The sequence below is a fragment of the Oryctolagus cuniculus genome, chromosome 5 (genome assembly GCF_051225735.1).
Source record: "Oryctolagus cuniculus isolate XC-2025 breed Fujian yellow rabbit chromosome 5, ASM5122573v1, whole genome shotgun sequence".
NCBI classification, from domain to species: Eukaryota; Metazoa; Chordata; class Mammalia; order Lagomorpha; family Leporidae; genus Oryctolagus; species Oryctolagus cuniculus.
Window position 1 is genome coordinate 150,525,509 of NC_142871.1, and position 72,089 is coordinate 150,597,597.

General features: G+C 38.8%; 1 long non-coding RNA gene across 9 annotated transcripts; it reads right to left on the minus strand.

Moving 5' to 3' along the window:
- Positions 1-15,317: 15,317 nt before the first annotated feature.
- On the minus strand, positions 15,318-51,394 carry LOC149126789 (uncharacterized). Of its 9 annotated transcripts, none has more exons than XR_016234252.1 (4): positions 48,632-51,394; positions 47,054-47,257; positions 46,093-46,231; positions 15,318-16,611 (listed from the first exon to the last, which is right to left on the minus strand). It is a non-coding gene; the product is annotated as an uncharacterized LOC149126789 (long non-coding RNA). The 9 variants fall into 9 exon arrangements; XR_016234247.1 differs by lacking the exon at positions 48,632-51,394 and adding an exon at positions 36,915-36,985 and having other exon boundaries at positions 16,019-16,611; positions 47,054-47,349; XR_016234250.1 differs by lacking the exon at positions 15,318-16,611 and adding an exon at positions 31,272-31,576.
- Positions 51,395-72,089: the final 20,695 nt, after the last annotated feature.

The following is a 72,089-nucleotide window of genomic DNA, read 5'->3' on the forward strand; positions in this document are numbered from 1 at the left end:
AATCATCAATTTGTAGAGCTCCTTGCACATGTAGGAACATGCCCACAAAGCAGCCCTTTGTGATCCAGCAGCTGTCCCATCCTCAAGTCACAGCTTCATTAATCATGTGCTCTGCTGGCAATTGACTAAATTACAGAGCCGCTGGAGATGGGACAAACAGGGGGAGGAAATGATGCCTACGCGTTAAGAACTGGAAAGAGCCACTGGTGAGAATGGAAAACACATTTTGAAAGCAGTGATTGAGATTAAGATATTTTATTATCATTTAAAAATTATGATTAAATACAGCCACATTGTTAAATATAGTTATATAGGTATATATGTGTGTATGTGGGTGTATATGCATACATACATATTGGCAACCAACACTCATTTTCACATTCTTGTCTATTCTACCATTAATATTATTCTATATGTCAAATATTATAAAATAAACCAAAATGTAAACGGAAAAGCAATTATTTTTCCTTTTTGCAGAGGAAACTCTTGACATCACTATATAGGACGCACCTGTCAACTGATACACCAAGTAGTATGGGTTAAACACAAATGCTCTGAGTGTGGGCTGTCAAGAAAGTGAGTTATCCTGGCCGGCACTGAGGCTCACTAGGCTAATCCTCCACCTGCGGCGCCGGCACTCCGGGTTCTAGTCCCGCTTGGGACACTGGGCCTGTCCCGGTTGTTCCTCTTCCAGGCCAGCTCTCTGCTGTGGCCCAGGAGTGCAGTGGAGGATGGCTCAGGTGGTTGGGCCCTGCACCTGCATGGGAGACCAGGAGGAAGCACGGGGCTCCTGGCTTCGGACTGGCACAGCGCCGGCGGTAGCAGCCATTTGGGGGTGAACCAACAGAAGGAAGACCTCTCTCTCTCTAACTCTGCCTGTCAAAATACAAAAAAGTGAGTTATCCTGCTTGTGGGATTCCTCTCCTTTTACGCTTCTCTTGGGAAGGCATGAGGTAATGAAGTGGAGGAATGCCAAGTTGCTCTGGTGCCGCCCTCTTAGCGTCTCTGGCAAGTGTGAAGGTTGCCAGGTTGAAGCGACAGTGCCAGCAGGTAGCCTGCCTTGTTCAGGGTTTGGAGGTCTGTGCTTTGGGGGGAAGCTGTTGCACTGAATCCTGGTTATTCGAATCCAGTTTCTGTGATTTCTTTGCTTGTTTGATTCTACTATAGGTAAGGAGGGCCATGCAATGTAATTCTGGTCAAAGTTCTCAAGTCTCTTTGCTGGGGCCTACAAGAGAGTTGAGCTTACCCTTTAAAAAATTCTCAAGTCTGGGGACAAACCCTGCTCCTCTGCTCCCTTTTTCCTGCCTTTGGCCTTTCTGTGATGTCTGTGGCTGCTATAGCCAAGTTGTAGTCATAGGGGAAGCCATCATGCTGAAGTCATTTGAGCAGAAAGTGGACAGAACCTGAGACTTTATTGGTAGCAGCTGAAGTAACCAATTATGAAAACCACACCCCTCCAGCTCTCACTATGAGGACTGGTGCTGGTTGGCTTTTTGGGATGTGTCACTTTTAGAATATTTGCACTTCATAACTTTCCTCATTGTGATTAAAGAATCGTTCACACTGGAGATAATGCGATTGAGTAGGTGTAGGTTGGATTTGGAGGCCAAGCACCTGAGATGGAATCCTGAGTATGACTGTCTATCTGGAGAACTTGAGCCAGTTACCTAGCTTCATCCACTCATGAACCGTAAAGTCAATAGGTCAGACCACAGACTTTGGCTCCTTACTCTGCCCTCCCTTCAACAGATATCAAGGATGATGAGAGGCGCATGTGGACCAATCCCAGTGGAAGGCAGCAGAGACTCCTGTGTGCCCTGACATGGATCCAAAAGGAGCAACAGTTCACCTTGCCTGCGTGTCGAACACCTGACCTCCGGATTCTCTTCAAGTAGTGATGTTGGGCGAGTGATGCATGAGGATGTGTACCCTCATGACTCTTAGAAAAGTTAGTGGGAAAAAAAATTAAAACAATCACATGAGAAGTATCTCTTAAGCAGCAAGATTAGAGTTAAGAATTTTGTACATAATAGTTTTTTTCCAGTGGTGTGCTGGAACCATGCATATGGTCTCAAGAGAGCCAACTTTGTGTCAATTAGGACATTTTCTCTTCAACTCTCTCCAGCTGCAACAAGCCAGTGTGTCAGTTCCCATTCAATAACAAGGTCAACTACCTGCAACAAGACTGCTTCTTAAGCTCAGTATGTCTCCTAGTGTGGACACAGCTAGATTTTATGGAATCCACAACATTTCTCTTACTTGATATTTCTCCCCTTTTCTTATGGTTATTAACCAAAAAAAATTGATGATCTTATCACAAGAGCAACTAGAAGTGGAAATGAGCTGGACGGTTACCTTAGGGTCCTTCTGAGTTTCTGAGTTTTGTCTTCTGTTATTCTTGTGGATAGAAGAATGTAACAGGGGCCAATGCTGTGACATAGTAGGTTAAGTCTCTGCCTGCAGTGCCAGCATTCCACACAGGAGCCAGTTCCTGTCCCTGCTGCTCCTCTTTTGCTTATGGTCTTGGAAAGCAGTGGAACGTGGCACAAGCGCTTGGGCCTTGCACCCATAGGGGAAACCCAGAAGAAGTTTGTGGCTCCTGGCTTTAGGCCGGCCCAGCTCCAGCTTTTGAGGCTGTTTGGGGAGTGAACCAGCAGATGGAAGACCTTTCTCTCTGTCTCTCCCTCTGTCTATAAGTTTGCCTTTCAAAGAAGTAAATAAAATCTTTTAAAAAAATCACTTTTGTTTTTTAAAAAAAGAATGTAAGAAATCCACATTTTTATTATTTTCTCTCAGGTTTGTCACTTTTTCTCTCAATAAAGACCTATTTTTTGTCTCAATGGCTGATTTTCCTGCAGATAATCTTCTGCATTTGTTAACATATAAATTGGTGCTATTTATTTTTTACTCCTGTCCCTTTCACATTTGCAACAGAATTCTCAAATATGGGGTTGATAGTGATAAAAATCACAGCAAATCTACTGTTAATTATTGTTTAGCTATTCATTTTAACTTTTGATAATCATCATACCTATGGATAAGTCTTTAAATTGAGTAGAAAATTCATGTCTAATGGCCTCCAACTTTAATAGAAAATGATAAATTTTAATGCCTTATTTTACAAAATTATCTTGTAATCACAAATGTTAAATCAAAATATACATAAAATGAGAATTTTTAAAATGTTTCTTATATTTTCAGAATATATTTGGCAGGATGTTGAACATTTTATTTATTTATTTATTTATTTATTTATTTATTTTTGACAGGCAGAGTTAGACACAGAGAGAGAGACAGAGACAAAGGTCTTCCTTTTCCATTGGTTCACCCCCAAAATGGCCACTACGGCTAGTGTGCTGCGTGGATCCCAAGCCAGGAGCCAGGTGCTTCCTCCTGGTCTCCCATGCGCTTGCAGGGTCCAAGCACTTGGGCCATCCTCCACTGCTCTCCCGGGCCACAGCAGAGAGATGGACTGGAAGAGGGGCAACTGGGACAGAACCCAGCGTCCCACCGGGAGTAGAACCCGGTGTGCCGGCGCCACAGGCGGAGGATTAGCCAAGTGAGCCTCAGTGCCGGCCAGGATGCTGAACATTTTAAATTGCATTTAACATTACACTGTGTAAGATGGTATAGTTAATCTGCTCCTAAGTATTCAAAAGAATGCGAAGTTGGACTCAGACACCTGCCTGCCAATGTTCACGGCAGAATTTTTATAACAGACAAGAGGCAGAAACAACTCAAGGGTCCATCAGCAAATGAATGGACATAATGTGGTATCCTTTATTCAGAGAAATATTATTCAATCATAAAATGCAATAATGTTATTCTGGTGAATGGATAAAGCTTGGAAACATTATACTAAGCTGAGTAAATTAGTCATAAGTGAATAAGCAATATACTACTCCAATTATATTAAATATCTAGAAAAAGGCAAATTCATTTTAGAACAATTCAGGGGCTAGGAGAAGGGGTGACTGATTTATTAAGTAATAGGTGCAGAATTTCAGTTGAGGTGATCACAAATTTTGGGACTAGATAGTGGTGATGGTTGAACAGCTTTGTGTATCAATCAATGCCACTGAATTTCATGCTATGTTGAAGATCCTGTTTTTAAGGTGATTGCTATTGGTATAGTGAGCCACCTGTACATGCCACACATGGTTCATCTGACAGTGAAATGCAAACCATTCTGACCCCAAGATGCTTATTATCATCTTGTCGCTTCTCTGATTATAAACTTATGTGGCTGAATTTTCCTCATAGAAAGTTGGGACCATGTACAAAAAGATAAAATTCAACTCCTACATTATTTTGCCGGCCTCTTTTATCAGTTTATCTCCCCCTTAAGAACTATGGTGTCTAAACAACAAAAGTACTTTTAAAATGTATATCTTTATGTTATTCATATACCACAAGGAAGATGAAAAAAATTCAAATGGTCCATCTCACTGGGAAAGAAAAATGTTTAGCTCTACTCAGAGTATATTTTAATCACTTTTTCTCATAAGGATCTAATAATTCTCCTTTTGTCAAACTAGGGTTAAATTTTGTCACCAGAACAACCAGGTTATCTTCTCTACGTTAATTTCCCTATGTGAGAGCAGAATATTTAGATACAATTTCACCTTGTCTGTGAATAACCTAACATTTATCCATGATTGCATTGTCTCTCAGTATAGGACTGATATACCACCTCTACACCACACCTACCATCTGCTTAAAGTAGGGACAGTATGGATGAAATATCCCAAAGAATCATGGTGATGACAATAAGGAAAAACACAAAGGTTTAAAACTTTGATTTGGGGGAAGGAGGCTTATTGAACAAATGCAGCAAGAGGCATCCATTTGGGATCATAAGACCTCATTGTTTATGAGGGAAGTGCTAGAACCACATCATGAGCAACTTTATTCCCTACAGAGATTCCCGCAGCTGGAGTGAGGAGGAGAGCAGTTTGGAAAATCAGTAGGAATGGATTCTGGAATTACCAAAGCAGGCTCAGTCCCTGTAGTCGTCAATAATCTACATGCTCCAGAAGCCACAAATTACTGACAGCAGCAAGCCAAGCAAAAATCGTGGCATTGGTAAAGACATCAACAGGTAGTATCATCAGCATATAACCCATGTATCACGGATGCTTCTTATGTTTACAAGCTCCCATAACCAAAGAAAAACCAAGTAGGAATGGTCAGAGCAATCCCATTGAAAACATGGACATGGCACTGCTTCACGGCTAACATCTAGGAAAGTTAGTTCATTTTATCATGCTCTTGTTTATTCTTCCAAGATATAGTATGGGCAGGGAGTACTTGATATCTCACTTGAGTCTAAGGATGGTTATCTGGGTTATAGCTTATTTATGTTCTTCATTGTCTGTAAAACAAATGCACCAGGCAATGTACTGTGGACTGAGAATACTAAAAAGAATAAGACATAGGTACTGTCTTTAAGAATGAGTGGTTAGAAGCCGGTACTGTGGCATAGCGGGTAAAGCCACTGCCTGCAGTGCCAGCATCCCATGTGGACACCGGTTCAAGACCCAGCTACTGCACTTCCAATCCAGCTCTCTGCCATGGCCTGGGAAAGCAATAGAAGATGGCCCAAGTCCTTGCAAGGCCCCTGCACCCATGTGGGAGCCCCAGAAGAAGTTCCTGGCTCCTGGCTTCAGATTGGCACAGCTTCAGCCAACACTGCCAATTGGGGAGTGAACCAGCGAATGGAAGACCTCCCCCTCTCTCTCTGCCTCTCTTTCTCTGTGTGTAACTTTCAAATAAATAAATAAAATCTTAAAAAAAAAGCATGAGTGGTTAATCAAACAACCACACAAACAATATCTATATTGTATGGTAGTAATGGAGATACTCTTAGTGAATGGATAACTCAGTTAATTAACCACTTACGGAAGTGTAGAAAGAGAAGTCAAAATCAGTCTTGGATCCATATGGTTGCAAGTGTGGGAACTGGAGTAGGCCAGGGCCAGATGAGTTGCTCAGCAATCTTTCCCACGCAGGGAATCTGGTGATGACGGAAAACTCTCCTGAAAATGAAGAGGTAGAGCTCATCCATAAAGCTCCCATGAAGATCAAGTGCAACGCCGCCTGAATTAGACCATGAGTACAGTCCTCATGGTGGCAGGGTCTCTTACCTGGAAGTAAAGTGATGGATGGTGAAGGAGTGGAACTCTGAAAACTGAATGAAGATGAAAGGGAAGATTTCAATGAACCTGAGACCTTGATTGGTTACATTTTCCCTTCACATCAAAGTAGTGGGTCCCCTTTTAACTAAAAAAATCCTAAGGGTGTTCTAGAGGTAACATTTCAGGGAATGGAAGATTTTCTTCAAGGCATATGCAGCCTTCATCCCCTCCCCCAACTTCTTCATTGCTTCTAGGTCTGTAATCACACCAGGGTCTTGGCAGCTCCCAGAGGATAGGTTAAAATAATATGACCATCGGGGACGGCGATGTGCCGTAGTGGGTGAGGTCGCCGCCTGCAGATCCAGCATCCCACATGGGCACTGATTCAAATCCCGGCGGCTCCACTTCCAATCCAGCTCTCTGCTGTGGCCTGGGAAAACAATGGAAGATGGCCCAGGTCTTTGGGCACTTGAACCCATGTGGGAGACCAGGAAGAAGCACCTGGCTCCTGGCTTCAAATCAGCTCAGTTCTGGCCGTTTTGGTTATCTGGGGAGTGAACCAGTGGATGGAAGACCTCTCTCTCTCCCTGCCTCTGCTTCTTTTTCTGTGTAACTCTTTCAGATAAATATGTAAATCTTTAAAAAATTATATGACCATGAAAAAATGAAATAAGTATCAAAAAGCAGATAGTATTTTGCTCTTGTAGACTGAAATACATGCTTTAGGATGTAACCTAAATGTATTATGTCAGAGTTGCCAGAGGAAATAAAATCCTGAACTTTGATGAATTCCTTAATGTAATTTTCCTCAGCCTGGACTGTGGATCCAACGTGTTCCATGCTAATGGCTGAAGTGTCTCCAACAGTTTGCTTTAGGTATATTGGTAGAATCCTGGAAAACAGGCAACCTACACTAAATGAAGATATAACACCTAGAGTTCTTTGGCATATTATAAAGGAAATAATTTGATGCCCTGGGTGTCAGAACATGAGTGAGTTTTACATGGAAGGACTGGAAGACCTGCTCAGTCTCCTTCTCTCTTTATCTGAAAGCAGAGTTTAGGCGGTGTTACCTTCTCAAGGATGTGAAAATACTCTTGAGACAGGAATCCTGGTATCCAAGATCCAGAACATCTTTGGTGCTAAGTAATTCTTCACGGTGCCAACAGAATTGGAGTAGACAGTCATTCCTTTTAAAGCTTCATTTAAATTGCATAAATAATTTTTAAAAGCTCTGGGTCTGTATTGTTTACTTACTTATATATTCCCAAGTATGTCAACGTTATAATTCTGGGACCTGACAATCTTACCTCATATGGCAAAGGGTACTTGGCCTGTGTGGTCAAGTTAAAGATCTTGATAGGGGTAGGTACAACCTGGATTCTACGGATGTGATCAGAGTGAGTAGGAGGAAGTCTGGCAACAGAAGCCAGAGGGCAGAGTCATGTGATAAGGGCCCACAAGTGAAGGAATTCAGGTAACCTACATAAACCCTGATATGTAAAAGAAAAGAGCCTTCCTTAAAATCATCAGAGAGACTGCAACCCTGCTAAAACTTTGGTTTTAGATTTCTACCCTCCAGAATCATAAAACAATAAATAAATGTACTATTGTAAGCCACTGAGTTTGTGGTACTTTGTGGTGGCAGCAACAGTGGGGAGTGAATACCTCTGATGAATTGAGTTAGCATCACACAGAGTTGTTGCCTTCAGTCAAGTTCAAGATGATCCAGTCCAAAGGCACAGAGTTCCTTGTGTGTAAATGTGAGGGACTATCTCGCTGCAGAACCAAAGACATACTCTCTGTATCTTCCGTCTGGCATTTTGTAAAGGAACTTGCGTAATTTTTGAGGATGACAGTGCATTGGGAAAGGGGAACTATTTAAGGTGTTCAGGGATTATTAGACAGTGTGTGAAGTGATCTTCTTCCTGGAACCCATTGAGATGCGGTGGTCCACCAGCCATAGTAGAAGTATACGGATATCAGGTGATCCATGGAGTTCTATCTTAGAGAAATCTCACAGTTGGCTCATTAGTTCCTCAAAACAACCTCCCCCTGCCACCAGTTGAGAAATGAACATTTGGAACACTTGCTCAACAACTAGAAAAATATCCAAATTGGTTAACTTGCTTATGTAATTGTGTTAAGAAGGACCAAGTAGAAACCCTTAGAGATCACAATTTCCCCAAAACAGTGCTCCATTTCTGAAGGATGCATCCATCAGCACCATTATCAAAGATCTGAAAGATTCACGGGGTGATGATTCCCACTTTGTCACATTCAATTCATCTATTTTACTTGTGCAAAAGCATATGGCTCTTGCAAACAGGCAACAGTTACTCTAACTTAATCTTATAGTGATTCTAATTGCAGCTGTAGTAGATCAATACAGTGCATTGATCTTGAAAACACTTTTTATCTCTTCACTTATTAGCGAAGACCATCAGGAGCAGTGTTTAAACCACATTTCCCCAAATTCTCCTCTTTATGTCTTACAATTGGCCACAGAGGGATTTTTGTGAAATCTGGAAGTTCAGTGTAGGACAGGAGAGTTAGGGCCATGCACACTGTTTATGATTAAATGGCAGAATCAAGGAAACACTGGAAGGAGGCAGGAGCCCAGCTGGCAGCAGTTCCAGCTCCCACTGGATCTGCGCTTTAGCCTTTAGGGAACCCGTGTCAAGAACATGCGAAGCTCCATGTTTGGGGGCACCAGGGTTTCCTGCACCATCACATTAGAAGCAATAAGAAACAGAGCCATCTCATCTGTGTAGGTTTCTGATGCAGTTTTTCCTTGGTCTTCCTCAGTCATCTTATTTCACATTCATCCATCCTCACTGGTAACTGATCTTACATAAAGCCTGGCACAGCATGCTAAAGAAACAGCTTTTTATAAATTCCAAAAATGTCTCTCATGTGCTTGCTTGTATGTGTGTGTCAGCTCTAATATCTCAAATCAGTCCTTGAGTCAACATAATATACAGTAGTTGTTCTTCCTTGATCAAATTATAGATGACTATCTCTCTGTATCTCTTTCTCTTTCTGTGTGTGTGTGTGTGTATGTGTGTGTGTTAGCTCTGTTCACTAAAGTGTTGAGAAGCAATACTAAAATAGCAATGAGTATCATTAGTAGTCAGAAACTGGTTTCTCTGCGGCGCCGGCATCCCATATGAGCGCCGGATTCTGTCCTGGTTGCTCCTCTTCCAGGCCAGCTCTCTGCTGTGGCCTGGGAAGGCAGTGGAGGATGGCCCAAGTGCTTGGGCCCTGCACCTACATTGGAGATCAGGAGGAAGCACCTGGTTCCTGGCTTCGGATTGGCGCAGCACCAGCCATGGCATCCATTTGGGGGGGGTGAACCAACAGAAGGAAGACCTTTTTCCCTGTCTTTCACTCTCTCACTTTCTGTAACTCTACCTGTCAAATAAATTAAAAAAAATTAAAATAAAGAAACTTGTTTCTAAGTACCCCTTTTCACTATTAAGAACTATGGTCTTTTTGACAACAAGACAGGAATATATATTTCTAGCAAAAATTTGGTACTAAAAATGATGTCAAGGAGCTGGCATTCTGACGTAGTAGGTATAGATTCCACCTGTGATGCCAGCATCTCATTTGGGCACCTGCATGCTCCTGCACCTGCATGGGAAACTCAACAGGAGCTCCTATGTCCTAGGTCCTGGATTCCAATCCACCCAGCTCCAGGTGTTGCAGCCATCTGGGGAGTGAATCAGCAGATGGAGGGTCTCCCTGACTCTCACTGTCTCTTTCTCTGCCTCTCCCTTTCTCTCTGTAATTCTGCCTTTCAAATTAATAAAATAAATATAAAAAAGAATGATGTCAGGGCTGGTGCTGTGGCGCAGTAGGTTAATCCTCCGATTGTGGTGCCAGCATCCCATATGGTTGCTGGTTTGAATCCCGGCTGCCCCACTTCCAATCCAGTTGACTGTTAACGTGCATGGGAAAGCATCAGAAGATGGCCCATGTACTCAGGCCCCTGCACCTACATGGAGGAAGCTCTTGGCTCCTGGCTTTAGATCAGCTCAGCACCAGCTATTGTGGCTATTTGGGGAGTAAACCAGTAGATAGAAGACTTTAGTCTCTCCCTCTCTCTGTCTGGAGCTCTATCTCTCAAATAAATAAATAAAATCTTTAAAAAAAATGATGTCAAAAGAATAATAGACCCACTTGAAGACACTCCCACTAGTTAATGTGTGGAGAATTGGACCATAAAAATGATTATGGAACATTGGATTACAATCCATGATAAAGAATTAAAATCCGTGAGTCCATAATAATGTACACCACAAAACTGAAGAACTGGGGGCAAATGAAAAGTCTCTTCCTTTTAGTAGAATGGGCCCTGACAGATAAAGAATGAATAATAAAGTTTGAGAATTTAATATGTGCCAAAATCAGTGGGCAAAGATTTGTGAAGGAAATGGAAATACTAATTACCTGATTTGGTCAGTGTACTCTATAAACATTGATGAAATATTGCACTGTACTCCATAGAAATGTAGAAGTGTTACTAGTCAAAAGTCAATTAAAGGGGCTGGCACTGTGGTATAGTGGGTAAAACTGTTTCCTGTAGTGCTGGCGTCCCATATGGGCACTCGTGGGAGTCCTGGCTGCTCCACTTCCAATCCAGCTCTCTGCTATGGCCTGGGAAAGCAGTAGAAGATGACCCAAGTTCTGAGGCACCTGCACCAGTGTGGGAGACCTGGAAGAAACTCCTGGCTCCTGGCTTTGGATTAGCCCATCTCCAGCCATTGTGGCCATTTGGGAAATGAATCATTAGACAGAAGACTTTTCTCTCTCTGTGCCTCAGCCTCTCTCTAACTCTGTCTTTGAAATAAATAAATAAATATTAGAAAAAAAGTAAATTGAAAATATGTTATTGCAAAAAGTGAAGGAGGAAGGAAGGAAGGAAGGAAGGAAGAAAGGAAGGAAGGAAGGAAGGGACATTGAGGGAGGGAAGGAAGGAAGTATGGTTATCTTCTTAGAATTATATCTATGAAATATATGAAATCTGTTCTCTTTATATTCATATTTAAAAAAAAAACTAGATTAAAAATGTCGAGGCAAAGAATATTTACATAGTTTCAGAGTTCCAAAGCCAAAGTTATGTATTAATTGCAAATTATAAAATCAGAACATTACAATAGAGATATATGGCCATTGACCCTGAAACTAGTGATGCAAGTCAGTATCTCTCCTTTTGTAAAAACCAACATGTTCTTATGCTGCACTAGCCAGGTTACAAACTAAGTGATATTTATGTCAAAAGGCATAATGCAATATCAGGTGCACATTAATTGGAGGACATCCTAAAAAAAAAAAAACAAAAAAACTGGTCATACTCTTCACAGATATCAAGGTTAAGAAAATACTAAAGGAATTTAGGGAGCTGATATCAGAAAGACTGTAGCACATGAAACTTAATATAAGGCTTGATATTCATTTGAAGTCTACAAGAGAGAGAATGACTAGAAGGACATTTTTGGCCAAACTAGTCCTTTGAATATTGAATATGGGTTAGATAATCATATTGTGCTAATGTTAAGTTCCCCCTTTTGATAATCAGTTACGCTAGTGAATGCTTCTTTTTATTGGAAAATTCATAATATTTTATTTCGGTGTAAAGGGGCACAATGTCTCCGAATTGTTCTCACATGGCTTGGAAAAAGTGTGTTTTAGTTGAAAGTGGTAAAGACAGTGTGACAAAGCATAAACATTTATGGAATGTGAGCCAAGGCTCAGGGGACTTGTGTTCCTGGTGATGCAAAATTTCTCTGTAAATTTGAAGTTAAATCAAAATATGCAATTGAAAACCAATATAGCTATTTCTTTTGTATGAAATAACCAATAAAAAATTAATGCCTTAATGGGGGTAAGCAGGGTCAGTCCAGCCTATAGACTATAATGCCTACAAAATCACTGGATCTGGCCCTACCAGGCAACCACAAGCAGGACTTGAAGTTCAATAGATCTATAGCAGGATAATTTTTAAGTTGATATTTTTTATGTCTTGTGAATAATATTGAAAATATCCAGAAAGCCATTGGCACTAAAACATTCACCACCCCTGCAACACAGCAACATTTATTTTGCTCATCAATCTGCAATTTGAATCAGAATCGGCAGGGATGACTCCTTTCAAAATATTTTTCTAGTTTTTAAATGGACAGATAACATTATCTGTTTTTATTGTGTACAACATGATGTTCTGAAGTTTACTTACAAACTGAGTGATGATTAGCTGTAGCCAATTAATAAATGCATCACCTCATGCAGTTTTGTCATTTTTGTGGTAAGAGCCGACAACCTACATTTTCTTGACATTTTTCCAGAACGGAATATGTTCATCATTAAGGATATTCACCTTTGTTTACAACAGATCTTTGGAATTTAGTGCTCACTGTCATTATATATCTTTTGACCAATGTCGCCTCATCCCCTCAATCTTGAAACCTCCTCCCCATCTCCACCCCGAATACACAGTTTCTCATCCGCTGGTACCCACCATTCTGCTCTCTATTTCTATGACATCAACTTCTTTAGATTCCATGTAGGAGTGAGATCAGAATAAGTTGGAGTTTCTGCAAGGTTGGAAGCTGAAGTAATTCACAGACTCGCATGTCTGGCTGTCATGCCACTTCAGCTGGGGCTGCGGTCAGAGATCTCTATGAGGCTTTTGGGTGTTTGTGTGTCTTTGTCATGGGATGCTGGCTGCAACCAAGGATGAGCAGTTCTCAAGTGCCAGGAGCAGTCATGCCCAAGTTGTCTTTATAACCTAGCCAGACAAGTTTTATTAGGTCATTTCTGCTACAGTCACAGGTCCACCCAGACTCAAGGGAGATATAGCATTCTCTTCCTATTGAAGGAATGCCAACACTACATTTAGAGAAAAACATTTGGGGATGATACGTAGTGGTCCATCTTCAGAAAACGGAATTTGTCACAAATCCCACTACATAGATGCATATAGAGACAGATGATGAATCATGTAAAAAAGACAAAGGGACTTTTTGAATAAAAAAGAAAAATAATTTTAAGGACTTGAAAAATCATATACAATATGATTTGCAGAAACTTTCAAACCAACATTTATCTTTGCAATGTGATGAGGCTTACATGAGTTTCCAGTGGGCCCTGTATTAAAACATAAGCGATAGCCTCGAATGATGAGGAAAAGCTTTACTTTGCAGAAAAATGTCAGGTGCAATGTATAATAAATGCTAGAATTAAAAAAAAAAAAACAGCATTCTGCAACTCCAAACGAAATGTTTGTCACAGTCAGCGTTCTCCGATGGTGTGAAAACAAATAGGCCTCTAATGAATTAGAGTGGAAATTAATATAGTGCCAAAGTAACACCTTGATACTTTTCTATCTCTGAAAAGAAAAATCTAACTGTGAAACAGAGTATCAGGCTGTCATCATTCGAATCCAGTGCACAATTATAACCTAATTAATGCTGGACCTTCTAGGTTGTGTGTCTCCTGATATCAGGAATTATAAAGTACTGACATGACCTATGTTGAATTTCAAACAGAAGTATAATTGATAATGTATGGGAAACAAATGGAGTGGAGGAACAAGTTAATTGAAATTATGTATAAACAACTGGACAGATATAGGAGGCAGGATAGACTGCAGTGGGTCCCTGGACTGGTTGTGTCAGTTATCAGTATCATGAATGGAAGAAGACAAAATTATTGGTGAAAGGAGTGTGGCACTATAGGCAAAACAATACTTCAGAGATAAAAGCATACAATTCAACTTTTGGTTGCATTCTGGTCTGCGGGGAACAAATTTAAAGCACCTGCTTGGGGCAATGAAGAAAACTGGGATAGAGATTTAAATTTCATAAGAAATCTAAGGACATTCTAGGTTAGAGATGGCAGAAAAGATCACAAGGGTCTAGTAAATTGTAATTGGATTATGATAAGTGACTCTATGTGCATTTATATCTATTCTCCTTTTTAAAAATATTTTATTTATTTATTTGACAGGCAGATTTACAGACAGTGAGAGGGGGAGATGGAGAGAAAGGTCTTCCTTCCATTGGTTCACACCCCAACTGGCTGAAATAGCCGGAGCTGTGCCAATCTGAAGCCAGGAGCTTCTTCCAGGTCTCCCACGCGGGTGCAGGGGCCCAAGCACTTGGGCCATCTTCTACTGCTTTCCCAGGCCTCGGTGGAGAGCTGGATTGGAAGAGGGACAGCCAAGACTAGAACTGGTGAGTTCATATGGGATGCCGGTGCCGTAGGTGGAGGATTAACCTACTGAGCCACAGTGCCAGCCCTTCTACTCTCACTTTTATAACAATTCAGTTGTCACCTACTACAATACACTTTACTGATTTTATAGTAAAATTTAAGTCCTGTAACAGTAAGACTTCAGAGTTGCAGACACATTCTGAAAGTGTTTAGAGAAACTTGACAAGAATGAATGGTTTTGTGTGGAGTAGAGAGAAGGGCAAAGGCCAATCATGCCCCCATAGATCTGTCTTTAAGTAGATGCAAACTTGGCAATGTTGTTGAATGGGACAGAAGATAAGCCTGGCAGTGAAAATCATGGTTTCTATTTTGAATATTTAGGTTGAGGGTCATATGGAACATCCAGGTAGAAATGCCAGAATTAGTCTCCTGTGGCTCTGTCACTACATGGTCTTGCGGGTAAAGCCACCAAGACTGGAAAGACAGTCCAGTGTATTGCCCTTTTTAAATGATTTCAGAGGGGACTAATTCAAAATAGAAAGGTTTTTTTTTTTTTTTCATTTCCCTTTCCCTCCTGTCATCGTTCTTACATCCTGCAGCTGTGCAGAATCCATTCATTCTCTTCATCCCTCACTCTCTTAAAAAATAAACAGGCGAATTCCCTGAGACTCCTGATGTTAGCAGCTCCTTGTTCTTTCACTGGTGGTGCTGACCGTCTCCGCTGCCCACCATTCACATTGCCCCCCTCTGTGGTGGGAGGTGCTCACCTGGGAAGGACAACCAGTGGTCCCCGGGGAGCTGCAGGATGCTCTCATTGTCTTCCGACCCCTTTTTAACAAAACTCCTATATGGGACAGCAAAACTCTTTCACTAGAATGGATTTTCTTATGAACAAATTTGTAGGGGAATTATGTTAAAATTGCTAATACAAAAGTTGTTAGTTATATTAAATACTGCAAGCATTGTACCAATTGCTTTAGATACATTTTTTCATCTGATAATTAGAACACGGTTTAACCTGAGTTTTCAATGAGGAAATCCAGCTTTGAAGTTACATCTTTCCAAATGTAATTAAACTCGAAATGATGAAGTCCGAAGTGAATCTTTCTTTGTACTAAACTCAGTATCATAACAGTGATACTTCCTGCTTAGTCCAAGCCATCATTGTTTCTCAACTGATGAGCAACTACCTTGAATGTTATTGCTAACAGTTCAGTAGAGCAAGTTTCTTCTTAACCACTAAGAATATTCTTTCTCCAATCTGTAGGTGTGGAGCTCAACAAATGAGAGATTGGAAGAGTGATGGTAGTTGACAGATTTGAGATCCCATGAAATATGGTAGGGTAAGGAATAAAGGCGAATTACAGAGACAGAGCAATATGAGCATTAAAGAATCTGGCAGAGGAACATTGGCCAGGCCACCTGCCGTCTTCTGCATCAGGGTGGGCAGGCAGAGAGTTTCATGGAAGATGGATGGTTTACGTCGAGGCCACCATGCCATGTGGAAGTCACTGCTGGTCAGGTGGTGGCTCATCGCCTCCTCATGTCTCCTTTCATTCTGCAACATAACAGACTTCAAATAAACACAGATCTTTTCGGAGAGAAGGATAAAATCTCTACAGGGAGATCCCAATTGGAAATTGAAAGTCACAAGGGAGTTTCTTTTCAACATAAACTGTGTTAGACAGAATTAATTACAGATTCAGGAAAAAACTTAATCAGGATTAGGAAAATAAAACTACCATATTCAGAGATGAATAGAAACAACGGGGTACAATCATTTCTTTCTTGTGGAGATGATGGTTGTATATATGTAGTACCCAATCCTACAAAGCCTATAGCTGGATGTAGCCAAAATTAATACAGTAAAAACAAAAGTTTGTTATAAAGGAGCTAATTTATGTGGAAACCAAGACACATTATATATACAGCATGTAATATATGTGACACATATGAAACATGTGAGTATAAAATAAAATGTTTGTGGACATATAATTAAACGTTTAAGTTAGTGCAAAAACTTTGAAATCCGTACTTTTTATTCATAATACACATTTTACATTCACTTTCTGTAGCCCCCTTGTGTACGTGTGTGTGTGTTTAAATTTCATAGGGAAGAAAGATACAGAGATAAGGTAATAAAAATAAACTCTTGAGGAAGAAAACATTCTGCATTGTGTCACAACTTGCCAGGTGTTTCCTGGATTTTTTGTCTTCCCATCTCAGTCAAGTTAATCATTTCTAGGGGATTGACCTGCAATGAAAAGTGAAATTAAATTCCAGAGGCAATTGCTTTGAAACAATAACAGCAAATACTAATATTACTATTAATATTAATAATAATACTACTAGGGCCGGCGCCGCGGCTCACTAGGCTAATCCTCCGCCTAGCGGCGCCGGCACACCGGGTTCTAGTCCCGGTTGGGGCGCCGGATTCTGTCCCGGTTGCCCCTCTTCCAGGCCAGCTCTCTGCTGTGGCCCGGGAGTGCAGTGGAGGATGGCCCAGGTGCTTGGGCCCTGCACCCCATGGGAGACCAGGAAAAGCACCTGGCTCCTGGCTCCTGCCATCGGATCAGCGCGTTGTGCCGGCCACAGCGCGCCGGCCGCGGCGGCCATTGGAGGGTGAACCAACGGCAAAGGAAGACCTTTCTCTCTGTCTCTCTCTCTCACTGTCCACTCTGCCTGTCAAAAAAATAAAAATAAAAAAAAATAATAATACTACTAACTAAAGCATATTTCTTTAAAGAGTTATTGAATATTTAGGTAGATCAAATGGAGGATTAAGCTTGCATTTGCCATATCCTTTCAAGGTTTAGCTTTCTTGAAATACCATGCATCCTGTTGGTAGTTGATAAATAGGGATTTAATCATGAAATAATAAAAGGGTGATAACAACCAAGTAAAACATTCTTATTTGGTAGTGTAATAAAAGGGCATATCCAGTATCTCAGCTATGTGCTTATATCCACCTCTATGTTGTAAAGTAAATCCAGGATCCTATTTCCTTGCTCCATTTTTATAACAATGTTAGCAAATCTTGGAAAATTTTTTTATCCTTCCTCTGAAGTTGTAAATGAAAATTGGCAGTAGGAAACAGGTGGCACTTTGGAAAAGAGTTGCTTTGTTGGCCATCCTCCACCACTTGCTGGAACTCTGTGCATCTCAAAAAGTTTATGGCAGTTCCAACAAGGGCAGGACTCTTCAGGGAGATTGTGAGATCTATCTTCATGGAGCAGCCTACTTGTTAGAGAGTTGAAGGGTATGATAGCAGAAGGAAAATAAATGAGCTAGAACAATAGGAAACAAAAATTCTTACATTTTGTTACTTGCAATATGAGCTAAACTTGAGCTTACATCATATGTATTTGTAGTAAGATTTCTTCCTATTATTTAATGAAGCCTAATGGAAATAAATAAATTCAAGAACTCAGTGATTTTCTAGTTTCCCTGGCATGTTTTATCTTGCCTTTCATAAAGAATCATAGTTTTTATTCGTAAAGTTCTTTGAAGCCTTTGGCTAAAATGCTGACTAAAGTTCAAATGTCTGATTATTTATCTTTTCATCTGACAACATGGTTTCTAAAATGCAGCTCTACAGATTGTGTACCATGTTTTCAAGTGCACTACTATTTTCTCAAAGTATTTACTTCTTATGTTCAATAACAGAATCGCTTGTCTGCTGGATACTGTGCAAATTGTTATGCAGTTACAATGCATTTTAAGAGCTGACATTTATCTCTTTTGGAAGGAATAGATCACTACATGAATTTTTTTTTTTAAATTATGTCTGCTTAGGATGAGGAACTGTGCCCACAATTAATAAAATGACATAAAGTAAACTGCAGATTGACAGATTGGCTTAACCGTGACACTGGATGCAAAGGAAGATTCTTCTACAAAAGGGCAACAGGGGGGAAGTTTTTCACATTATAAGAATGATCACCAACATGATTCACTCATGATTACATGAGTCTATAACAGCCTTTAAAGTTACAGAACTTCACACATAAAACATAATATATTTATGTGTGTGTGTGTGTGTGCGCGCGCACTTTATGAGCACTTTCATAAACATATATATATGTATATATATATGAGGCATAGAGGTAAATGAGTAGGTATATGCATTTTCAAACATAATGAACACTTAAAATATGTGAATTTATCTGTTTGTCATGGTACCTCAATAGAATTTACCTAAATATGATCTTTCTTAGCAAACTTACAAGCTGAGTATTTGGTCATGCTTCTTTTATAAAGAGAACTTAGAAGTTTTTACACAATGTATACAGTGAAAAACTTGGAACGATATAAAAAATACAATATTCCTGCTTCAAAATATTTTAGCAATTTTGGGTCAGTCAACATAATTCATGTGTGGTAAGTTTAAAATAAATGCAATATTTATTATTAGTTATTAACATGTAACCAATTTATGATTGACATTTAATTTAGTATATTATTAACCTTCTTTAAAGTCATGTCATTTTTAAACTATTAATCCTTTCCCAGGATGGTTTTTTAATTAAGTAGTGATGCTTAGAAAGATGTTTCCTACATGTATATATTTGATTATTCCTTTGTTTATATATGATCTTGTTTTTTTTTTTTTTTACTTTGTGTTCAATTTTGCCACATAAAAAATGTATGTTATGAGGGAGATTTCTAGCCTTAAAAATATTCTTCTTATATTGAACTGATTGTCACAGTCTTCTAATTCATTAATTTTCCCTTTCTCCAATGACTTAATATGACTATTTTATCATATATCACATTATATTAAATGTAATTGAATTTGGGATAACTCTTTACTTGCATTAACTTGGATATTTTCCCACTCATTCTCTATGGATTGCATCTGTTATCATTAAATACTTTAATATACAGTCGGAAATCATTGTCTATCTTTCAAAAAACAAAACCTTCTTGGCTAACCTTTCCCACTAATACTTTCTATTAAACTTTAAAAAGACATTGTAGTTTTCCAAGAGTAATTTTTAGGATACAACATGGAATTATATTAAACTAATTTTAAAGGGGGAATGAATTATCACTAGGTATTAATGTATTTAGCTTTCTCATCTAAGAATATAATTCTCTTATTAGGTAAGTTTAGTAAAGTCTCAATAAATTCTATTTTTAATGAAGTTTCTTCATATGTGTTTTGCTGAGTGTGTTAGTTACTCGGTGTTTTATATTTATGGATCATATTAAATGGATTTTTTAATGTGGTTGAAAATAAATGGGATTATTTCCCCATTATATTTTCTAATTTATTATTAACATTTGGTTTTCTTGGTTTTCAATTCAGAGCAGACACCTCTGCCCCAGTGGGATTGGAACAAGTAGAGCTGGAGATTCCAGATGCTTTCCAGTGTTGACACACTTTGGTAATTTTTTTCATTTGCTCAGGATGTATTTGTTGGCTGTAGAGTCCAGCCTGCTTTACTGCCTTTCAAAGACAGCCTTTTTCACATTAGTTACTAAGAAATGTTTAATTTTTTAATTTGCACAATTTAAAATCCAATCCTTCACGCTGATAAATTTGTGCCACTTCTCAGTTTACATATTTTCAGCCCAGATAGTATAAGCTATTTTTAAATGACAAACTGCTACAACCAGTTAGCTCGTGTGATATATATTATCACAAAAATTGGGATACAGCTTTTAGGCAAACCAGCAACAAGAAACTTTCCCTGGACCTGACCTACTAGAAGCTTCATTAAAGGTTTGGGGCAGGGGTTACATAGAGGCTTCACTTGAGTTTCCACCTGTCTTCTCAGGTACTGCCCCAGCCACTCCAACAAGCTTTGGAAATGAAGCTTAAACTTCCCAAAGGATTGCAAACATAATGGGAAATCAGTTAAAGCCTGTTTTTTTTTAAGCTTCAAGTTATGTTCTTACTCCACAAAAATTTTTTTTCCAGATTTAAAAAAAAAAAAAATTAAGATTGTATTTTGCTCTGAATTCCAGCTGAGACTGACCTGGAGCTATTTCCACACTGAGTCCCAGTCTAGTCAGCTATTTTTCTTAAGGATCTTTCTAAGCTGGTTATTGAATAAATTGGTCTTTTTGGAATAATTATCATTCATCATACTCAGTCTCTTGTTCACAGAATCTAGGGACAAAATTAGAACAGCAAGGTAACCTGTAATGGGCTCCATTAAACAGGATTTGGTTTACTTCACAAAAGTAAAATAAATACGCCTACTGGGGTGGGTGTTTGGCATGGTAGTTCTAATGCCACTTGGGACACCTGCATCCCATATTAGAGTGACTGGAACCACATCCTGGCTGTGCTCCAGGTTCTGGCTTCCCACTAATGTGCACCCTGAGAGGCAGCAGGTGATGGCTCAAGTATTTGAATCCCTGTCACTCACATGGGAGACCTGGATTGAATTCTGTGTTTCTGGCATTGGCTTGGCCCAGCCAAGTTGCTGTTTTGGGCATTTGGAAAGTGAACAAGTGGATTGAAGAATGATTGAAGAATGAACACTCTCTCTTCTCTCTTTCTCTCTCTCTCTCTCTCTAGCTCTCCCTCTCTCCTCTCTGCTTTTCAAGTAAAATGAAAATAAATAAAATTTAATTTAAAAAACCCTAATCTATATGGGCTTTGAATTCTAGGTTTTCTGCTAAAGTATAATATAGGATAAATGAATACCTTTGGCAAATACATAAGAATCAAACCATTCAACATATAAACTGAATCATCCAGAGGAAACGTTGCTCTATGTTTATAGGTATCTTATTGTGTTTCTTAAAATCATAGTTGGAAGGAACATTTCATCCATTCATACCATAGTCCCCAAAGGGTAGTGTCTACAATGGATCCTCTGATATGTCTCTATTTTATATAACAACACAGATTCAGTTAGATATTCATCAGGAAAACATCTGAAGTAATTGACATGTACACTACTCACATGTTAGACACAAGAATGAGCTAGAAAGTGTTGCCACTCTCAAGAAACTAGCAGTCCCATGGAAAGTCAGACCCGGCATCTGCCCTGTCCTATGAGCCAAGGCTGTTATGGGGAGCAGATGGAACAGTTTTGGAGGTAGCACCACAGTGAAGTACCTGGATTTACAGCACATATCTATGAAAAGTGGCAATGCACATCATTGTCCTCACCTGCACAACAAAACATTTCTCAGAAGGCCATTAAGCAGGGATTTTAACCTTTGAAAATAGATTTTGTTTACAAACTCATCTCTCATTGGGAAATGTTGAATGTTATGTATATTCTAGGTTTGCATTTCCTCTAGACTTTCACAGATTCCTTGGGCATATAACGCAAGTTCTTGACCTTGACTGTGACCCTTGTTTCCATGCTATATAAAATTTCTTGCATATTGAATTAAATGGTCTTCCTATTTAGTGTAATATCATAGACCATCAGGACCTACTCTAACTCTAAGGTGAACTGACAAGAAAGCCTCTATTGCCCACCACTTCCCGGAAGAGGCCTACCTTCTCCGGCTGTGACTGGCATGCCTCAACACATTCAGTTTGCCTGTTCTGTTCATCTCATTTTGACTGTTTCATTTCTATACAGCACCATCCCATATGAATACATCTTGTTAGTCTGGCCAGGGAAAAGAAGTATCTGAGCCCTACCTAGAAAGAATGACCCAATTTCAACTATTTGTTGACTGGCTGCAGATCATGTCCTAAGTATATATATTTTTGTCACCTACATTGTAATTAGCTAAGAATTAAGGAAATTTAATCAAATTATATTTCATGTCTTAAACATCCTTTTTTCTAAGCTATTTTTATAAATGAATTATTAGTTATAGTACATCATTTTGATCAACAATTATAGTAAGCCAATTATATTCTTGCTTTGATTTTGTTAATCAAGTTTGATAAGACCATGATATTTAAATGTGAAGAAAGTTTGATTATAAAACAATAGTAATGGTTTTGCTTTACTTGACAATATTTTGGGGTTATTTTTGAACTTCTTCTAAATTAGGATTCCTATATTGGGTTTGAAAAAATGTAAAATTGTTATGGAGAACCTAAAGTGAACATTTTAGTGAAAAAATATTTATAAAATATAATATGATATTTTAAAAAGCAGCCTAGCTTAGAAAACTGCTTCCAGGCAGTGATGTTTCTGTATCACAGAACTTGGTTTCTAATGTAGGCATAATTTTCCAATGAAAGCAACAGAGCTCCTTGGAGAAAGGGCAAGTCCTAGGAATGGAGCATGATGAGACCAGAGCATCTCATTTATAGATTGTGACAAACATCTGATCCTAATCTAAGATGTTAACAATAGGGGAAGCTGGGTGTGTGGATATGGGAACACTTTGTACTACTTCACAATTTTCGCTCTGTAAATTTAAACCTATTCTGAAATAAAGATTAAAAAAATAACTAAACTATAGGGTAAAAGTTTCTGTTGGGATGTCAAATTATTATCACTATTAATACAAATAAACTTTCAAATCATACAGAAAAAAAAATAAAGAACAAGGAAAGAAGGAAGAAAATGGTAAAAGGTAACCAAGGATCAAAACCAAATACTCAAATAATGGGCCAGCACCGTGGCTCAATAGGCTAATCCTCCACCTTGCGGCGCCGGCACACCGGGTTCTAGTCCCAGTCGGAGCGCTGGATTCTGTCCCGGTTGCCCCTCTTCCAGGCCAGCTCTCTGCTATGGCCAGGGAGTGCAGTGGAGGATGGCCCAGGTGCTTGGGCCCTGCACCCCATGGGAGACCAGGAAAAGCACCTGGATCCTGGTTCCTGCCATCGGATCAGCGCGGTGCGCCGGCTGCAGCGGCGGCCATTGGAGGGTGAACCAACGGCAAAGGAAGACCTTTCTCTCTGTCTCTCTCTCTCTCACTGTCCACTCTGCCTGTCAAAAAAAAAAAAAAAAAAAAAAAAACAACTCAAATAAAAACATGAAGCACCCTGTGTGGGGAGCAACTCGGACTAGACTGTTACTGGAATTAAGACTTATTCTATGCATCTGCTCTCCCACAATATGGCGTTGGGAGAGGAGGAAACAGCTTCTACACAGCTGCCTCCAGTTCAACCAATAAACAGCAGGACCTGCTCCTGATTGGAGGAGAGCAGCGTACTCGGTGTGTGGGTAGCAGAGTTGGGATTGGTGGAAGAGGACTATAAAGGAGGAGAGAGACAACATGCACCAGGAACATCTAAGAGGAACACCTGAGCAGCCCCCGAGAGAGCCAGCCGGTGGTGTGCCGTTCCCCCGCGGAAGTGGGGAAAGTGGCAGGGGGAACCGCCCTTCCACGGAGGTGGAAGGGTCGGTAGCCAACCCGGGAAGAACCAGCAGCAAACCCGGGGAGGGCCGAGCAGACAAAAGAACAGCGCAGGGTCCTGTGTCGTTCCTCCACGAAGAGGGGGAGCGACACCCTGATGACCAATATCAAAGTACACAGGAGGCTCCTTCAAGAGCACCTAACAACCAAAGCTGTAATAATGTTTAAGATTTCATTTATTGATTTGAGAGGCAGAATATCAGGCAGAAAGAAGGAGAAACAGAGAGAGAAAGATGTATTCCATCTACTGGTTCACTCCCCAAATGGCTGAAACAGCTGGAACTGGGCCAATCTGAAGCCAGGAACAGGAAACTTATTCTGTATCTCCCATGTGGGTGCAGGGTCCCAAGAACCTGGGCCATCTTCCACTGCTTTCCCATGCCAGAAGCAGAGCTGGGCCGAAAGAGAAACAATCAGGACATGAACCAGCATCCATTTGGGATGCTGGTGCCATAAGCAGAGGATTACCCTATTATGCCACAGTGCCAGCCCACAAACCTGTAATAATTTAAGTAATAAAATAAAATATTACTGTTTTATATAGAAACAAAAATATGTATCTGTGGCCCCACACAGTTAACAATGTCATTGAAAAAACAAATAAATTTAAAGAAATAGCATATAGCCCCTCAGAAAAATTCCAAAATTCTGTTGTAGATACTCCATGTTCAAGGAATGGAACATAATCCTTCATTTCTGAAGAGCTGCTTTTATATTGTGACTTTCTTCCTAGAAGACAGTAGGAAAAAGGGAAGAAGAGTAACTTTTGGTGGACAAACAAAACACTATTGTTATTCTATTGTTATTCAGTTTTTTAGAGTTTTTACTAAATAATGCCCTTTGTCTATTCAGAAGCCCATGCAGGATCCTTCCTGCATTTATTTTTCTTATCACAGAGGGTTACTTATGGCTGTGACAATTTATCAGTTTCTTGGTTTTTTGATGACTTAATAGTTAGGAGAAATGCCGGTCATGTGTTTTGTAGCACGGGATTCTCCTGAAATCCGTCTGTTGCCTTTCTCATGAATAAACGTGGGCTATGGGTCTTTGAGAGGAAGGCCACCAAGGAGAGTGCCATTGCCACCACAGTGCTATCAGAGATATGAAGGTGTCCGTGGTGAGTATATCCACATCAGTTATCACTGTTGGTGTTGACCTTGGGCCTCTGGCTCAGGCAGTGCTGCTCAGGCTTTTCCATTGTAAATTACTCTCTCCTCCCTTCCCATGCCATACTCTTTTTTAAATATATATTTTATTCAAGTTAAACAAGTTTCATATATTTCCTTTATAACTTTCCTTTCTACTCTCCCTCCCACCACACTCCAACCCTACCTCCCCCTCCCGCGTGGATTCCCAGTTATAATTTTTACTATGACCTATTTTCAGTACCTTTAATTATCAGATAGTTAACACTTCCCTAAGTAGAAGAACTCAACAAATAGTATTAAGAGAAAACAACACAAAACAAAACAATACAAAACACTGTTCCTCAACAAAAGAGACAAGGGCTATAAACAATTGCACTGAATTTGTAAATTGCCTTTGGTAGTATGGACATTTTGATGATGTTGATTCTTCCAATCCATGAACATAGAAGATTTTTCCTTTTTTTAAGTTCTTCTAATTCTTTCTTTAGTGTTTTGTAATTTTTGTCATACACATCTTTGAAACCCTTGGTTAAATTTATTACAAGATATTTGATTATTTTGGAGTTATTGTGACTGCAACTGATATTAAAATTTCTTTCTCAACCATGACCTTATCTGTGTATACAAAGCCTATTGATTTTTCCTTGTTAATTTTGTAATCTGCCACTTTACCAAACTCGTTTATGAGTTCCAATAGTCTCTCAGTGGAGTTTTTAGGGTCCCCTATAAAAAGGATCTTGTCATCTGCAAATAGTTTGATTTCTTCCATCCAATTTGTATCAATTTGATTTCATTTTTTTTGCCAAATGGCTCTGGATGAAACTTCCAGAATGATATTAAATAGCAATGATGAGAATGGGCATCCCTGTCTGGTTCCAGATCTTCAGAGGAATGCGTCCATCTTTTCCCAATTCAAGAGGATGCTGGCCATGGATTTGTCATAGATTGCCTCGATTGTATTGAGAAATGTTCCTTCTATATCCAATTTGCTTAAGGTTTTCATAATGAAAGGATGTTGTATTTTATCAAATGTTTTCTCTGCATCTAATGAGATAACCATATGGTTATTGTTCTTCAGTTTGTTAATGTGATGTATTGCATTTATTAATTTGTGATTGTTGGGCCATCCTTGCACACCAGTTATAAATCCCACTTGGTCTGTGTGAACGATCTTTCTGAAGTGTTATTGGGTTCAATTAGCTAACATATTGTTGAGGATTTTTGATCTATGTTCATCAAAGATTTTGGTCTGTAATTCTCCTTCTCTGTTAAATATTTTTCTGGTTTAGGAATTAAAGTGATGCAGGCTTTGCATTAAGGAGCTTGGGAGGGTCCCTCCCTTTGATTATTTTGAATAGATTGAGAAGAATTGAAATTAATTCTTCTTTAAATGTCTGGTAGAATTCAGCAGAGAAGCCGTCCAGCCCTGGGCTTTTTGTTGTTGTTATTGTTGGGATCGTCTTTATTACTGCTTCAATTTCCATCTTGTTTATTGGTATGTTTTAGGTTTACTATGTCCTCATGACTCAATTTAGGTAGGTTTTATGTGTCTCAGAATCTACCCATTTCCTCTAGGTTTCCCAATTTGTGGGCATACAGCTCTTTGTTGAAATTCCTGATTTTTTTTTTATTTTGGTGGTATCTGATGTTACTTTCCTTTTCATCTCTGATTTTATTTTATAAATGAGGGTCTTCTCCCTCATTTTTTGGATTAGTTTTGCCAGTGATGTATCAAATTTATTTTTTCAAAAAACCATCTCTCCATTTAACAGATTTTTTGTATTGCTTATTTTTTGGTTTCAATTTTACTTATTTCTTTTCTAATTTTGATTATTTCTTGCCTCCTACTCATTTTGGGTTTGGTTTGTTGTTTCTCTATTTCCTTGAAATGCATTGATATTTCATTTATTTGATACCTTTCCAATTTCTTCATGTAGTTACCGATTGCTAAAAGCTTCCCTCTTAATATTGCTTTTCCTGTATCCCATCATTTTTGGTATGATGTACTGTCTTCTTCATTTGTTTCCAGATTTTTATTTCTCTCTTGATTTCTTTTATGACCCTTTGTTCATTCAGGAGCATGCTGTTCAGTCTCCATGTGTTTCCATATGATCTAGAGATTCTTGAGTTGTTGATTTCCAGCTTTATTCCATTATGGTCAGAGAAGACGCATGGTACTATTTGAATTTACTGAGACTTGCTTTATGGCCTAGCATATGGTCTATCCTAAAGAAAGTTCCACAGACTGATGAGAAGAATGTGTATTCTGCCACTGTGGGGTGAAAAGTTCTGTAGATATCCATTAGGTCCATTTGGTCTGTAGTGTCAATTAACTCTATTATTTCCTTGCTGATAGGTTCCTTGGTTGATAGGTCCATTGCTGAAATCGGGGTATAGAAGTCCCCTGTTACTATTGTACTGGAGTCTATTTTTCCCTGAAGATTCATTAACAGTTCTTTTAGATAGCCAAGCACCCTGTAATTGGCTTCATATACAATTATAGTCACATCTTCCTGTTTAATTGATCCCTACATCACTACATAATGCCCCCCTTTGTCTCTTTCAACAGTTTTTGTGTTAAGTCTATTTTGTCTGATATTAGGATGGCAACACCAGCTCTTTTTTTGTTTCTGTTAGCATGGAATATCCTTTTCTCTCCTTTCACTTTCATATCTTTGTTGGTGAGATGTATTTCTTCTAAGAAGAGAATAGATGGGTCTTGTTTTTTAATCTATTCAGCCAGTCTTTATCTTTTAACTGGAGGGTTGGAGCCATTTACATTACTATTGATAAGTAGACCATGCCCTGCCATTTTTCCATAAATACTCTGTTTCCTTTGTATTTCTCTTGTACTTCTACTGGGGGATTTTCTGCCTTATTCTTTCATAATGATGGCTGTCTTTCTGTGTTTCTGTGTGTAGCAAATCCTTAAACATCTTCTGTAAGGTTGGACTAGTCGTGACAAATTCTTGCAATTTCTCTTTTTTGTGAAAGGTCTTTATTTCACTTTCATTCATAAATGAGAGCTTTGCAGGATACAGTATTCTGGGTTTACACTTTCTTTTGAGACTTGGACTATATCTCACCATTCCCTTCTATCCTGGAGGGTTTCTGATGAGAATTCAGCTGTAAGTCTAATTGTAGATCCTCTGAAAGTAATCTGAGGCTTCATGCATATTTTAGAATCTTTTCTTTATGCTTCACTGTGGAGAGTTAGAATACAATGTGTCATGGTAAAGATCTTTCCTGGTTATGTCTGTTAGGAGTTCTATATGCTTCCTCAATTTGGACATCCCTTCTTTCTCCAATTGGGCATTTTTTTAAATTATTTCACTAAATAACCTTTCTAATCCATTCTCAATTTCCACATTTTCAAGAACTCCTAAGACCCATATGTTGGGTAGTTTGATAGCATCCCATATATCTCCAACACTGCTTTTAAATTTTCTATTTTCTTCTTTTTATTTTGGTCTCACTGTAGGATTTCCAATGATTTATCTTCTAGCTCAGATAGTCTTTCTCCTGCCTTGCCAAGTCTGCTGTTAAGACATTCTACAGAATTTTTTATTTGATCTATTGAGTTCTTCATTTTATTTCATTTTGATTTCTCTTTAAAATCTCAATTTCATGAGAAAAATTTTCATTCATGTCATGTATGGTTTTTTTTTTTAATTCATGGATTTGCTTCTGATTGCTTTTGAGTAATCCTATGACTAATTTTTTTTTTACTTCTGTTTCTGGAATTTCATCAATCTCTTCACCTTCACATTCTAATACTGAAATATGTTGTGTTCCTTTGGGGGTTGTTCATGGTGTCTTCCTATCTTGTTTCTTGAATTTCTGCATTTATTTTTTGGGATTTGTGGAGTTAATTGTTGTTGATGTTGTTGTTTTCTCTCGGATAGCTTTTATCTTTGCACTGTGCCTCTGTGGCTTAGTGGAATATCTGTGCTTTCAGTCAATACTGAGAGGTATGGGATAGCTGTGTCCAGGGAGAGTTGGTCAGTGCTCCAGGGTGGTGCAATTATCCAAGGTAATGCCCAAGTTGGAGATGGTAGCTCTCCTCCCATTAGCAGAAGAGGGAGGGTTTGTCACATTTGTTGATGTGATCACTCCCTCACCTCCACTACTTCAAGCTGAACAATGCCCAGGTGTTAGTCACTCAGCCATGAGAATGATGTCCACAGTGCTCACTGTGAGCATGGTTACAGCTACAATGAGCTACTCTGGCAAATAACGAGTTCTGAGAGTGTGCTGTACACCTAGAGCTTGCCCAGAACCTTAGTTACACCTTGTCCCCTCTCACACAGTCACAGTGTTTTCACAGTCTCAGCACCCAGTGCTGCCACAGTGAAGGGATGCAAGAGAGTTCACTCTGTCCCACTAGCCTGTCTTGTCCACAGAGAGACTTCAGCCCATGTGTGCTTCACCTGGGTGGATCAGGTTTGATCTTCCAGCCAGAATCAAAATCAATGGGGAATGGGACATTTTCCCTATGGTAAAATCCCTGGTCACAAGTGTGCATAACGCTGCCAGGCACAGCTCTACTCATTCCACAGTCATGCTGGACAGGTACAAGGGTCCCTGCAGTTGACACTTCCCTTAGTGGGGATGGCTCCCCCTCCCCACCATTGCCAGGTGGGTGCAGTGTTGTTGTTGACCAACGACAAGGTGGGGACAGTCCCCACCAATTGACTTGAACTGCTGTGGTTGTCCCTGCCAACAGTCTCCACTAGTTGTTGGGTGTGCCCAGAAGAACTGAAGCAGCTACTATCTGTTTATGTCAGAAATGGTGCCAGCCTTCTCACAGCTCGCCACGGGGTGCTGGTGAGGAGGGGGACGAAAGAGGGAGAGAGATGCACTGCTCTTTTTCTTCCCGCTCTGGTTGAGCAGTCATCCAGCTCCCCTGAGGGTTCTGGGCCAGATTCAGTCACAGTGCAGTCTACCAGACTCACCCTCCAGCTGTATCAACAGTGGCGAGGCTGGTGCAGTCTGACCTCACCTTGCTTGCCAGAGCAGGCTGCTGGGTCGTTTGTTGTGTCCATGCCATGTGCTCCTTGCTGTACATCTGCACCTTCCTCTCAGGTCCAGGCCATTTCCACTGCTTTTGCAGGATCTGCCACTTCAGTTTTCCCTGCAACTTTTCCCTGAGAGTGTACCTTCTTCACTGCTTTTTTTTTTCTGCTAAGTTTGCAGAACCTAGAGCAGACCTCCCTGTAGCTATTCTGCCATCTATCTCTTTCTTTCAAAAATTTTTATATGAAGTAAACAAATTTCATACATACAGATTTAGGAGCATAGTGATACATCCCATTACCCTACCTTCCTTCCCACACTCCATCCTTCTTCTTTTCTTATTTTTTTCTTTTAATTTTTACATGACCTGCTTCCAGTTTATTTTATAATCATAATCTTAACCCTCTAGTAAGTAAATAATTCAACAAATAAGGAAAAAACTCCTTCTTCCTCAACAATAGAGCAAGGACTCTAAACAATGATCCCATCTCAAGCTGTTCATTTCACTGATACACATTGCATTTTTGTGTGCTCTATTAGTTACCACAGATCAGGGAAACTATACGATAATCGTCTTTTGGGGACTGGCTTATTTCACTAAATTCAGTGCTTTCCAGTTGCATCCATTTTGTTATAAAAGACAGGATTTCATTATTTTTTATGGCTGAGTAGTATTTCATTTAGAAGGAGCCACTGGGTGCAGCCCACGCTTAAGGAGAACTAGATATTAGCGAATGGGAATTCTCTCCACTATCGTCATAATTTTTCTGTAAATCAAAAACTGTTTTAAAATAATCAATTCATTTTAAAAAATCAGTGTGACCACTTCATATAGTCATCTGCATATAGTGGAAAATAGGAGAACATAAAGTCAATACAGTAGCTTCTGCAGAATATTACTTATTCTGTCTGTTCAAAAACCCAAAAATACTTGCTACTGCAAAGTGAATCAATGAAACCCTTTGATCGCACTCAATTCTCCTCCATGTTACATTAGCCCCAGGAAAACAAATCCTAAGCATGAGAATGGCAAATAGTCTTGCAGTACAAAAACGCTAGCAGTGGCCTGAAGATCAGAGCAAAATTGGTCTTTTGATCTTCTGCAGGCAGTGGTCCCTGTGCAGGGCATTAACTAATCTGATCTAGTAAGCTACTTAGCATGATTGCTGCTTTAGATTGGTTGTGTACAGCAGAGTTCAATGGATGGAGGAGCTATGCCAGTGTTCAATACTCTTGCCCAGTAGCTATGCTAAACTGCTTCTTCCTTTGAACATATCAACTTAACCAGGATTAACCTCAGCACATATGGAAAATTCATAATTCTCCAAAGTGTTTAAAATGCTATGAATCTTTGCTCGTTCATCTAGAATTTATTCATTTGAAAAAGCATTTACAAAATGCGCCTTCTCATAGCCATTTTCACCTGGGTAAAACTGTCTCAGCTGGGGTCCCTTTCCAGCCAAATTGCCAACTCCAAATGTCAGACTCTTTTTTTTTTCCTTTTTTGGATGATCAACTGCTCTGAATCATCATCTTGCACATTAATGACTGTGTTTTTAAGGATATCCAGGAGTAAATATTGTAAAAACAACATTGGTAAAGCTGAAATCATGCATTCAGAAACGCTGGGAAGCAGCAAATAGAATCTTCAGAATCCGAGAACTGACAGCCTGTTTATTTGGATAGCAGAACTGCGTCATTTTCAATCTGCGACTTAATTTTAGTTTGCTTCGTGGATAATTTATCTGTGAATATGACCTAAAATAAAAGAACTTTGCTAAGTTTACATGAGCAACATTTGAGGATTTCTAATAATGAATGCTAGTAATCTATTCATCAGAGTCACCCTCCTGTTTGAACATTTGAACTATTACAGGGTTTGCTCTCTGAGAATATTTTGTTATGCCATCAAGAGTCAGTGAAGGTCAATTCATGCCAAACCAGATCCTGGAAGGAAAGTAAATTCTTAGCAGAATTTGTGCAAGGAATGCTGGAAAGTGGTATTTTCAAGCTCTCAGATGTATCATGTGATACTCCATGTGCTGAAGCGCCTTACTGTACTACACACAATACATGTTTCTTAACTACAGTGTAGCTTGCTATCAGTAAGACTCTGCAGTACTAGAATAGGGCATGCAGATATGAAGAAAAGTGACATTTTCTTTTTTGACTGTTAAGATATATAAGAAAGAGAAATAATTATTTTAATTACTAAAGATTTTTTTCTTTTAATTCTTAAGTTGTTTCTTACTTTCCATTTGTGTTTCTGTGATTTGTACTAACATCTTTTATTCATTTTGTAACTTTCTACTTATTTAATTTAATCATTATATATTTATGGAAGAGTATTGTAAATTCTTCTAAATATAGTGCTTATTAAAAATAATCACTCTAAAAGCTTTAATAAAAACAGCCTGTAACTGAATGCAAAATATGCAATTATGTTTCTATTGAAGATCATATTAGTGTTTTGTCTTAGACTGTATCAAAAAATAGTCAATTCACAATCTCATTTAATATCAATGAATCCAAAAGCGATTTTTCTCTCTGACTCATAAATTAAGTATAGCACACTATAGTGACAAATTATTGCATATATTATCCATTTTTATGAAAAACACAATGCTTAAGGGAGTAGGACTTATACATTTTCTGTGACTTTTGTTAACACATGTAAAGCTGATATTTTTAAATTAAAGTTTCATATTAAAAATTTGTAGCATACCTACAATGTACTTTAGAAAACAATAAACCAAAAATCTTCATAAGTACCTTCCAACCAGCTAACTACAAGTTTAATTTATTAAACTATAAATTAAATGAGCCAACATTAAAGTATTAGAACTGACAGACACAGGGATCCCTTAGTGCTGTAAGCTGTAGTGCCAAAGACAAGGAGATATTGAAATGTCAGTAAAAATTCCATTTTGCAATACTCCTGCTAAACAAGAAAAGGCATTTTTCTTTGGCATCGAATTATTTAAGAGTGAAGAGGCAAGGTAGGAAAAATAATTGACTTTATAAAAAAAGTGTAATTCAATTGAGCACACTGGCTATGGGGAGAAAGGTCCTGCAGCTGCTGGTGAGTCTCTCATCAAAGACTCCTTGGTCAGATGCAAGGCGGTCGCTCATTCATCCAATAAAGCATGGATGTAGAGCATTACCTCACGTGCAGAAATTTTCATTGGTTGGCCAGAGAAGAGGAAAGAAAATTCCTGGCAAATTTAATCTCACTGACATTTCCCATGTATTTCAGTGGAGATGGTTTCAGACTTATTGTTAAGAAAGTCTTGTTAACTCTCTGCTCTGGACAATGTCAATTACTTTTTTCGACCCTCTGGTTTGATTTAGTCCCATGAACAAGGCAGCTCTTGCCATAAATATTCCCCTCAATCAGTGTAAGGAAAAGAGAGGCCTGCATTACGTTGGGTTATTAAGATGATGGAAACGACCAAATCTGTTTTAAATAATATGTAACATAATGTATAAATACCCATCAAAATACACAATTGAACACTTATTAGTTTTGCAGCATGTGGGTAGCATAATTATATATATGTTATGCATATATGTGGCATGGTCATATGTACTACATGGTTAAGAAGTCCTTGAATATTTTAAGTTTGTTGTTTTGATTAAACTCTTTTTTTCTATGAAAAGATTCTTTTGTTAGATGTTATTTGCTTTTGCCAGGATTTCCAACTTAAAGCTATCAATTATTCACGCTAAAAAATTAAACTTAAGTGGTCTCTAAAACTTCATTTTAATTTCAGAAAGTTCTGACATTTCCTGAATCCACAGATAACGGGTACATTTACACCCAGAGGAGATGCCTTAAATCATTTACATATGCCAATAATGACGTATTTCTTTACTGAACAACCAAATTTGGATCAGGGACCCTGCTGGTATTCTGGGGTACTGTGTTTTCTATGCACCAGTGGCATTTCAGAGCTCAATACTGTTTTCCCTGGGGAAAGGTGCTACAAATCTGTCATTCAATATCCTGCAAGCCTTCAGCTTTGCAGTGATTGCCAGCTCCCAAAGAGCAGAAAGAACAGAACCAGTCAATACCTTATAAAAGTATACAAATTAATAAGTGAGAATCAGAGGATCAGTGTGCCATATATGATCATCATAACATGAACCAAAGAGGAGATGATATATATACATACATATATATATATATATATTTGATTCAGTGGTTTCTCAAGCTTTTCAGGGCTCTTAATATGACAAATTTGTTACTATCTTTGCTTAAGTATCAAGAGGTGGGCGTTGTGGTGTAATGGGTGAAGCCTCCGCCTGTAATGCCAGCATTCCATCTAGATGCCCATCCAAGTCCCGGCTGCTCCACTTCCTATCTAGCTTCCTGCTAATGCATCTGGGAAAGCAGCAGAGGACAGTTCAGAAGAAGCTCCTGACTCCTAGCATTGCTCTGGCCCATCCCTGGCCATTGTGGCATTTAGGGAGTGAAATAGCACATATAAGATTTCTCTCTATCTCTCTGTCTCTGTCTCTCTCTCTCTCTCTTTCTGTAATACTGCCTTTCAAATAAATAAATCTTTTAAAATACTGTCCATCTAACAATGCCAAACTGAATTAATATTGTCATCCACATATTCACAGATACACAAATGCAAGATCTCATGTTAGAAATGTGGGAGTATCACTATGTCTCTAAATCTGTATATATGATGTACATGAAACTCATACATCTTAAATAAAAAAATTAAATGGAAAAAAAAAAGAAATGTGAAAACAGGCTAGCACTGTGGCACAGTGGGTTAAAGCTCTGGCCTGAAGCACTGGCATCCCATATGGGTGCCAGTTCTAAACCCAGCTGTGCCTCTTCCCACCCAGTTCTCTGCTATGGCTTGGGATAGCAGTAGAAGATGGCCCAAGTCCTTGGGCCCCTGCACCCATGTGGGAGACCTGGAAGAAGCTCCTGGCTCTTGGCTTCATATTGGCACAGCTCCAGCTATTGCAGCCATCTGGGGAGTGAAGCAACAGATGGAAGACCTCTCTCTCTGTCTCTACCTTTCTCTGTAACTCTGTCTTTCAAGTAAATAAAATAAATCTTAAAAAAAAGAAATGCGAAAATAATCAAAACATTGTGTATGTTCAAGGTACTATTTGAGTCATTTAAAACCTATGATTTTCTACTACCAAACTATGTGGATTTAGATATAGCATCTATGATCCATATTATCACCATTTATGAAATAAGGATGTGAAGCTGGGCTCATGGAAACTCTTATTTACTATCTAAAACCACAAATAATTCTCTGAAGTAACAAGTTCAATTAATTTTTCAATTTAAAAATTATTTAATACTTAAATTAGATATATGTATACACACACACATACATACACACACACACACACACACACACACACACATATATATATATATAGAGAGAGAGAGTGGGGGGGGGTCTCCCATCTGCTAATTCACTCTTCAAATGCCTGCAACAGCTTCTCAGGGCAAGACCAAAACCAGGAGCATGGAACTGCATCCAGGCAGCCCATGTTGGCGACAAGAACGCAAGTACTTGGATCATCTCTACCGCTTCCCTAGCTCTGTGTTAGCAGGAGGCTGAAATCTGGTTCGGAACAGCATCATACCCAGGTACTTTGATATGGGACATGGACATCTTTACTAGGCTAAATCCCTGCTCTAGAGTCAATTTACCTTTTGAAAAATAGAAATTTATGCATTTGATCTGATAAAGCAGAATTCATTGACCAATATATGTTAGGTGCTGATCTTCGGTGCACTGGCATACAGTGGTTAAGAGAACAGATGAGACCCTTCCTCTTATGAAGACATTGTGGAAAAGACAGCAAAAAACAACTACCATGACAAGAGCCTAGGGTGATTACTGAGGCCATAAACAAGAGTGTCAATCTGTTAAGTCAACAACAGGAGTCACTGTGCACTTACTCCTCATGTAGGATCTCTGTCCTTAATGTGCTGTACATTGTGACTTAATGCTATAACTAGTACTCAAACAGTACTTTACACTTTGTGTTTCTGTGTGGGTGCAAACTGTTGAAATCTTTACTTAATATATGCTAAATTGATCTTCTGTATATAAAGATAATTGAAAATGAATCTTGATGTGAATGGGATGGGAGAAGGAGCGGGCAATGGGAGGGTTGCGGGTGGGAGGGAAGTTCTGGGGTGGGAAAAGCCACTGTAATCCATAAGCTATACTTTGGAAATTTATATTTATTAAATAAAAGTTAAAAAATAAAATAAAAGTAAATACATAAGAAAAAAGAAAATAGATTAAACAGGTAATTTCAGACTGTGATAACTGCTATGAAAAAATAAAAAGGAAATTATGAAGGGGGTAAATAGAAGATCGCCACTTTACATTGAATAGTCTAGGGAGGACTCTCTGAACTTTGATTTTATGTTAATTATAATTACAAACCAAAAGCTTACTCTTCACAAAAGTGATTTTGTTTGATTTTGCTTTTCCTAAACAGCACATTCATTATCCTTGGGAGAATAGATTATACAATGTGGGTTAGAGCAAATGTGACAATGTTAGCATTGACATCTAAGCAAAAAAAAAAAAAAAAAGGAAAAGTAGAGTTGAAGAAATGTGATAGGATTTGGGAATGCTTTTGGAAGGTGATGCCAGCAGAATTAATTAATTAGTTAATTAATTAATTTTTTTTGACAGACAGAGTTAGACAGTGAGAGAGAGAGAAACAGAGAGAAAGGTATTCCTTTTCTATTGGTTCATCCCCCAACTGGCTGCTACGGCCGGCGCGCTACGCTGATCCAAAGCCAGGAGCCAGGTACTTCTCCTGGTCTCCCATGGGATGCAGGGCCCAAGCACTTGGGCCATCCTCCACTGATCTCCCTGGCCACAGCAGAGCTGGACTGGAAGAGGAGCAACTGGCACAGAATCCGGTGCCGACCGAGACTAGATCCTGGGGTGCTGGCGCCGCAGGTGGAGGATTAGCCTATTGAGCCGCGGTGCCAGCTGCCAGCAGAATTTATTGATGTATTGGAGGACATGGATGCTGAAGGAAAGAGCAAGAATAAAAATTATTTCTAGGTAGAGCAATCACTCACAATATGTTGGTGGTAGCTCCAGTCCTGGCATGGGAAAGAATGGGGAGGGATACTTGATTGAAGACAACTGACTGTAGCAATCTAGAACCCATTGGATAAGTTAGGGAAGGTATAAATATTTGAGAGTCAAGTCATTAGTTCAAAGATATCTAAAATCGTGGAGTGGCTTAGATTTTCTAGGTAAAACACAGAGCTTTAAACGAAGCAGAAAATGCAGAACTCAGCCTTGGGAAACTTTAACAAGCAGAAACGGATGTCCCAGCAAAAGACGCAGTCTGTGAGGCTGGAGAAAAACAGTGTCATGGAAGTTTATCTATTGATTATTGGGTAACAGTGCATTTCCAAACTTAGTGGTCTAAACAATAGCCATATTGTTAAAGGTTGATCATCACTGACTTGAAAATCTGAAATCTGAAGTGCTTCAAAATCTGAAAATTTTCAACATCAAAATATTGTAACAAGAGGAAAATTCCACATCTGACCACATGTGATGGGCTGCAATCTAAATGTAGTTATCTTAAAAATGTTGGATGAAATTATTTTCAGCCTGCACATGCAATTCTACAAATATCAGATATTAGTATTACTTGCATCTGTCAATCAATTGACCTATCTTCTCTATTTTTTCTGTGTCTCAATCCAGAGTGGAATAAAGTGTTCAATAAAGCAATCCAAGGTTAATCAGTGTGTTATGCAGTTGAGGTCTATTTTTATTTAGCCCTAATATTTAGCTGAGACACATACCTCATTCCCCTGGCTAAGGAGGCATCAATTTATGAAGTAAGGAAGTTTTCAGGTATTTATGGAGGGGCAGAAGTTTCTGGTGTCATTGAATTAAGAGGAAGGCTTCTGTCTTTTCAACTGAACAGAAAAAAGTCCTATTACCTTCCTTGTACTTTCATTTTTTTTTCCTAATATGAATTGTGCCTACACAGCATCTGTAAAAAAATAGATCCTCTGGGCTTGTGATGTGTATATGTGGTTGGGGGTGTCAGTAGCTCTATGTCTGTTGTATAAATCTGTGCAAACTGCAGATTGAAGTTCAATCCCTACTCTGTAGGGGGTAAGAAGAGGTGATGAATTAGTCTCTAACAAAGAAGATTATTTAGAGGGTCTTTGGAACAGGCAGAGAAGTGGGGCAGTAGGTTAGTCTTTTATTAAGTACATCATATCCACCCTCCCTGAAAAATCCTTTCTCTAGCCTATGTAAGTATAAGAAGAAAATGCCCTAAATCCAGGAAACCTACAAAATTGTATAGTTCAGACTAAGAAACAGATCACAGCAAGCTAAAAAATCCCTCTCTTTGACACAAAAATGCCACATGGCTTCATTTGCTTAAATACATACAGGGAGGGGTTGAAGAAGAATTAGGATAAAATGCATGGCAAAAGGAAATCCATGCCAGGCAGACAGTGTTGCCAATGACCTAAAACAGATGCCAGGTTAACTTGGGGGCCAATTTGTCAAACATTCCCTCTGAACTGCAAATTTTAAAACTATAAAACTTTCAACTTGAAATATGTTATAGTTGGGCAACATTCCTCAAATAATCAAAGTCATGATTACAACGGAGGTGATGAAATATGATCCATAATCTGTACTTTGGCTGATACTCTCTATTTAAGACATTTAATGGGTTTTCCCGTTTGCCCATTATTTTCCCCAAATTTTCTATAAATTTCTTAGATAAAACAGTTTGTAGTATTGCCAATGCTACCGTGTAAAAGAACATAGCCACTAGCAACCAAAGAAATTTTCATCAGGGAACTGGCAGCCTACAAATCAGTGTGACTGGTGGAAACATATTCTTGCTGTTACTAAGAAACCATGTTAAAGGCACGTACAGTGACATTCCAATATGGTAAATCCATAAATTTAATTTATCATCCCAGAGAAGATTCATGCTTGGACCTCAGCATAGGGTACACAAATCTATTTACCTGTCTCTTAAATTGTTCATTAGCCTAGGATGCTTTATTAGGAGGTTATTTATTAAGGTAGGAATGAGAAGGGATATTAAGATGAAACCAGTAGTCATCTCCAAAACACTACTGTTAGCTAAAAATATGCTCAGGGTATCTAAAAATCATAATATTTCCATGGCAAAATTTGATGAACATTTTGAATTAATGAAAAAACTGAGTTCCTGAACACACACTCTGTTCTCCATAATCAGTCCCACTTTAAAATAAGAAACACAATGCTGATCGCTTAAATCTGGGATAATTCCTCTTAATTCTTTGGTCCAGGATTGTACATTGCTGTTTCCGTTTGTCCTAAATATGGTCTACTTCAGATGAGGACAAAACTGAGGACTTTGTAGCCAAATGACATGTACATGTATCAGGTAATTCATCCAGCAGTCACTTTACAGAGCTTGTTGTAAATAAACAGGAAGATGGCAAAGAGAAAGAAATGACCATTCATTAGGAATGTTTAGGATGTAAGATATTTTATATGTGAAAACCCTTGCAGATTTTCATTTAATCACTGGTTCTTTCCTCAGACTCTGTCTTAAGTGCCTGCATGCAATAGTGAGATGAACTGTTGAAAAAAAAAGTCTGGCTTTGGTTTGGCATGTATTTTATACAGAATGGAAAAGCAATGCAATAAATATAATCACTGCAATAAATAGCTAAGATATGCAGGCTCTTATAATGCAATAGATATTCCAGGAAAAGGTACTCCAACTGGAGTGTCCTAATGGAGACAAAGACAGAGAAACTGCAACTGGAAATAGGGTGGTCAGGGCAGGCAGCCTCGACAGGATTGCATCTGAGCTAAGATCTGGGACAACGTACGTTTTGGGGAAAAGAGTTTTCAGGAGGAACATAGAGTAAAAAATTTCTTAAAAGGAGTTGTTCCATGGACATTGCAAAATGGCAGGGAGAATACAGTAGATTGTGTAGAATCTGTGTGCGGAGGTTGCAGGAACCCCCATACCACCCTGGAGCTAAGTCACAAGTAGAATAGTGGTTATCAAATGTTTTTTTCCAGAGCCCTGATGTGCTACAAAGCTTTACGAAATAACCTTCCCATTCTTTTTTCTTTTCTTTTGCTTTCTTTTTTTTTTTTTTAATTTTTGACAGGCAGAGTGGACAGTGAGAGAGAGAGACAGAGAGAAAGGTCTTCCTTTGCCGTTGGTTCACCCTCCCATGGCCACTGCGGCCGGCGCGCTGCAGCCAGTGCACCGTGCTGATCTGAAGCCAGGAGCCAGGTGCTTATTCTGGTCTACCATGGGGTGCAGGGCCCAAGCACTTGGGCCATCATCCACTGCACTCCCGGGCCACAGCAGAGAGCTGGCCTGGAAGAGGAGCAACCTGGACAGAATCCGGCGCCCTGACCAGGACTAGAACCTGGTGTGCCAGTGCCGCAGGCAGAGGATTAGCCTTGTGAGCTGCAGCGCCGGCCCCATTCTTTTGCAATGGGGCAAAGCAAGAAAAATTAGTTCTACTCATCTAGTCATAATCAGTCTCCTTTTAAAATATTATGTGTCAGGCTGGAATAAAATTGTGTTTTATAAAATGTGCACAGTGTCCTTACACTTCATTGTATGTGTTACCTAAACGTCCCTGTATTGGGTACAGCTAGCTGCAGGAACTTCCTAGAGGTTGTTTCCAAATATAAATGTTTTTCCTGACTCAGTCTTTGCCTATGGTTATAGCAAGACCTTGATGAAAAGTGAACAATTATTCAATCTCAATATTCATAGCAACAATCACTTTGGTATCTTTTGCCTCATTATACTCCCAGTGTGCTCCATTTATTAAGTAGAATGGTTTAAATGAAGAAATGATATGGCAAGGAAAATGGCTTTTCAGTAACATTTGCTTTCTAAGTTCATTGCTGTTCTGGCTTGATTCTAATATTTTATCTATTAAAAGATATATGGGGGCCGGTACTGTGGTGTAGCAGGTAAAGCTGCTGCCTGCAGTGTGGACATCCCATGTGGGTGCCAGTTGGAGTCCCGATTGCTCCACTTCCAATCCAGCTCTTTGCTATGGCCTGGGAAAGCAGTGGAAGATGGCCCAAGTGCTTGGGCCCCTGCACCTGCATGGGAGACCAAGAAGAAGCTCCTGGCTCCTGGCTTCAGATGGGTTCAGCTTCAGCCATTGCAGCCATCTGGGAAGTGAACCAGTGGATGGAAGATCTCTCTCTCTCTCTCTCTTTCTCTTTCTGCCTATCCTTCTCTCTCTGTGTAATTCTTTCAAATAAATGAATAAAAATCTTTACAAAAATATATGGAGGCAGGCAGTCTTCTTGAACTGCTTAAAAATCAGACTATTATGTTATTTGCATGCTTTGCCATGACCAGTGCTGATACAAGAAATACACTGACATAAATTAAATGTAAATAGAAGGTGCCCTTTCTACTGGTGATCCAAAGTGTGACTTCTCTGTAGCTTGATTGCACATACTACTTGCATTCAGAAGCATAATCTTTGATGTAAATTCTAAATATTACATTTCATTGGGATATTCGCCTCTGTTGTTTATCATCTAGTGCTTAAGATTATTGTGAATTACCATCTATGGCCATACCACCCTGAATGTGCCTAATCTCCCCTGATTATTGTTAATTACCTACATAACTGACATTGTGTCATAGTCTTCTCTCATCTAAAATTAGATTTCCTGCTATGCCTATGATATGGCAATTATCAATACAGTAATTCTGGTGCAGTTTTGGTAACATACTGAAAATGAAAAGGCATTCATATCCTCATGGTAAATTCTTTAAAAAAATCAGGCATAGTCCCCAAAATAAACATTGAACTTAATAATGATGGACATGAAGTTCCCTGTGATTTGTCTTCATGATGCATTCTGTCAGCCTCAGATCCCAGGCATAGGTCACCATCTAAAAGTTGAGCTCAATAAAAGGATCATCAGTGTTCTTTTATCAATGACTTAGCCTGCATCCTTTTATCCCAACATCTTCCCTTGAAAGCCATTATTTCCTCACAAAAAACCACCATTACCCAATTAATTTATTCCAAAATATATACCTGTGTATCTCCACTTTAGCTGATATGTGGCTGCAGACAGCGATTTCTCCCTTGAGAAGAAGCAGATACTTCTGTTACATCCATAAACACCTGGGCACAGAGGTTGATTCAGTGCCCAACTGACCCAGTGACCCCATTCAGATCTTCACTTCCCTTACAAAAATACCAGTCACCCAAACTCTCATCAAAAAGGAAATACGCAAACTCTGCTTCAGAAAATAATGATTCCCACATGTTTGAAGGAAAGAAATAACTATTTGAACTTCAGGGGCTCCCTTTCCACATTAGATAAAATTAGAGGAGGTCACCAGTTCCAAGAATAGACAAATTTATGAGTTGACCAAGGACAAAATATATGGGCTGGAATAAAAAAAATGAGAAAGACTAACCGAATTCCCTCTCTAAATAATTTGAATGACTCAGAGAAATTATTACAAATTCTAAGGCTAAGAAGGCAATTTAAAATGCCTCTCTCTGGAAATCTTTACCTTTAAAGTAAGTAAGTCAAGGAGAGATTGAAAGGCTTTGAAAATTATGCTTTTGTCCTATGCTAAGTACAAGAACAGTGAGAGGATGAAAGAAAAATAAAGCTAAACAGTCTGATTAAGATGCAGAGAAAGCATGGAATGCTGAGATTTGGGAAGATTTGCAGGATAAGAAAAATGAGATCTTAATAGCAAACCTAGGTGGCAACAATAGCAGAGTAAGCCAGCCGTTTGCAGATCTGGTTACCCTTGGAGAACCCCACGGGATGGAGGGAGCTGATTTAGTTATTATTAAATCAGGAATGAGACTGTGTTCGTAAAGAACTGTATCAAGAGAAAGAGAGACAAAAATCTCCATTACTTGGAATGACTGCTGCAAGGGAACCCAAATATAGGAATTGATTGAGTCATCCTCCGAACGAAATTTAAATGAAGAGCTTTCAGGAAACTACCCCGTGAAGACTGAAGTACTTGCACAACATTCGGGATGATTTGCAAGGTAAACTCTGGTAACATCAGCAAGGAAGAATTAAGGCATTAATTTGGAAGTTTCAGATACTGTATGTGGGGATGTAGCTTCTGCCCTGGTTGAATGCGACATGGAAATGTATGTGATGGGAGTTTGAAGGCAGAGGGCGGGTTCAGCCCAGTTTTTGAAGGTGAGGAGGATGGTCCATGTCAGACTGACTCAAGCCCTGTTTGGATGTCAGTCTCTGTACATTGTACTTACAGGCACGCTCATTCTCTGTGTCAGTCTTTGTGTGTTGTTTGATAAAAATGCTGACCAAAGTGTCTGGTGTTGCTGTAGGAACTGAGTCCATATTTCAGGAAGTATAAAAGTAAATGAAGATGGGCAAGGGAATAAATAGAGCATGCTTCTCTCGTCTGTCTTCTTATTGAACCTTTTTGACTTCCTACATAATATCCACATACATTGCTTTAATCAGGACTGCATCTAATGACCAGTCTCTGTGTGAGAATCTGAGGCTAACACTTCAGCAAATTGGAGTCCTATTACTAAGTGAGATGGGGATAATGGATAATGCACAGGAGTAAGCTTTGTGTGAGCTATTACTGTTTTCACAGAATTCACACTTATTTATTCCAAATGTCTCACAGCCAAGAATCACAAAGAATGATGTAGAGGGATACATTAGCAAAAGAAATATCAAAACTAGAGAAAAAAGAGAAAGAAAAAGATAAGCAGAAACGTAGATAAGGCAACAACAACAACAAAAATCCAGTTCTACAAAAAGTTAAGAAGCAGGTATAGCTATCTAAAATCAAGCTGTGCTGTCCTCAAGGGAGTAGGAAAACCCAGCAGAAAGGAGACTGTTGAGAGGTATCATGCAAAGTATGTGTAAAAAAAATCTCAGAACCTAAAACATTAAAAAATTAGTTAAAGATATTGTCCTGCAGAGCAGATAGCTGAGTTATTGGTAGTGACTTGGTCTCTAGGGGCACAAGTTTCATATACAAAAGCAGCTACCTTTAAGTAATTTACTTAGGATGCTTCTCCAGCTGTAGGAATGGGGGATGTTGCCTTGGAGGCTCAAAGCGATTATATTACCAGAATCAGGGGCTACAAAAAGCTATGCTAGACCTGGATAAAAAAATGCCTTCTAATAAAAAATATCTCTCTGTGTGTTTACTGGGATGTGGGAGTTGTTACCACATGCTTGTATATTTCCCTCTCAATGCAGGCCTAGGACAAGGGCTACTCAATATTCAAAAAGAAATCAAAAATAGAGGCACTTTTCTAGATGAAAATAAACTTGAAAAATGAGCCTACCATCACTGCAAATTTTGAACACCCCAAGCTAGCAGAATTATTTTGAGACTACATACTGAGACAGAAGACGTTTTCTCCAAGACAGAGAATTTTAATAGTGTCGTAATTAATTCCATAGTGAGATATTTCTCTTTACTGAATTTTAATTTGCAAGTCTTAAAGAAAAGACCCCTAGGATAGAATGATTGACAAAGTAGTGAGCCTCAAAGAAAGATTATTCTGGACCCTATGTATCAACTACTTACCAAGTATTGTCAAGCCTTAGGCAAGAGTAATACAGGCCTAGTTTATCTGTGTCTTTGCAAACTTCCTTTTGCTTGGAGTCATGGGTATCAGGCCTAGGGACTGGCTTATTGTCTTTATTTTTTGAATGTGTGACTTAATGCTGAAATATTCCTTTGTTCCCAATTTACACTTTAGACTTAACAAATGGGTAAACATGAGAGACTCAGCAGGATGAATCCAATTTCAGAGACACTGGAAGAACTGCATCATTTCCAATCAGAGACACACAGATTAAATGTAATGAGCTCTAATCAGTCATCTGACTTAGAGTTTTCTCTACCTGTATTTAGAAGGATGAACCAGAAAAATCCAATGACAATTTATGGACTTAATGGTTTTAGAAGTGTTTGAACTTAGTATTTGAAGAAAAGCTGTTTTGGAATTGATTTTACATAATTTTTAAAGATGGTATTTATTTATTTGAAGTGTAGAGCTACAGAATAAGGGAGAAACAGAAAAACATCTTCCATCCCCTGGTTCACTTCCCAGATGGCCGCAAAGGTCAGAGTTGGGCAGATACGAAATCAGGAGCCAAGAGCTTCCTCAGGGTCTCCCACGCAGGTGTAGGAGCCCAAGCACTTGGTCTATATTCCACTGATTTTTTCCCAGGCAATAAATAGAGAGTTGGATTGGAGGAGAAGCAGTCAGGACTCACACTGGCCCCCATACGAGATGCTGGCACCACAAGTGGAACCTGAGCCTACTATGCCACAGTGCCAGTCCCAGGTTTTACTTAAAATTTAAAAGTATTTATTTGAGAGGGAGAGAGACAGAGACAGAGAGTGAGTGAGCAAGCTCTCACCTTCTGGTTCACTCCCAAAAGCCTGCAAAAGCTGGGGGCCAGGAATGCAATCTGGGTCTCCCCTGTGGGTGGCAAGGGCCCAAGTACTTGAGCCTTCATGTAGTATCAGCTAGGGTTTGCACTGGAAGAAGCTGAGCCAGGAGCTGGAATTAGGAAGCAAACCCTGGCCATCCTATGTGAAATGGGAAGCATGTTAACTGCCAGGCTAAACATCCACTGCTATGGGAGAGGCAACCTTAGAGTTTCGGTCTTTGATTTCTACGGATTTTATTCTTGACATTTATTCAGAAATACAACAATGAGGGGTGTTAATATTTGAATTAATGGATCTCTATAAGAATGTTTTCATACTGTCTTTTTTTCCCCTTTTTTAGCTTTTATTTAATAAATATAAATTTCCAAAGTACAACTTTTGGAATATAGTGGCTTTTTCCCTCAATAACCTCCCTCCCACCCGCAACCATCCATTTCCCACTCCCTCTCCCATCTCATTCTTCATCAAGATTCACTGTCAATTATCTTTATATACAGAAGATCAACTTAGTATATATTAAGTAAAGATTTCAACAATTTACACCCACACAGACACACAAAGTATGAAGTGCTGTTTGAGTACTAGTTATACCATTAATTCACATAGTACAACACATGAAGGACAGAGATCCTACATGGGGAGTAAGTGCACAGTGACTCCTGTTGCTCATTTAACAATTGACACTCTTATTTATGATGTGAAGAGTTTTCTAACACATTGTATCTGGAAACACTTTGAGAAAAAGTAAGAGGAGAATGAGGAGCACTCACCGTCCCAGGAAATAGCACAGTGTTTGCTTCATGTGTGAGATCGACCCATTCCAGTGTTCTGTGATGGCAAAGGCTGAGTATTTCCGGGGAGCAGAAGGAATCTCAAAACAGCGGTTATGCGTAGTTAGCGGATGGACTCCTGAAAGGGAAATGGGCTGTCTTTGTAGAACGTTGCCTACCTCTTCTGAGAGCCCCACACAGCCAGTGCATATGAACCGAAGTTTAGGCAAACATAAAGCTGAAATGCAACCAAGGGAACTTCCAGATTTTTTACCTAACTTTCTGTTGGGAGGATTTCCAGGTGGGTAACACACCTGGCCTGTCTCCTTTCCCTTACTTAGTCTCTCCTTCAGTAGAAAACCAGGTTATATATTTAGAGAGTTTAGGAAAAATACCTGAGCATACTTATCCTGGTTTGTAACAGGTTAGGTAGTGCTCCCTCACCACACCAAAAAGAACCCAGGTTAACCTGGATACACAGAAGCTCCTGGCTCCTGGCCTCAGATTGGCTCAGCTGTAGCTGTTGCAGTCATCTGGGGAGTGAACCAGCAGGTGGAAGACCTCTCTCTGTCTCTCCCTCTCTCTGTCTGTAACTCCACCTCTCAAATAAATAAGTAAATCTTAAAAAGAGGCCGGCATTCTTCCCTGGTTTCTGTCCTAACTCATCTGTGGATGTCTGTCATGACTGTTGAGTATGTCTAATTCAGGAGTAGAATGTCAATGAGAATTTCAAATTGCAATCCCAAAACCTGACCTCCAATTATCATAGAGACAAACTGATATTTTGCTCTTTATCTATATGATCCAATTTAATCTATGAGTTGATTTCTAATTCAAGAAGCTATGAGGAATGTTATTTATTGCCTCATTGAATTCTCAACAAATAGTTCATTATATACAGCAAAACTCTTAACCTTGATACATGCTGTAATCTGTCTTCTCTTTTCACCTTTTAACTTACATGATCCATTGTAGTCAGTTTGGGCTGGCAGAACAAGGTTCCACAGAGTGGGTCACTTAGATAGATGCTCAACGCCTCCCTGTTCCGGAAGCTAGAACTCCACGATGAGGGTGCTAGCAGGGTGGGTTTCAGATGAGGCCACTCTTCCTGGCTTGTAGACAACTATATTCTTGCTGTGTCCTCCAATGTCTTCTTCTCTGTGAGCTGAGAGAGAGAGAGAGAGATATGATCCCCCTTTTTCTTAAAGGGCACCAATTCTATCTACTAAGGGTGCTACCCATAACATCTCAATTAACCTTAATTACCTCCTCAAGGGCCCTATCTTAAAAAAAAAAAAAAAAAAAAAAAAAAGACACAATGGAGCCTCGGGCTTGGATAAATGAATTCAGGAGAACAAAATTCAACCTATTAAAAACTCTGAAATTTAGATTTTCTAGGCTTTTTATCTACAAATGTAGCATGATCTACAGGAGCAAATCATTGTTGAACTTTTTCCTGATACTCTCCCAAACCTCCTAACAACATTCTCCTTGGGACTCATTTGAGGTCTTCTGCAGTAATTCTTGGTAGACAATGAAATTTTCCTTCCTTCCTTCTTTCCTTTCTCTCTCCCTCTTCCCCTCCCTTCCCTCCTTGCTTTCTTCCTTCCAACTTTCTCTTTTTTTTTTTTTTTTTTTTTGACAGGCAGAGTGGACAGTGAGAGAGAGAGAGACAGAGAGAAAGGTCTTCCTTTGCCGTTGGTTCACCCTCCAATGGCCGCCGCGGCCAGCGCGCTGCGGCCGGCGCACCGCGCTGATCCGATGGCAGGAGCCAGGATCCAGGTGCTTTTCCTGGTCTCCCATGGGGTGCAGGGCCCAAGCACCTGGGCCATCCTCCACTGCACTCCCTGGCCACAGCAGAGGGCTGGCCTGGAAGAGGGGCAACTGGGACAGAATCCGGCGCCCCGACCAGGACTAGAACCCGGTGTGCCGGCGCCGCTAGGCGGAGGATTTGCCTAGTGAGCCGCGGCGCCGGCCCAACTTTCTCTTTAAAGAAATTAAAGTCATTATTCGATTCTCAACCACTTGCCACATGTTTTAACTTGCCCTTGACAATCTCTGCAGCCTGGACTCTTGACTTTAAGTGACTCCTGGCAGCCCACATTAAGAAGCAACAGCTCTCAAGTTTTCTATTATATTTTATTATTTTTTATTATACCTGAGCATTCTCCTTGCTGTCTCCTTTACTAAAGTATTTTCCCCTTTCACTTTTCAATGGATGTGATAACTATACAATCTTCTTAAAAAAGAAAAAAAAAAAAAGACAACTGGTCTGTAATTTACTACCCTTCCAACCTTCATTAGTGTTCCCCTTAATAAGCTTAATCTATATTAGCAGGAGTATAATAATTACTTTCCAAAATATAATTAGTAACTAGTGCTTTATATATGAAAACCTATAACACCTAATCACAAGTATTCCAATAAAAATAAACGATGTTCATGATACAATAGATACATTTTTAGTTTTTTTAAGATTGATTTTATTTCTTTGAAAGGCAGAGTTACAGAGAGAGAGAGAGAGAGAGAGAGGTCTTACATCTGCTGGTTCACTCCCCAAACGGGTCTAGAAGCCAGGGATGGGCCAGGCTGAAGCTAGGTTCCGGAAGTTTCATCTGGGGTTTCCACATAGGTGCAGGGGTCCAAGAACTTGAGCCCGCTTCTGCTGCTTTCCTAGGCATATTAGCACGGAACTGGATCACAAGTGGAGAAGCCTGCACTCAAATCAGCACCCATATGGGATGCTGGCATTTTAGGCAGCAGCCTCACTCACTATGCCGCAGCACCGGCCCCCTGATATATTTTTCTAATAAACTTCTATTAAACAGAGAAGCGGTACCTAAATTCTCATTACAAGTTTCATTTCCATACTTTCTTTATAATGTGCAGGGCTAGCAGGCAGCACCCTTCCAATATTCACAACTTGATGATTTTGTAAGGGGAAAGTGGCAAGTAAAAGGAGGATGGGGAGAAGGGGGAGGGGAGGGGAGGGGAAGGGGGAGGAGAGGAGAGGAGAGGAGAGGAGAGGAGAGGAGAGGAGAGGAGAGGAGAGGAGAGGAGGCAAACACAGCTCTGGGTTCTACCTGCAAATATCATTCCTTTCTGCTTCCCACCTCCAAGAGAGAAGGGGGACAGTGAGAACAGGGCCGCGGAGCCACAGCACATCATAAACTGTACATTGTTGGAACTGTAAACTGACATGCTCAGTTCCTGGTCTGTGTTTTCCTCCTGCTGCTGTCTCTTCTTGTTCAATAGAAAAGAGTCTGTTCTGACTTTAGATCACGAAACAATTGGATACACTGTCTTATAAAGCAAATAGGAATACACTATTGGAAAACATAGACTCATGCAAATAAATATATTTCATTTATATAGAATATTTGCCAAAAATCATATAAAGATACTAATAGTATATTGTATGTAAAAATGATTACATCTTGCTATTTGAATCAAATGGTAAATTTCATCTTGCATTTTCTTTTATTAGCTCTGCTGAATCCAAAACTCTGGTATAACATTCTGGTTTCTGCAGTTCTGAGGAAAAGCTTCCTGCATGGTAGATGGCTCACCAAGACTCATTCTGCCACCATTTCAGCACCATCAAACTGTCTCTGTTTTATATTATTCATACTTTTCAGATTTCCTTTTCTGTAGGAAAGGTGAGGTATTTTCTTTTCTCCATAACTTATCATCATATTTAGAATCTACAACAAGGTAGGTTTGGAATAAATATTTTGCATAGTTTAGAGATAATTAATGAACTAATGGCTTCACCAATTCTGTTTATAACCATGTTGACTTTTCTGTTGATATTAAACAGTATTAAAATTTTGAAATGAAATCTACCCATTTCCCTCCACAAACTCCCTACAATTTTAACAGTAGCTGGAGACACAGGGTAAACGTGGAACATTTCAATCACGTGACAGCAATGTCCATTTAAAGAGCTGATAAATTCTGTGCTGTGGAGCAAACCACTTAATCCTGACTGTATATCAACAGGGAAGAATTCCAAAGGCTTTTATTCCCACTTACACTTTGGCTACCCACTTGCTTTGACCTAAATTGTTTTCATTTATGAGGGACAAATGAGGAAGAATAAAAATAAACTATTGCCCAGATAGAGGTTCCAACGTACAGCAAATATGTTGCTGGTTAAATAACTTTATAGGACATAACTGAGAGAAAAATAATCACTGTAAAGAAAATCCATTTCCAAAACAGACACACCTGTAAAATTAAGTACTGTCTGCACAATGGAATTATTTTCAGGAGCTGGTGCCAGGTTTATTTTAATTAATGTTTAAAACAACCAGGAATGGACTGTCAGATGACCCAGCAGGGATTGATCATTCAGTGTCTTCTCTGTAAAGCTCCAGAAATGTGCTCTTGAGAATGGCAAGGATCATGACAGGAGAAAACTGAAGGTCTGAATGCAGCATGATTCCCTTAAAGCCAGAGTAGTTCCATTGGTTATCAAATGAAGACTGTCAGATGGCCAGGGGTAACTCAGCTAAGAAAACCATAGCACATAAGTGCATCAGTATGGCTGATTATAAACCATACAGAAAGGATTGAAGAAGATGGCTGTGAAAGGCAGCTGACAATAGTTCACAGTGGCCACTAAGTTATGAGAACTGGAAGTCAACTGCCAGGCTTCAAAGTTCTGCTATTTTATACCTTACTTTTAAAAAAATAAAAAATAATAAAATGATTGAACAGACATTTCTTAAAAGAAAATGTATAAATGGCCAGCAGGTGTAGACATAAATGCTCAAAGTCATTCATTACCAGGGAAATGCACATTGAAACCATAATGAGGTATCACCTAACCACAGTTTAGAACAGTTATTATAAAAAATGCAAGAAATAACAAATGGTGGCATGGATGTGGAAAAAGGGGTACTGTCACAAGTCTATTGGTAGGAAGATAAATCAGGACAGCCGTTATGGAAAACAGTATGAAGTCTCCTCAAAAACTAAAAATAGAACTGTCATATGATCCAGCAATCTGACTTTTGAATTTATATAATAAAGAAATAAATTCAGTATGTCAAAGAGATATTGACACTTCCATGTCCATTGAAACACCATAAATGTCAGCCAAGATAATGGAATCTACCTAAGTGCCCGTTGATAAATTGATAAAGACAATGTACTATCTTTAGACAATGGATTGCTATTCCTATCGCTGTGGCTCACTTTGTTAATCCTCTGCCTGCGGCGCCAGCATCCCATATGGGTGCTGGGTTCTAGTCCTGGTTGCTCCTCTTCCAGTCCAGCTCTCTGCTGTGGCCCAGGAAGGCAGTGGAGGATGGCCCAGGTGCTTGGGCCCTGCACCCCATGGGAGACCAGGAAGAAGAACCTGGCTCCTGGCTTCAGATCGGCAGAGTTCTGGCTGTAGAGGCCATTTGGGGGGTGAATCAACGGAAGGAAGACCTTTCTCTCTGTCTCTCTCTCTCACTAATTCTGTCAAAAAAATTTTTTTTTTCTTTGAGGCAACATGAATATACTGGAATAGATTCTACACCAAAGTAAATCTGTCCCATAAATATAAGTCACACATTAGTTCACTCATTTGCGGAATATAAACAGGTTGGTTTCCTAAAAGTAGAAAGTAGCATGGTGATTATCAGAGATCGGGGCACGTAGAAAAGAGGGAAAGAAGGGGAGAGATTGGAAAATGGATATAAAGTAACCAAGGAGGGATAAGTTCTATTGTTTTATTGCCCAGAATGGTCACTATCATTAACAATAATACATTATAGATTTCAAAATAGGTAGAAGAGAGGATACTGAATGTTCTAACAATAAAGAAGTGATGAATGTCTGAGGTGATTGATATACTAGTTATTCGAATTTAAACCATTACACACGGTAACTTTGTATCAAAATAGTACATTATACCCAATAAACATATGCATTTAATTATTACATGATAATTTAAAATAAATCAATTGAATGTAAAGCATGCTGTTATTTGATTTCTAATATTTGGTTTTCTAGAAAGTTAGTTCTATATTAACTTCTTCATTTTTACAATTAAAAAGATAGATAAACCTATTGCTGTCGTTATTAGGATTAAATGAGTTAATGTACAGAAAGTACATCACACAGCGGCTAACATGTAAAGAAAATCCATGGTTATTTTAAAAGTACATACACATTACTAGCATACAGAATCTTAAATCAGGTTGCTACTAGCACAACAGATACCCAAAAATGGAGGTTCTTCAGAAAGTTAGTGGAAAATGGAATTAAAATATAAGTAAGTTGGTGCAAAATATTTTGAAATTCGCATATAGCTTCTTATGATACATTTCGATGAACTTTTTGAATACAGTCATATATATAAAGTAGAAGAAAAGAAATGTTTTGTCCCTATGACTAAGAGAACGACACAGTATGATTCCGTTTGAGATTGAGAGAGAAGCCATGTGGAAGATCAAGATTTTAAAAATGGTATAAAATCCTGGCCTCCAGTATAAAATCTACCAGATATGATGAAAAGGTTGTGTTTTGTAGTCCACCTGTAGGAATATAGCCTGAGTTCCTATGACCTAAATGTGAGGTCAATCGTCTGTGCACTATAAATCACAGATCACAAGCTGAGCAGAAGGGTTCTAAATTATGAAGTGGAAGAGACAAAATCTTGATACAGTCTCTAAACTGCTGTGGCTACATCAGCACTAAAGTTATCTTTATGTTTTCTTGCCATGCCATTTTCTTTGATCCTATCAGATCCATGGTTAGTTCAAGGGTAAGTATTTGTTGCTGAGAACATGTGATAATCTTTCACTGCAAGCATATGATCAGAGACTATTACGATGAGGTCCACCGTTCCTTGTGCTGGAGAGAAGTGTCATAATTACCTTCAATCCTTCAGCAAGCAAACCTTGAAGTCAGCATTATGGACAATATGGCCGTTGATTCTCTCCTGTGTTCTCAGTTCTGCCTTGAGTCCTTACACTGACCAACTCACTCTCCAACTTCCAATGTGTTGCTAATGTTTCATGCTTCAGAACCTGTGATTCACTTTCCAATTTTAGCTTTGTTTTGTTCCCAGATTTAACCTCAGCATCACTGCCAAAGACATCCTTTGTTTTGACCTTTATCAGGAGAATTTCTTCTTTGTAATAGCCAGCATAAGTTACTCTTTGTAAATAAACAATCCAACTGAGATTTGAGAGCTAACTCTACCATCCATGGTACTTAGAGACAATGTTTTCAATGGAACTAGACCGTAAAATAATCCCCACATGGAGACAGTTTTTGGATAGAGCTTCTAACTTTGAACCTGAACCCCACAAGTGTTATAGAAATGATAACACTGTAGGGATTCTTGTTAATGTTCTTCCTTTTATTTCATAGAAATCCCACATTCCTGCTTTAATAGAAAGATGCAGAATCCATTTAGTCTCTTCCCATCCTTGTACTAAGTGATTTCAACACATTATCTCATTTAATCGTAGCAATATCATGATCCATAATCATTTTACTCCTTATATTCAAACTGTATGCTAACATTCCTCTCCTTTTCATATCTGAATGTGGAAGTTGTTTAGTTGATAAGTTGGTTGGCCCTGTCTTTCCATACCAAGTGATAGGGTGTGATTTTACTGTTTCAGTAATTTTCTCATGTCATCATCAATATTTTTTCAGTCTCTCCAAGTGTTTAATTTCTTGAAATTTTCTACACTTGCTGTGTAAGAAATGGGGTAAGAGTTGGAAGCTAAATGCGGGGAAAGAAAAACAAATCTCAAATCATAGTTTCAATGTCACCGTGATGACACTTTTAGATCACTTGATTTTGAACTTTCTAGTGAAACCCTTGCTTTGTTTCAGATTCCTGCTAGTCAGTTCCTCCAGATTGAATTTACAATTTAAACTTTTCCTAATTTAAATGAGTTACTTTGCATTCACTATGAAGGAGATAATGGAGGAAATGAGAAGAAATGGCCAAAATTACTAGAATTCTGACATAATACCAATTGTGAGGTGAGAAGCATCACAGATTTAATATTAGCATTATATGGGAAAAATTATAGGATCTCTCATCCGCAGAAGGTTTAAAAGTGAAAACTGTCATGAAACAGATGAAATGTATTCGTACCTATGGATTGTGTATTGTGTTTCACTGGGCGTAGCACTCTGCCAGCACATATTGTTTGCATTAACTCATTTGTTTTTCTCGGTAGTCCTGTGTTGCATTCAATTTTACCCATTTTGCAAATAATGAAAGTATCTTATTCTTCATGATATTTCTCATGATTGCAGAGCTAGGAAGTGAAAGAAAAAGGCATATGTTCTTTAAACTCAGCTGCAATCTCATGCGGTCTCTGCTGTTGCTGCGGTAGATGAAACACCAACTACTGGCCCCAAGGGAACTGGATGGAATGTGAATTTAGATGACCCACCATCCAGCCATCATCTCCAATGGCCTCTCAATCACTCACTCCCAGGATTACACATCATCCAACCTGGAATCCTGTAACCCTCAAAACTTGAATCTAAAATCCCATTGAGAGCATTTTATTTGCTTACTTCTCATGTCTTCTTAATCTTAGTACTTACATCCCTACCTCCCAGTTTCTTGAAACACTGTTTTTGATATCCATGTACAGGTGTTATGTGTGTCTTTGCTGTCTTTCTGCTGAGCTTGAATCCCTGGCTCAATTCCGCAAGAGCTACTTTATTAGCAAGATTTGCTCCCTTGTTCGCCTTAACCCTCAATCTTGCCCATCTCCAATTTAGATTCAATCTGAATGTATTTTTTTTCTTTCTGCAAAGCCCTGTGTTCAGAAACTCATGCAGTGATTTCAACTGTATCTAGTGCAAATGTTCAGTGTACAGCTGAAGATTTGGTTTATTCTTTCCTGTGTTACCTTCCTCTTGAGTATCTTACAGTGACTCCTTCAAACTTTAACTTTTAATAAGTTTCTTATTCTAATCCTGTTTAGTTTTTGGTAGACGATCTTGTCTTCTACTTTCCAGAGAAGATAGAGCGCTGATATATTTCCATTCCAAAATTCCCTCCTCATAATGCCCATATGTCACTCTTCCAAGATCTCCGCAGGACTCACTCTCTCAACACTTGAATGACTTGGCTCAAACTGCCACTTTGTATTCTGGTTCCAATCACCTCATTTAATTAGAAGTCTATATTTCCTCTGCTAACTTGATTCTCTTGATTCCTCTTAAAACTATCATTATCTAATACGCTATTTTTTAACATGCTCCAATTTATTTCTACTGTTTATTATAATTACGCGTTTCCCCAGGGTGGAATGTATGTTCTATTTGGACTTTTGCCTATTTTGTCCACCTGTGCACGGAGGCATTCTAAGTATTTTAACCAGTGCTTGATTCCTGGTAGGCACCAATAGTGACTTACTGAATGAATGCGTAATCTGTAGTGCATGCGATTGCTTGCTTTCTTCCCTGTCCATGCAGAGGAACTGGTTCCTTAATCCATGTCTAGATAGGATTGATCAGGACAACATCAGCCCCAGAGATACCCGGGAGATGAGGTTATTTGCTTGTTTACAGTTGAATTGTAACTGTTGAAAATGGTGTTAAGGTTGCATGTTTGCCACCCAGTATTTGAAAGCCTTCTTTGTCACTACTCTTCTTACCTAACTAGTTCAAGGGCAAGAACTGCAGGGTGCCAACCCTCTCACCTCCTGTTATCTCTCAATAAATCTGAACAGAACACATTGTGCACTGTACTCCCTCTTTGTCATTAAATATGCTTTCCAAACAACTACCCTCCAGTCACCCAAAGGGACTGACTTCTGCTGTATTTCATTTTCTTTGATAGCCTCAGCCAAGGTTCTTTTTGTCACTGAGACTGAATTTTGTGTAGATTACGGTCTACCAGAGACTTCATTGGAAACAGCAAGTATATTTCTTTTTGGAATGCAAGTTGAACTTGAGTCACTGTCCCCAGTGAACAGGTACAGTCAAGAATAAAGCAGTAATAGAATCGACTAGACCTTTTGGCTAAAAGCCATTTGCTCAAAATCCACATACTGGAAAATACAATACAAGCATATGCTATTTATCAATTTCCTAGAATAAAACATGAATACAAAAAATAATATTTGCAAATGCTGGATATCTAGGTTTTATCAAAGAAAACCTTCTTGGAAGATCCACTGTATTTACCCTGTGTGCCTACATCCCATAGAACAAATACAGCTTTTTAATGTTTGAGAATGTTATTACTGCCTTCTTTCCTCTCGGCCTTTTGATGGAGGATAGCAGTTCCTTAAAAAATATATATTTTTTTTTCAATTTACTCTTGAAGTCATCTTTAGTTCTTGCCTTGATTCTTAGTCATACAGGAATTTGGTGTCATGTTGTTTATATCAAAACACTTTTTTGATTTTTAAGTAAAGCAGTGCATGTACCATAAACATGACTATGCTTTTATTTTATGATACTATATGATTTTTTAAAGGATGATTCAGTTTCCAAAACCCTTCTGTATTGTTTGAAAAAAATGACTGGCATCTATTTGTTTGCTATGGGGTATGGGATTGATGCAATTTGTGGTCACATAAATTAGGTGTGCAATTACATTCTTTGTTGTTTCTGCTGAAGGAACTCCCTTTTTTCCTCTTTAAAAAACTAGAGATTCCACTTCATGTAGACTCTGACAAGGCTGATGAAGCAGTCGATTTCCAAATTACACACAGACTTTGTCACTAAAATGATTTTGTTATCTATTTGTTTTGTGAGTCCCTACCAACTTTTTAGGTAGAAACAGTATTCCTATATTAGTTACTGTAGGCCCACTACTTTTCATGTAAGAAACAGATCGTGGAGAATATTTCAGAATTTCAACAGTTTCATATTTTTTATCTTTTCATATTTTCTCTTGTGCTTTCAACACACTTTCTCTTGGGCTTTCCAAGAGAAGCTTTTGCTTCCTATGTGACTCATAGTATCTTAGCCTCTTCCATGACTTCACTGCCTTTTTTTTTTTACCAAACATTGGTCTATGTTCCCATCAACTACAGAAATTTCAGTGTCTCAATCTTCTGCCACAAGCAGGACTCAAGTCATCCTTCCTGAACCTCCTGCTCTGACATATTTATGGTTTGGGTCTCCATCTGGACATGCAACACTGTTTGAAAATCCTTTTCCAAATTTTCACAATTTTTTCCTTTGTTCTTCTGCTTCATTCTCATTTTCATTCTTTCACTCTCAGCTGGAAATTTCTATTTTTTCCTTATAATGAAATTAGAAACCACTAGGCATGCATTCCCTAAACTTGCCACATACGTAGACTTTAGACCTTTTCTTATTTCTGCCTCATTCAAGGGAAAAAGTGCCTTCGTCTGACCAGTTTTAATCCTTCCATCCCTTGTTTGTTTTTTTCCTCCCCTTCTTAAACATCATTCTCCATCACTTATCTTCTCCCATAAATTTTATCTACTTCTTCACTGGACCTTTCTAAAATACATATTTAAAATATTTTCTATAAAAATAAATAAATAAAACAATTATTCCCATTTGCCTCACATGCTTTTTTTTTTTTTTTGGTACATCTTAGCCAACCTTTTGATAGGTGAGTCCAGTGGTGAATGAGTTCCAGAGAAGCCAAGGTCATGGATGTGACCTGGGGATGGGAACGTGAAGTATCGTGGGAGAGAACCGAACAGTGCAGGAAGAGGTAAAGGAATCAAGAGGCTCTCACGTCAGATGGATTGCCAAACTGAATAGGTCCAGTTTAATTATGAGGAACAAATTGTGAATAGGCACTAAGATAGAAAACAATAAGCAGAGGCCGGTGCCGCGGCTCACTAGGCTAATCCTCCGCCTTGCAGCGCCAGCACACCGGGTTCTAGTCCCACTCGGGGCCCCGGATTCTGTCCCGGTTGCCCCTCTTCCAGGCCAGCTCTCTGCTGTGGCCAGGGAGTGCAGTGGAGGATGGCCCAAGTGCTTGGGCCCTGCACCCCATGGGAGACCAGGAGAAGCACCTGGCTCCTGCTTTCGGATCAGCGCGGTGTGCCGGCTGCGGCGGCCATTGAGGGGTGAACCAATGGCAGAGGAAGACCTTTCTCTCTGTCTCTCTCTCTCTCACTGTCCACTCTACCTGTAAAAAGAAAAGAAAGAAAGAAAGAAAGAAAGAAAGAAAGAAAGAAAGAAAGAAAGAAAGAAAGAAAGAAAGAAAGAAAGAAAGAAAGAAAGAAAACAATAAGCAGAAGTCATCAATCAGAAAGTGTGTGGATGGTGAAGCAGTAGAGGCACAGCAGTTAACACCGGCTTTCAAGGAGCAGGATTTTCCTCCAAGGGGAAAGAAAAATAATGTACACATCAGAATGGAAGCCAGGAGGATGCTAGCTTTAGCTCCTAAATGTGAGGTCTGTGGGGCATTAGTGAACTTGTAGCTCCCAGATGAAAGGGCATTGAGAAAATTGGATCTTCATGGAAGAGCCAGCTCCCCAGTTAAGGTAGGGAAGGGGATATTCAAGGAAGAGTTCACAAGTGAGGGAGAAGTCGGTGGCTTTGGATTGGAGTGTCACAGAGGCACCTGAAGCGGAGCAATGACATTCGGCCAAGGAACAAGGATTCCTGGAGCAGTATGTATGCAAGCATTGAGACTGTAGATGGGTACGGATGCTCAGACTTGTGCAATAGCCGATTCCTATTCACCTGGGCTTAGATAACTGTAAATCTGTAGAGCAAAGTGTTCGATGAGAAAATCCCGAGTTTGGTTGATTGTATCGGCTTCGATGACCGACTCTGGGTGTGATTTCCTCACAGTGAAGGCTGCCTGCACTGAGTCAAGTGTACTGAAGAGCGAGGGTAGAAAACTAGTAGTCAGAGTCCTGATCACCATAGGCAAGAGAAGCTCATCATTAACCCAGGCCTCACAGATACACACTGGCCACGGACCACAAGCACTTTCAGGATTGTCTCCAATCTTGGACGAATAGTTTAGTTGTGCAATGGACCGCATTACCTGGAATCCTTTGCAGAAAATGAGAATTATGGTTGCTACCCATGCAATGATAGAAATGCAAATCATCCTTTGTTGCTCTCTTTTCCCCCAGTAGATGCAGATTTTGTTTAAAATGCAACTGTTCCATGAACATCCTTGAATCTCTTCCTGAGACATTTACTGATGGAAAGCAGAATTGGTCAACTTTGTTTCTTGAATTAATATATTTTGCAGACTTAGTAGAACTGGTGTAAAGAATCTTGGTATTCATGTTGTGGGATATATAAAAGTGCTATGTTCCATACATAGAATGAAAATTTCATAGTGGCTAATCAGAAATAAGCAAAGGGACAGGTTTAAAGCTGGGGTGATGGAAAATATAGAGGAACAAAAATGGCTCTACTTATCTAATCTAATATAGAAATACAATTAAATAAGACCATTATGTGTGCTAGGGAAACCCATTTCAAAATTTCTAGTTTACATCTGGATATTTTGCACCAAGTAGGGCCAGTCACTGGTATCTAACTTACTATAAAGCACAATGCAATCTTTCTCCTCAATAAATTATGTTCATGCAGATGTTATGTGTCTTATGATGGAAAGGCTTCCAAAGGGGAAAATGGTTTTCTTCATGTCAGATGTAATAAACTCAAACCAGGTAAGTCAGCTTTGCAAGCCTGGAATCCTATTTGTTTGCATTAGGTTGACTTTCTCATATATCTTTCACCAGTAATATCAGACTGTATATCCATTCTGAGGATGTATAAATGGAAAATTTTCAGTGTAAAATCGCCTGGGAATCACCACAAGGTCCCTTTGACATGCCTTTTCCCTTATTTTTTCCTGCTGTGATTTTGGAAGGCTGTATTTTTCTCCTGTTAAAATGATTAGTGCTTTAAGTGAATGAGATCACTTACTGAAATAAAAATCCAGCCAAGCCATATTCTCATCTCGTGATCTCATACAGGCTTAGCTTCAAGAGAGGCCCCTTTAGAGATTTTGCAAAATTGTTCATCCAATTGTTGTATGCAGCCTCTATTCAGAGAGGAAGCGTGCTTGACAACATCTAGTAAAAAGGGCCCCCGGATGCCAAAAACAATATAAGCACATCTGTGCTTTAATGGAGGCTGCTGTCTTGCAAAAATAATCTTCCTCTGTTGTACGTGTAAAACCCACGATGCATGAAACACCTGAATACCTATGTAATCCTCACTCTCCACAACAGATAAAGACCCAGGACTGTCAGCTCAGGATGTGGCTAAGTGCCTACAAGCCAGTAGGGCTTTCAGTGGGGTTGGGTGGGGGCTGTCGCTACTTCCTCTCAGCTACACTTGATTTCATGAATTTGGGAAGGCAGCTTCTCTGTCGTGTATTCTTTTTGATTTTCTAATCACCAAACACTCACAACCAGGGACAGAATATAATTTTTTTCCTAAATGAATGTGAAAATATGAGATAACATGTAATATTTTTGGTTTTTACTTCCTGCAGGATTAATGTAAAAAGCACTGCAGAGTAGTAGGCATCCCCTTACTAAATTCTGTTTCTGGGTCCTCCCCCTCCCTTGTCCCAATACCTTTTTCAGCATCTTTAACATCCCTCTCCCTCCATTTCTGTTCTTACTCCTCTAAATTATTCTTCAAAAAGTGCACTTCTGTCACCTACTAGCCAATGATTTGTTGTATTCAGGTAAAATTTACATGAAGTGAAATGCACCAACCTTAAATATATAGTTCGATATGTTTTAATAAAAAATCCTCTGTAACTCCTAACTAAGCACCTGAGAATGTTGTCCAGCATTATTGTCTATTCAACCTTCTACAAAATATCATTGCTTTGATTTTTATTGTCATATATCAGTTTGGTTTGTTTTTGAACTTCTTACAAAGTGGATCATATAGAGCCGGCGCCGTGGCTCAATAAGCTAATCCTCCACCTTGCGGCGCCGGCACACCGGGTTCTAGTCCCGGTTGGGGCGCCGGATTCTGTCCCGGTTGCCCCTCTTCCAGGCCAGCTCTCTGCTATGGCCAGGGAGTGCAGTGGAGGATGGCCCAGGTGCTTGGGCCCTGCACCCCATGGGAGACCAGGAAAAGCACCTGGATCCTGGCTCCTGCCAGGATCAGCGCGGTGCGCCGGCTGCAGCGGCGGCCATTGGAGGGTGAACCAACGGCAAAGGAAGACCTTTCTCTCTCTGTCTCTCTCTCTCACTGTCCACTCTGCCTGTCAAAAAATAAATAAAAAAAAAAAAAAAAAAAAAAAAAACAAAGTGGATCATATAGAACGTTATTCTTTCTGTCATCTTTCAAGCAACAAAATGATTTTTCTATTCATTCATGTTGTTTCATACGTCAGTATCTGCATAGTACTCCATGTCATGAATATTCTTGATTTATTACTCTATATTGATGGATACTTAGGGTGATATTATGAATAAAGTTGCTAAGAAAAAAAAATCTTGTACAAGTCCTTTGTGGAACATGTTTTCATTTATCTTAGGAAAATTATTAGCAACGAAAATGGTAAGTATGTTTAAATTTACAAGAAACTGTGAAATAGTTTTCCAAAATGGTTGTACCATTTTACACATCCATTGGAAATGTGGAAGCATTCCAATTGTTTCAGATCTTGATCAAGATTTGCTCTTTTTAGTCTGTTAATATAGTTGTTTGACTGGGTCTATGAAATTATACATTTTGTTTTTAATTAATGATATTTTTAATAATTAATTAATTAATAATTAATTATTGCACACTTTTTCCATGCTGTTGGCTACTCCTAGGCATTCTTTTGTGAAATGAGTGTCTTTGGTCTGTATTTGTTGAGAAAGAAATTATTTTTATTGATTTGTTTGTATTCCTATATATATGCTGTGGACAACTTAAATTCTTTGTTAAAATATACACATTTTTAATATGCTGTCTCAGCCTGTAGCCATCTTTGCTGATTTTCTCATAGTGTCTTGAAAAATGGAAGTTGTCATTTTTCATAAATTTCAATTTTTCATATTTTTTGCTGAATGATTTTTGTATTCTCTTTAGGAATTCTTTGCCACCACAAAGTTGATAACATATTCCTCAATGTTTTCTTCTAGAAATTTTATTGTTTTTACTTCTATACTTATATGATACATGTCAAACCAAAGTTTCTATATTCTATGAAAATGGTACCAGATTCACTGGTTGGTGAATCATTTTAATCTATTTGTTATGTAGCAATATAAAAAACATCTAGATTACATCTCCAAATTGACAATGACTTTGTGAAAAATCGCTTTTCATATTTGTCAAGGCCTTGCATTAAATTCCTTATTCTTTTTTGTTTGTCATTTCTCTATGCTACACAGCAGTCCACTTCTCTTGATAACTAATTTTATAATGTCTTAAAATTGGATGGCATAAATCCAATTGTTTTTCAGGATTGATCTTGATTTTCCATATAAATGTTAAAGTGAACCTGTCAATAATGAGCAACTGAAATTTGATTTAGATTGCCTTAAATAAATATATAGATCAATTAGGGAGAATTCACACATTAAAAGGAACCAGCAGATGTTTCTTGTTAAATGCCTGTGCTAATTTTATCAAGTTGGTTGGATAGTTATATTTCCTACATCTTGAGATCTTTTCTTTCTGTTTCTTTATTTAGCAGTTACTGAGGGTGAGAACTGAAATCTCTGATTGCATTACTGGATTTGTCTATTTCTCCTCGAACTTTTAGTTTTTGCTTCTTTAATTGTATAGTTGGATTTAATCTTGTTTCATGCTATTTTCAAAATTTTCTCCACTGCATTTTTTAGTATAAATATTCTGATTAATTTTGTTCTTTGTTGGCTTATTAGTTATAGGTATTGTTTATTTTAGTATTGGGTATAGGTTTTATCACATATATATTTAATTTATCATATTATGCCTTCAAATGATATTTAACTTCACACATAATGTAACATACAACAGTTTACTTCAATTTCTTTCCTCTAAAACTTTGTGTTATTGTCATAATTTCCCACTTCCACTCTCTTAATATATTTTATATGGCTGTAACAAATACCAAAGCTGAGTACTCTTTAAAGAAAGGAGTTTATTTGGTTCTGGAGGGTAGAAGATCCAAATAACATGGAACCCAGTGTTCTGGTGAGGGCGCCCTTGGTCGTGTCACAACATAGTACAGAGTGGAAAGGAAACAGCATGTGTACAAGGGACACATCTGTGAGCAAGGAAGCAAGAGGCCAAGGAGTGGTCAGGCTCACCATTTTGTGTGTGTGTGTGTGTGTGTGTATGACAACCCATTTTCTTGGAAACTAATCCACTCCTACAAGATCATGAGACAACATTAATCCAATAATAAGTGTGGAGGCCCCATGATCTAATAACCCTCCTACTAGGCTCCACCTCTGAAGTTCTGCCACCTCAACACCACAACACCGGGACCAAGGTCCCAGCATACAAACTCCTGGAGGATGAATTCTATACACACTACAGCATTCATATACTATCAACACCATAATTCATCCTTACTACTTTTCAAATATGCAATACTTAAAATCTTGATGAAAATTCTCCAAATAGAAGAAAATGTGAACAGTACAAAATTGTCAAAATGAAGGCCAGCGCTGTGGCGCAGTAGGTTAATCTTCGCCTGTGGCACTGGCATTCTACATGGGCACCAGTTTGAGTCCCAACTGCTCCATTTTTTGATCCAACTCTCTGCTATGGCCTGGGAGAGCAGTAGAAGATGGTCCAGGTCTTTGGGCCCCTGCACCCATGTAGGAGACCTGGAAGAAGCTCCTGGCTCCTGGCTCCTGGCTCTGAATCAGCTCAGCTCTGGCCCTTGTGGTCATTTGGAGAGTGAACCAGCGGATGGAAGACCTCTCTCTTTCTCTCTCTCTCTTTCTGGATCTACCTCTCTCTGTAACTCTGTCTTTCAAATAAATAAAATAAATCTTTAAAAAAATAAACAATAGAACAATGAAATGATGTATTGAAATATTCAAATTTAAGGATAATGTTATTTAAAGGTAGATCATGCAATTTTTTATGCTGTAAAGTATATTGAAATAAAAAAATAAAAATAAAATATAATCATACAATAGTTAATATCAAAGATAAGCAAAACCAAAGCTAAAAAAAAAGTAATAAGGAGAGAGAGAGAAAGAAATGAAAAGGAAACAATTGTGTAGACAGGAAAAATGGAAAACGATAGCAAGAAGAAAAATGTAAACTAATCATAAAGTTAATTGCATTGAGGACAAATTATATCAATAATGCAATTAGAAAAACATTGTATATTAGAAAATGCAAGATCCTGTCATATATTATGTGCAAAATCACATGAGAAATATCACCAGACACAAAATGGGATATATATAAGTGATGTAAATGTTTATGCTTCTAAAAGTCATCATAACTCTAAACAGGCATGCACACAAAATGACACCAAAATTGTAGAACAGAAAGAATAAATCTGCATTTGTTGTTAGAGTTATTAGCATTTAGTTCACTGTAATTGATAGAAAAAGTTGACAGAAAATCAGTGAAAATATAGAAGACTTGAGCAACACTATCAATAAAATTTACATTATTGTTGTTTATAAACTATTCCACCCATCAACAGATAAATTATTATTAAGTGGACTCAGAATACTCAAAGAATCATAGATGACAAGTACCATTGATTTTAAAAGGTTTGATAACAAATAGATAATATATTCTTTGACCAACAAATAATTAAAATAAAAACCAATTACTTAAAATTATTTGGGAAATTCCCATATATGTTGAAATTAAGCAATATATTTTTGAAATCCTAAAGTTCATATGCAAAATTGCATGGTAAATTAAAAGGAACCTTGAATCTAATGGAAATTAAAACATAACATTTTGAAATTTATGGTATGTAACGTGACAGTCTGCTGGTACTCTTTTCCACACACATACAGAAAATTCTAGTCCCTTATGTGATGCGATTAAGAGGTGGATCCTTGGGTAGTGAGTAGGTCACGCATGTGAAGTCCTCAAAATGGATTCGGTACCCTTGTAATAAGACTCCTAAGAGCTCTCTCACTTGTGCCACGGCACTGTACAAGCGAAAGATGGCAGCTGGCATTCAAACTGGAGCCCATGTGAGATGCTAGTGTTGAAGGCAGTGGCTTATCCTGTTGCCCCGTGATGCCCGCCTCCAAAGCTGGTGCTATGTAAGGATCAGCAAAAATGATACATTTTAATAAGTCTGACCCAGAAAAAAAAGCAAATAACTAATATGAGCAAAGAAGGGGAATCACTATAGACTCATTGACATAAATGGCTAATTTGAGAACACCAATCAACTTTACACCAATAAATTCTATAACATAGATGAGAGAGACAAATCTGCTGAAAAATACAAATTAATAAAATTCACGCAAGGCAAAATAGATAACCTCAAATAGCTCTACAGCTCTTAAAAAAATGAAGTTTGTGGGGCCGGTGCCATGGCTCACTTGGTTAATCCTCCACCTGTGGTGCTGGCATCCCATATGGGTGCGAGGTTCTAGTCCCAGTTGCTCCTCTTCTAGTCCAGCTCTCTGCTGTGGCTTGGGAGGACAGTGGAAGATGTCTCAAGTGCTTGGGCCCCTGTACCTGCATGGGAGACCAGGAAGAAGCACCTGGCTCCTGGCTTCGGATCGGCTTGGTGCCGACTATGGCAGCCATTTGGGGAGTGAACCAGCAGAAGGAAGACCTTTCTCTCTGTCTCTCTCTCTCTCACTGTCTATAACTTTACCTGTCAAATAAATAAAAGAAAAAATGAAGTTTGTGCTTTAAAATATCCTCCTATGCATTCTACCTGCCCAACAAATCCAGGTTTAGATAACTTCACAGATGATTTTTTTTTCACATTTAAGGAGAAATAACACCAAATCTACATAACATTGCTAAGAAAAAATAAAAATGAGAAAACACTATGTCTAAATTTTTAATAAATATTCATTTATTTGAAAGGTAGATTTACAGAGAAGGCAGAGGCAGAGACAGAGAGAGAGGTTTTCCATCTGCTAGTTCACTCTCCAAATGGCCTCAATTGCCAGGGCTGGGCCAGGCTGAAGCCAGGATTTGGGATTTTCTTCTGGGTCCCCCAAGTGGGGGCTATCTTCTGCTATCCTTTCAGGCACATTAGCAGGGAGCTGGATTGGAAGAAGAGCAGCTAGGACTCGAACAGCGCCCATATGGGATGCCAATCCCGCAGACAGCGGCCCACCGCACCAGCCCCTAAATTTTACTGAGACCTAGTTCTGATAATGAAAAGATAGGGAACACATAATAAGAATAAATAAATCATTGGCCCATGTAACTAATGGAAATAGATATAAATATTCTTAAAATATTAGAAAAATTGAATTATGTAATATAGAAACAGAAAAATATATTAAGACCAAATGTAGTTCATTCCGGATATGTAGGCGTCATTTCATTTTGAGACACCAGCCAATATAATTCATCATGTTTAAAAAAAACTCAAAAAAGAAAACAATGAAGTAAAACACTTGGCAAAACTGTCTCCTATTCTTGATAAAAACATACACTAAAGAACTAATGAAATGAGACTTCTTCAAAACATGATATAAATCTATATAAAATGTACTGTAGACATCACCCAGTGAAAGACTGAAATCTTTATTTAGAAGACCAGAAGCAAGGCATGGACGTGAACTGTCACTATTTCACTTGAACACTATATTTAAGTTTCTAGACATATACTAAGGAAAGACAAATAAGTATTTAGAGTTAAAGGAAGAAGAAAATTGTCTTTATTTGCATAAAACATGATTTCTTACATAAAAAACCCTAAGGAATCTACCAAAAAACAATTACTAGCAAAGACAATATGTGAGTTTAATGAGGTCTCAAGATAAATATACAAAATGTAATTATATTTGTATATATTATAATGAAACTTGGAAAATAAAACAAAAACACCCAAGGTATTTGTAATAACATCAAATATATAAAATACTTGGTGATACATTTTTAAAATACTGTGCAATATTTTTGAGTAAAAACTAGAAAACAATATTGAAGAAGCTCAGATACCAACATAAAGGAGGAATGTATGTTGCTCATGGATCAGCAGTTTCAATATTCATGCAATTATTCAAATGGTTCTATCACTTCAATACATTCAATCAAATTTCTAGCAGTTTCCATTTTGTAGGGGTGGGGTAGAATTGACAAGTTGTTTCTAAAATTATTGGGAAAATTAAAGTCCGGGGGGGGAGCCCAAATAGCTTTTAATGTTTTTATTTTTATCATTCATTTGAAAGATAGAGAAAGAGAGAAATAGGCAGACGGACAGACACACAGAGAGATGGCTCCCATATGCTGTTTCACTCTCCAAATGTCTGCAACAGTCAGAGCTGAGCAACTAGCTTCAGGAAGGTAGAATCAGAGGCAGAGCCAGAACGTGAACTCAGGCACTCTGAAATGAGATGTGAGCATCCCAACTGTAGATTAACAGCTGGGCCAAATGTTGTCCACAGTAAAATTTTTGAGAAGAACCTAATTAAAGGACTTATCTGACTGCTTGATTAATTATGAAGGTAAAATGATGATGAGACTTCAGCATTGATTTAAGTATAGGTATGTACATTAATAGAACAGAAGAGAGAGTTCAGAAAGCAATCAGTATTGAACAAAATGTCAAAGCAACTTAATAGGAAACACTGTTTTCAATACATGGTGTAAGAATGATTGAAAATCCAAATGCAAGAAAAAAAATCAAAACACAAAATCTTACCTTTCACATACACATGTTACTACTAAATGGCTCATAGACTGAAATATAAAAGATAAACAATAAAACATGTAAACACTGACTGTAGAAAAATCTTCACTAGATTGGCAGAACAGAGGGCACACAAACCCTGAAAGAACTCAGTGGATAAATTGTATTGTATTGAACGAAATATATATATAAGAAATATATATATAAGAAAAATAAAAGGAGCAGACTGTGAGAAAATATTATACCTGAAAAGGGACGAATAGCTAGAATACATAAAGAACTTGTACCATTCAATGAGAAGACTCAATTTATAAATGAACCAAATATACAAGCTGGTAATAGATACGAGGAAAAATGCTCAGCATTGCCGGCCCTCAGGACAATACAGATAAAACCACGATGTGAAACAACTGCATACCTATTGGAATGACTAAAATTAAAAAGTCTGACTGCAGTAAGAATTGTAACTAGAGCCCCTGTATGTTTCTGTTAGAAATCAAAACATGCATAATCACTTTGGTAATTTCTTATAGTCTTATCCATAGCTTTCCATAACTCATCAGTCCCACTATTAGGTATTTACCACAGTGAAATTAAACAGATATTTCCATAAAGACCTTAACATTCATGCTAGCTTTATTCATAATAGTCAAAAAGTGGAAGCAGCCCTCCCCGGACCCCAATTCCATCAACTAGCAAATGGGTACACAAATAATAGTATGTCCATGTATTGGGAGACTACTCAACAACCAAAAGAAACATGCTACTGATGCTAGGCACAGATGTAGATCCCTCCTGAACACATCATGCTAAGTAAAAGAAACCAGGCACAGATAATTACACAGTCAATGATTCTGCCTAAGAGATGTTCTAGAAAATGCTAAATTGAACTACCAGGAAGCAGATTGCACACAGAAGTGGTTGAAGGTGGGGTAGATCGACTCTAAGGTGGTACAGATGAACTTTCGGGGTGATGGAAATGTTTGATGCTGTACTTATGGTATTAGTTATCTGATATGTATTTGCCTGATTACATTTAATTGAAACCTTTAAACCTGATAAATATTATTATATATGTGCTATTTCAACAACATTGAATAAAAATATCCTAAGATATTGATTGGCAAAACAATGACACTAAGAATAAATAAAGTGAATTTTTGAGTAGTAGATTCAAATCCTAAACTGTCTCTCCAGGAGTCAGTGACATAGCGTGAGCTCAAGCACTACCTATTTCAAATGGGTATGGATTTTAAAAGGAGATCTTTATTTGCATTCAGAAAAGTGTGTGTGTGTGTGTGTGTGTGTGTGTTTGGGGCTGGAGGGCTAATGGCTCTCGATGGGACGTTGCTAAGGGTCTGCCCAGGTCAGCTTGTTGAAAGGCTGGTAAGATTTGTAGCCCTGCTTTGAAAACTCTGTACTTAGAGGTGCCCCCTTGTTTTCACTTGGGATTCCATCTCTCAGAGTTAACATACCCTCTGTGTATGCACCTTTCTTCAGGAGTAGAGAAGGAGCAGTTTCGCTTCTAATATGCAAAGTATTTCATTTCGTAATTGCTTTCAGTAGACCCATTTAAAGCTCCCCTGCTGTTAAAGAAATAGATCGGATCTATAGCTTGTTTGCTAACAGTCAATGTTCCTGCTAAATACAATCAAATGGCAACATACCGATAAAGTAAACAAATGAGTTCTTATTCCATGTAATTTTCTCCAAACAAAATTAATCCTACCACCATTTCTTGCTGCAAGTTTTCTGCAAATGACATTTTCTCCAAGTCTCCTTGGAGGCTCTGTGAAAACACAAGAGATTCCCTGGGTCCCCTATATTCTTAACTCTTTAGCAGACAAAAAAGTGACAAGAGTTGCACAAAACAGCCCTGGTTCCACACTTCACCTTACAGTGGCCACTCCTGCTTATGATTCAATCTATACTACCCTTGCTTCTACAAATAGTAGGCCACCCTAACTTACTTGGACACTCTGACCCCAGAAGAACACCTAAGCAGGGGAGGCACGGAAATGAGATAATCGAGATGCTGTTGAGAATGTTGTAGATTTTCCGGATGAACTTGGAACCTGCTTAATAGAATTCATTTGCCAGATCAATCCCAGATGCAGGCGGTGGGACAGTTTGATGAGAAGACAACGATTAGCAAGCCAGGAAGATGGTGCTCACCAGAAACCGATCTGCTAGAAACTTGATCTTGGACTTTAAGCCAGAAAAGGAAGCAAATTAATTTCTGTCTTCAAGAGATGTTGGTTTTGGTAATCCTAACTGAAAAAGCTCTATGTCATGGCTCTCAAGACACACACTCATGCTGTCTGAGCATGTGGCAGACAAGTACTTACTCAAGCATAACCATTGGAAATCTGTGTAAAAATCACCCAGGACGGCTAGGGAAATGCAGATTCCTGGACCTGACTAGAAACACGGAAGCAGGATCACTGGAGATGAGGCCTCAGGACTTCCACGGCATCATCTCCTGGTGATTCTCTGTCGGGTAGATTGAAAGCAACACAAGGGAGGGACAGTTTCCTTCCATGGCTCCTCACATGGTGGGGTGGCGTGTGGTAGGGGAGAGCTTTTTGAAATTTCTTCTCTCTCTTTTGTAAGATTTATTTTTTTATTTATTTGAAAGGCAGAATTAGAGAGAGAAAGAAAGAGAGAGAGAGAGAGGGAGAGAGAGAACCAGGGGCCAGGAGCCAGGAACTTCTTCTGGGCCTCCCATGTGGGTGGCTGGGGTCCAAGCTCTTGGGTCATCTTCTGCTACGTTCCCAGGCACATTAGCAAGGAGCTGGATCAGAAATGGAACAGTTAGGACAAGAACTGGTGCCCATATGGGATGCTGGTGCCAAAGGCCTTGGTTTAACCCTGTATGCCACAATACTGTCCCATGAAGTCTCTTCTTAAAAGGGCATCTCATCATACCAGGGCTGCACCCTGGTAATCCCAATGACACCATTGCCACACCCATCACATTAAACATGGGAAGGGCACAGTTGAGTCCCTAGAGTCATTTCCAGCACATCTAGACTTTGTCCCTTTGACCCCATTAGTATTGAACATTTAGGAACCCCACATGTGTGCGCTGAGCATTCATAATGACATTTTCAAGGTCAGATTAAACACCTCCTTGAAACTTTTAAAAATGCAAACATTTAAAAAATTAAAATTAAAAAAATTATAATTTTATAATGTTTATATAAAAAGTAGCTACTAGATGACAGTCCTGTGAACATACAACTACGAATCCTCTCCCCAGTTTGAAGTTTTCATTTGTAAACTCTCATTAGTGGACGTCCTAAGATGGTGAACTTTACATCTAAGATTTCTGCAAATATGGCCTCCATCATTCTGAATCATTGTCAAGAGGTAATTACAACCACAATACGAGGGAGTGCTGCCTGATCTACATGCCTGTGCTTTCCTGAGAAGAGCAGCTCAAATCCTCTTCCCAGCATCGGATCTTTACAGATTCAGTAGAGTATCCCACAAAACAGTGTGAAATATACAATTGTGTAGGAGCCTGAGCTAGCGGGGTGCTATGAGTATTTCTAGACTTCACACATTTCAGGTCCTCTTCTCCAATTGCCTAGGATATTGTAAAATAAACATAAAAGCAAAACAAAGTTTCTTATAAATGGAAACAGACAAGTGTTTTTTGCTTCTTTGTTGTGAGACATTATGAATTGTTACCGAAAACAAGTTCTGGTTGTTTCCTGCTCAAAAGCCAATACTTGGGACTTACAGGTTGATGCATGGAAATTAGGCTTATTCAAGAGGTTGGCAACCTGAGGAGATGGGGGCCATGCTCCCACAAAGATGATCTCAAATTCTGAAGTTAGCAGGGGGCTTCATGAAGGGGACAGACAAGGGAGGGTCTGCGGATGGGGTGAGGTCATGAAGCAAGGGAGACAAAAACCTGGCAACCGCATATGGACCTCTAGTAGGGCAGTAAGGGCCATGAGAGATTTGTAGGGGTTATTTTTAGCTTGCTATCCTAAATCCTGTCCACTAGACATGCTGACCAGAGCCAGGCTACTTTCCAACTTCATTCAGCTTTCTCCAGGCCAGTTTCCAGAATTCTCAAGCAAGCATCCTTTATATGCTAAGTTAAACTTATGTCTGATTAGTTTCACATTCCATAGTGAGCTTTTGTTAAAGAAAACAGGATCATCTGAGCTACTGCTGGAATATCATGATGCAAAATGTGCTTACTTGATTGGTGTCTAAACGCTTTGTGGTTCAAGATCTTTGCCCAAGATGACGTTCTGGCCTTGCACTCTTC